Consider the following 70,866-nt stretch of genomic DNA (forward strand, 5'->3'; position numbering starts at 1 on the left):
GATCCATTATCTCAAGTTTTGTTTGCAGGGCAGAAAAAATTATTTCCATTTTCTAAGTTCAGTAACTTGCCAAAGATCACAGAGCTACTGAGTGGTGGAACCAGGACTTGAGACCAGAGCTGTGCCCAGACTCCCCTCTGCTTTCCCACAAAGTGCATTTGGCCAGCAAGAGACAGACAGAGATAAGTCCATTGAAGCATAATGTCTGAGACCCAAAGCAGCAAACTGGGGTGACAATTCAGCCCTTTGCACTTTTCCATCTGAACCTCTGAAGTGCCGAGGCAGTCCTGGGGCCTCTGAGGGAGAAACGCAGAATCCAATGAGCTCAGCTCTCCAGAGTAGACCCCAGAGTGCCAGCTTCTGTGGTGTACTCAATGCCCCGTCAGCCCAAAGTCAGTCCAACCACACAAATGGCAGGATGGTGGATGGGCGTGACAGGGTGGGGGGCAGTTCTCTCTTCCCCTCTCCCTACCTGTGGTTGCATTTCATGCTCTGTCACCTTTACACTCCTCTATCCCGGTGACATTAGGAAAAGAAAACCCCAAATGTCTCAGCTAGCATTTGATTTGGTCAATGCCGCTTTGGGGCCACTCATTCATCCTCTCAGCTGTCATCAGTCCTTTAGCCAATATCCCCTAAGTGCCAACTCAATGCCAAACTCCTTCCTGAGCAGCGGAAATGCCATAAGTAATAAAACACAGTCCTGACCCTCAGAGAATTCACATTCTTATTGGAAAGGATAACCGAACTCAATATAGAATGACTGCTGATTAAACTGAGCTGTGGGAACACCCAGGTAGGGAAGGGCCTACAGTATTCACAGGAAGGGCTGCAGGAATATGTAGGACTTTGCCAGGTGCAGGAGATAGGGCAAATACCTTAGCCTCTTTGTGCCTCAGTTATCTCATCTGTAGAATGGGAGAGTAACTACCTGCAGGGTTTCTGTAAAAGTCCATGAGTGAAAATGTGCAAACAGCTGAGAGCAGGACCAGGCACACAGAAAGCACCAATATAAGTGTTTGTTTAAAAAAAAAAAAAAAGACTGGGCGGCAAAAGAAAGAAGAATGAGCATTCTTGTGAGAGAGAAGATCCCATGTAACAAACACATCTGGAGGGGTAATGAAGTAGAGGGTATTCTGGGAATGATTGCTGATTTGGCTGGGTGAGCTTCGGTGGCAGTTTGAATGTCAATGTCAGGGGCACGGACTTGTCCCCTATAGCTCAGTGGCAGCTATTTCCAAAGCTGGATCTTTGCCACGGAGAGTAGCAGAGGACTCCTATGTGAATCGTTAGTAGGTGCTAGGTCCGAGAGACTGTCACAGGCCAGAACGCAGTCAGTTGCCACACATGAGAGGAGGACAGGCCCTGTGCTTGGCCCCAGACCCTGGTTCAGCATCATCCGGGACAGGGTGGCTCGGTAGGGGAGACGCTATGTATCTGCCCTCAAGGAGCTGCTCCTCTAATGGGAATGTGTCCTGCCTCTGCCAAGAATCAACTCAATCATCCTGGTGGCAAGTGGTGGAGATGGGTGGGGAAGAGAGGCTCTGTTGTGGCCCGAGAGGCCATCCATAGAGCAGTGACAAGCCAAGGCTGTCAGTCTGTAGGGGTTTAAAGCCTAGGGGTCACTTACTTACAAGCTGTGTGACCTGGGGCTCATTGCTTAACCTCTCTGTGCTGTAGTTTTTCCACTAGAAAATAAGGGCAATAATAATCATTTTCCCTCCTCGTAGCATTGTCACGATGATTAAATCATATGTGGAAAGCACTCAGAATGTTGGTTCATATAATAAACTCTTCATTAATGTTAGCTCTTCTCAGTGACTAAGGGCCCACCATGTGCCAGATGTGTGGTACCCCTGGGGTAAAAGGCAGTTGCCTGGAGCACACAAATGCACAACACCACTGAAGTGTCAACTTTCCTCAAAGGCTTAAAGGAGAAAAGCCCCGTTTTTCTAAGAAAACAACATGGATACGCACCAGAGTTAACCAGGAAATTCAAGTAGGTGTTTAAGATAAGACCAGGGACTTCAAAGACATCCTCTGCATGGAGCCAAAGCTTCCGGTTATGTCTTCAGTTCCCCCGGGGGTTTCTAGGCATTCTTCCCCCTCAGCCATTAGGATTGTTGGGTATAAAAATTCCAGCCACACAGACGCATGTGAGCTCACAGGCCTTTAACGAGCGATCATTCTCCGGGATAAGGATGATCACCGTCATGATACAGGTGAAAACTGAGGATCAGGGTTCAAATTCTGCCATCATCACTTATTAGCTGTGGGAACCTAACAAGTCACGTTACTTTGGTCAACCCTCAGTTTCTCCATCTGTGCAAAGAGGGTGATGGCGATGATGATGACAATCGTAACAGTAACCTACTTTAGAGGGTTGTGGTAAAAAATAAATAGACAGATACCCAAAAGACACCTGGAACCAGGCTGGGCATGTAGTTAGTGATCAGTGCATGATAGCTTTTACTAAATCTGTTCTCACATTACGTCCCACAACACTGGCAGATAGATGTCTTCCTGTCCATTTTACCAAGGAGGAAATTGAAGCTGGAAGTGGTTAGGTCACATGCCCCCCTCCTCTCTGCTCCAGAAGGCATTCCTGCTGTGGGGAGAAGGTGGGAATAAATGAGCTCTGAGGTCCTTTCCAGTTCCAAGTTTCTATGACTCAAGGAAAACTTTGGAGTCCCTTTCATACCACTGTTCTGGCTGGGGCTAAAACAGCAGAACACAGGAAACAGGAGGGACTAGCCAGGGAGGGAGATGCCTTAACAGGGTAGGAAACGGCTGCTGCCGCCCTTCCTTCGAGGCCACTGCTCTGAGAGGCTGTGTCCTGCACTCCCGCCCCACAAGAGAGCAAAAGGGAAATTCCTGTGCTTGGAGGAAGCTGACTGGGGCCCCTTTTCCTCAGAGAGGAACTTGGCCCCTGGGGCAGAGGCAGTGCCAGGACTTCGAGAAACTCAGAAGTCAAAGGCTTGGAAGTACCAAGCTGGGCACAGACGGGGGCCTCCCTGTGGCTACTTCTCCTGGCTGAGCTCGTCCAGAATGGGGATTGCCAATAGGCCAGAGGGTTCTGGGGGAGAGGAATGAGTTCCCCACTGATTTAGGATCGTATGGGAGAAAAAAGTTCCATCAAGGAACAGGGTCTAGTAGAAGGAGGAGTAGATGTGAGATCTCTCTTGACTGTGAAACAGACTCACTGAGTGATTTTGGACAAGTTTTCTTCCCCTGGGGGGAAGAATATGTTCATTCAATACTTTGTGAACCCCTACTGTGTGCCAACACTGCCCTGGGGCAAAGGGAGACTGGCATGGAGATCAACATGTTCGTTTCTCATTCCTTTCCAGCTCTGACATGGCATCTATGAAAAGTGAGTGCAAATCTCATGCAAATAAGCACATACCAAGTCACAAACTCCTCTTCTGTTTCCTGGCCTGTCCCTCACAAATCGCGTTGCTTGGCCCTAGCCTAAGCGGCACAAGGTATGGCGATGGGAAAGGGAAGAAGCTGTGACCTTCACCTGCGTATCCCTTTATCATTATTCTGATTGAGTCATGGGATTATTATCCTCATGTTACAGAAAAGGAAATGGAGGCTCAGAGAAGGAAAACCACACAGGTTTTGCCCAGTTAGTGCAGAGCCACTATAAGATTTTGCCTCCTTACTGGCCACCGTGAGAAGTGGAGCAGAAATAGCCAGGTCTGCGAGCTGGCAACTTCCTGCCTTTCCTCCATGGTAAACAAAGGCGGACTGAACTCCCCACCATCCCCAAATCAGGGCATGCAAATTTGCCTGCCCTGGGTGGGTGGAGGTGGGGGTAAGGGAAAGAGTCATGGAATTTAGGGTCCTGGTCCAGGTTTTCTTCGTGGCAGATCCTCAGCACTGATATCTTTGAGAATAGAAGTTAATCTTTCTTTAGAGCCTCGCAACAGCACTGCAACAGAGATAATTGTCCCACTGAGATGACAACCAAGTCATTTGCATTTTGGGGTGTCAGTTTTGCTTTCTCTAATGCAAGAGAGCCTATAAGAAAGGAATGCTTCTGCTCCTAAGGTCCAGGATATTCTGGGTGCTAGAAGGATTTCAGGGCATCCTTGTTGGAACGTAGGGTCCTGTTGCTCTGGTCAGACAGAGAGAAAATGGGGCCGGGAGGGTGGTAAGAAGCAGGGCGTGGAGGGGGCTGAGGAGCGAGTGAGTCAGTCAGTCCACCAAGTGGGCTAGAGCCACTGTTCCCCTCTCCATCTGGCTATTGCACAAGGTCTTCTGATATGTAACGTGGTTGGCGAGGTGTGGGGGAGACAGGAGGAGGAGCGGCTGACCTAGTGATGAGATTCGGGGGAGGCGGGAAGTGGAGGGGCTGACCCTCACTATCTTGCACTGGCAGAGGACAGCAAAAAGGAGTGGAATCGGTGGTGAGATACCCCTCAAATTGGGGGCCAGTATGGGAAAGGCCAGACCCCAACCCGGTAGAGGAGACCCGATTGTGAGGCGCGAGGCAGAGTGGCAGAGCTAAATAAATGACTTGAGGCCAGTGGAGGCTAGAGAAGGGGGGTTTTCTGCTCAAGGTGGGGGCGTGGAACTTTCTAGTCGCCGCTGAGGGGGCGGGGCAACCTGGGCAGTTATTCCCTCAGCCCCTCCCTACCTCCACTCGGCGCCGTCCTCGCCGCAGGCTCAGTGCGGGTGTAACCACCCGAGGGACTAGCACTCCGCTTGGGAGTCGCCGGTGGACTCATGGCTGAAGCCCCGGGCAGGGGGCCAGGCTTGCGGCTCCCAAAGCCCCGGACGAGGATGCCGTGGAAGCCGCGGGGTGCGAAGGACGCTCGGTGGGATCCGCCGCGCTGGAAGCCAGGTGAACAGAGCTGGGCGGACACCTGAAGGAGGTCAGGGCTAGGCTTGCAAGTCGCTGGGAGCCTTGGCGCTTCCCTCTGGCTAGGCAGAACTCCAGTCCCCCTCGCCTCCGAATCTTTGGTTCCAGTCCCGCTTTCATCTATTTAGTCCTGCGTCCGTTTGTCTGAATCCCATCCCGGGCTGGCACTCTCCTTTTTTCAGACCTTGCGTCCCCGCGCTCCTGCTTTCTTCTAACTCTTAGGCAGTTCTTGCTGTTTCTCAAGGTGCCCCCATCCTTTTATCCCAGCTGTCCATCGGGCTACGTCCCTACCTGCCTCTCTCCCTCTGCCTTTATCCGCTACTCCAAAAAGAGCAACATTTTAGTTGTTAACACATAGTAGGGATTTAATGAATGATATGTCCCTTATCACTAGTCCTCCAGCACTTTCTTTGTCCCTGCCTCTGGCGTCACACTTCCACCCTCCTGTCTGTCTTCCTGTCCCACTATATGTCTGACCTGCTTATGTTTTGACTTCATCCCTTCATCCCTCTGTGCTTCTATCCCTCTTTTTGTCTCTGGATCCTTGGGTCTCACTATCTAGCCAGTAGCTCCACACAGCCCCTGTCACTCCAGGGGACCCTTACTGCCTCACTCTGTCCCCTAGTTGCATGACGTGGGCCAGCCACCCTGGCAGTACCTTGATTGTGTAAAAGCTCCATCCCAAGGCCTGTTTCCACTCCAGCATGTCTCCCAGTCTACCTGGCACTTTGTCTTTTTAAAAATTGAAAAAAGTACGTATTTTTCTGAGCTGTAAAAAAAATCTCCAGGTTCTGCTGCTTCCTTTCCCCCCAGTAAGTTCTCCCTTGCTCCTGCCCAAATGGCAGGGAGGAAATAGCAAACTGGGTTGGCTTTCTCAACACGGGTTTGTCATGGAACATGAACACTCTTGAAGGACAGGGACCACAGAAATCCTTAGAGCAGACTCTCTGATTGTACAGATGTGGAGCCCAAGACCCAGAGAGGGCAAGACTCTCAGCCAGGTCACACAGCTCCTCAGTGGTAAAAGGAGGGTAGAAGCCAGAGTTGCAGTGTCCTGGGCCCTGATCCAGGAGCCTGGATGGGGCCCAGGAGCCACTTTCCTGGTGTTTCCTGTGGGGTCTGTTGATCCAGAGATACCAAGTGTGCAATGTGGGGGCCTTGCTGTCCCCTCTCTCTCTGTCCTCTGGGACCTGATCTGGCTGCCCACTTGCCTGGGTTGGGTATTATTTATCTGGGGACCACTGTTGCCCTTCCAGTGGTGTCAGAGCTCCATAAGGCAGAGACCCTGGCTGTTGGACCTACCTGCCTTGTTTTCTCCTCCCGTCCACCCCACCCCAATGCCTGGGTGCCCATGTTGACTGATGCATTGATACATATGTACAGGAAATATGCATATTCTCTATATGGGAATACACATATTCCTTCAGCCAGGAATGCCTGGCTGAAGATCAGCTCAGAATTTTTATTTAGTGAGTATGCGTGTTTGTGTGTTGGGGGCGGTGTGTGGAGGGGGTAGCTATGTTTGGAGAAGAGCACACTGAGAGGGGCTTCAAGAGCCCAGAGCCTTAGATGAGTGGCCCTCAAGCATCACCATACATCCTATGCCTTCTCTGATGTCACCCACGGGCCTCTGCAGGCTATTCTTCAGGGGAAATAGACAGGGTGGGTGGCCCAGGGATCGTTCTGTCTGCTTGAATTGAGAATACTAAGCCCTAGAGGCTGGTAATCACAGGGTTGGACTGGGCCAGACTCTGGGCAGGCCTGTGAAAGTGAATCCCCCCTCCCCCACCAGCCACCCTCCAACTTCATGGACACCGTATCTGGTTGCCGCATGATGTCAGACCACAGTGGGTTGATGGGACAGCCTGTTGGATAGGCAGGAAGAGCCCAGTCTTCCTCCTCCATTTTCTCCTCACCCTTTCTGTTTTGTCCCAGGAGCTGCTTCCCTTGAGGGACAAGTGGATAGGTCCCAGGCAAGGGGGCAGGGTCCTGAGCTCTGTTCAGAGGCCCTGGGTGTCCACTGCTACCAGATGAGCTGGAGGCAGTGCTGGAGGCAGGGATCAGGTCTCTAGACTTCTGGGCTCATTTGGCCCCAGCATCTGCCCTGCCTCTTTCTCTGCCTTTACCTCAGCCTTCTCCTCCTTCCTTTTTCTCACTTTCCTCGACTTTTTCTCCTCATCCTCAGAGGACTCTTACACCCCCAAGGACTTCCAGTCCTCTGCAAAAGCTCCAGAGATGTTGGGTTTCTGGGATCCTCACCCCCTCCACAGGAACGAACACACAGAGAAGCTCACAGAAGCAGAGAATGTTATGGAAAGAAGTTCCCCGGGGCATTTGGGTGGCTCAGCCGGTTAAGCATCTGACTGTCAATTTTGTTCAGGTCACCATCTCAGGGGTGTGAGATTGAGCTCCTCATTGGGCTCTGTACCCTCTTCCCCTCCCCCTGCCCTTCCCTCCCCCTCTCTCTCAAAAAGAAGAAAAGAAAAGAAAGAAAGCACCCGAGAAACCAGGACCCAGCTCCGTTTTTCCAGATGAGGAAACTGAGCCTGGCCAGGAAAGACTGCGCTCAAGGGCTGAAACTAAGTCAGGCAGAGGGGAATGTTGTTGAGGGGGCACCAGGAGGGTTCCTCTGGTCTCAGCTGCTTGTAGGTGTGCCTGAGGATGGAGTGGGGCAGGGAGAAAGCTTTCGTGTTAGAAGTTGACTTGCTTTCACTCATCTCACTGCACGGTGACTATCCTCTGAAGGGCAGGAATGGGGCAGAGGGTGGGATGGGAGTGGACATCCTGCTCTGGGTATCTGTGGCAGGTTCACCAAGGGCTTAGCCCCTCTATTTGTTTGAGAGGAGGCAGGCAGACCTCCCTGAGGGAATGGAGGGGGTGCTCCATTTGCTTGCAGCAGAAAACCTCTGGCCTCTTTGAGACTGGCCAGTAAAGCCAAGTCAGGGGCCCATCCTGGGTGTGAAATGGTGCCTACCATACTGTCATGGCTCCGTTGGGTTTGTTGTGTGGATGCTGGGGGCTGGCTCTCCAGCTGCTGACGCTTTGCCTAGTATCAGTTGGAATGATGCGGGCAGGCTCTTGGGTGTCTGGGGAATAGTGGGAGGCAGAGACTGAGGGGGCCTGGGTTCTCCCTTTCCAGCTGCTTAGTCCAAGTGCTTGGAGGTTCATCATGAGCTGCCCCATACATTCCTTTCAATGGTTCCAGGAGGCAGGTGAGAGGGAATAAATGCATCTGAGTCCTAGCTTGGAGTTGGGGGGAGGGGATGTCCTGAGAGAGTAAGCGATCCCTGAAACTCCCCTGGCCTGTGCCTGGCTTAGCCAGTACTCCAGCTTTCCTCACAGCCAGCCCAGGGCTCCCAGCCCAGCACGGAGCTCCCCCTTTCAGGGTACATTCTGGTGTGGGGTGGGCACAGCCATAGTGATCTCCTGGGCTGTGGGCTGAGAGGTGGTCTTTGTGCTCCTCCCAGGACTTAGCTCCATCCCCACTCCCACTTAGCAATGCACAGTGGAGTTCCTGTTACCCCTCACCTTTTCAAGACCCTCCCACTACCAATCCCTTTCTTCCCACATTGGCACTACTCTGGCTGCCCATCTTGGTGCAAACGCCCCTGCCATGGCATGGCATTTTTTTTTTAATGAGCTGTAACTGTCTCATGTTGTGGGGATCTGATCAGTAGCCCCCTTTCCTGAAGCTGGGCGGGGGCCCCCAAAACTTTGAAGAGCAGGCCTTTACCATCCCAGGCTTGCCTGGAGGCCTTTCAGACCTCAGACTGGAGGTCTGAGGAAATATGTGTGCAGGTGTGAGGGCATCCGTGGTCCTGTGCTGCCCGGGGCTGGTCCAACTGTAATTCATTTCCCCCTCATGGTTCCTACCTGCCTTCTTTCTTCTCAGCTGGGTTCCCTGGGAATTATTTGCTGCTGCTGCTGCTGCTGCTGCTGCTGCTGCTTTAGCTCCATGGAAAAAGGTAGTGGAAGCACCTGTTTTATCACCCTCAGCCGTTCCAGAGTGGAGCTACGGGTCTGCCTGCCACAGTCTGAAGGATCTCCATTCCTAGGCAGGAAGGGCTCTGGGGGCCATTAGAAGTCCAGATAGACACTTATTGGAACCCATGTGTCTTGGAGTATGGCTCACAGTCACAGCATCTGGAGTTTCTCTCTCCCATCTCCTAGAAGAAATGAACTGGTTGGCCTTGTAAAAACGCTGAGCTGCCCAACACCTTGCTTGGCCATCCCCTCCCCTGCCACCACCCTTTACAGCCCACCCTCACATCCATTGTCTTAATTTTGCCTGATAGGGGTTATGCTCTATCCTCATTTTACAGGTGAAAATCCTGACGGTTGGAGTGGCACAATGACTTCCCCTCTGTGACACAGCCAGAAAGTGGTAGAACTGGTAGTAGTATCCAGCACTTTCTCTTTATTGCTTAGTACCTCTGTCACTGTATCTAACACTTAGGAGCACTTACTGTGAGCTAGCCACCATTCTAAGTACGATTTAGTCGAGTGGATCTGCTTAACAGCTATATAAAGTCCAGACTGTGATTATCAGCCACACTTTACAGGTGAGGAAACTGAGACACAGAAAGGTGGAAAATAATTTGCTTGAGGTCACGTGGCTAATGAGTAGCAGAGTTGGGCTTTGGGCTTTGTGCTTGGGCTGTCTGGCTCCAGATTCCATCATACGGCTCTTCGTATGACACAACTGGGCTTGGATAGTGATAGACAGAGGGAAGCCCCATGTCTAGGGCGTGGAAATGCATACATGCACCCCAAGGCTTTTCCAACTGCCCTCAGTCTGCCCTCATGCACTCTACCTTTCCCTGCTTAATGGCTGAGCTGGCAGCCAATATAGCAGCAGCAGCAGCAGCAGCATCACCCTGAGACATCCAGGCAATAGTGGGGGCTTGTGGGAAAAGGGACACCTGGGACCTAAAGGCTCCAGTTATCACCAGAGCCATTCAAGATGCAACCCAGGAGACTGCGAAGAGGTACCATTTCCTCATCTGTACCAGGCCCCATTACTGTATATCTGCTCCACACAAGACTCTGACTTAGGTCAGGGCCTGGGGGTAGATCAGAGAGCAAGGATTGAAGGCAACGAGGTATCTCCTTCTGAAGAGGCTGAGTTCTTGCCTTTCTAAAGCTCATGGGTTAAGAGAAGGAGGTCAAGAAAGACCCAAAGAAATAGCCTAGATATTTCTTGGGCTATTTTATTTTATTTTATATTTTGCTTGGTCCTTTAAAAATGTCACAGTGTGCATAGAAAATATGAGAATTGTAGATTTTCCTGACTTATTGTGTTCACTTAGTCATTCAAAATATGTTTTTATTGAGTACCTACTCTATGCCAGGCACTGTGAAGTTTTTGTTCTACTTATTTATAGCAATTGCTATAAATGTATTTGTACTTCTGTAGTTTTTCCTTTTTTAATTGTCTGGTTTGATTACTTTTTTTTTTAAGACACTACTGGGTGTCTCAGAATCCATCATCTCTGAGTCACTTAAATATATCTACTAAAAGGTGAGTGGGATTTGGTCATTATTTATGTGATTGCAATTTCTTCATGGTTGGTTGTCCCTCAAATATCTTCCAAAATTGCTGAGAAACTACTGTGGACACTGCTTGGTGCCATGTGGTGGATGGAATTGGCTCTGACATGGCTTCCTCCCCATAGGGAAGCTATAAGGATACCGCAGGACCCATACTTTTTATACCCTTTTTGCATTTTTCAGAAGCAAGATAAATTTGGCCCCAACTCAGGACCTTAGGGATGTTCACAAATATAACAGCCCAGCCTCAGGAAGGAGGTCATCTACCTTCCCACCCATTACAGACGTTCCTGACTCTGGGTAAGATTTTGTTTCCGGAAGTGAGTTCTGGAGTCTCATCTACAGGTCTCATCTACATCCAAGACCCACAGGGACCTGACTCATCCTGAACAAAGTGCCAGCTCCCATCTTGCCATTGAGAGGAAAGAAGGGGTGCACCCTGGGCGTAGCCTTGCTTCAGCATTTCTCCTCTGATTCTCATCAGGGCCACTAGGGAAGGAAGGTGGGAGAATTCCAATTTGTCTGAAGACCAAGACAGGAGGGGGGGACACCTGCGGCTATGCCTGTCTTTGCCATTGCCTGGGTGATCTTAACAAAGTTGTTGTCCTAATAAACATGAATTTTTGCTCTCGTCTGTGTTGGGTACTCTAGCAAATAAATTAGATGGCTGTGACCCCTGCTTTCCAGAACTTCAGCTTCATTTCTCCCGTCTGTTAGGTATGGAGAAAATAACCCATGGATCTGGTGGGTTAGCTTGAGTGAGTCATGTCTTCTCAGTTTCTGTATCTGTAAATGTGGAGGAGGGCAGCTGGATGGCACATTGTCTTGAGTACTCCCAGTCCCCACTAATAAGAGTCCTCAATTCGACAGTAAAGTAATGGTTGTGAACTTGTAACCCTCGTGAGGAAAGACAAGAGAGAAATCAAATCCTAACACTCTTTCTCATAGAATTTTTAAATCAGCTTTCTGATGTCACACTCTTGGGAGCCCTCGCCTGTCATGATTAATGCATATGCCCCAAGTTGTCCATGCATTTCTCCCCGGAGGTAGAGTTTGGACTTGAGGCAGAGAGCTGGGGGTAGGCGGGAAGTTGCAGAATGCTGGGGCCTGAGCAAGGTGGGAATGGCAACTTCCTGCTCAAGTATTCAACGTCCAAGTTTCCCTCTTGGTTGTCCCTACTAACCGGAGATCTCACTGAAGTCTTCGGAATGCCCCATAAATTACCCGCAGCAAGCCACTGAACCTTGACGTGCACAGGCACATGTATTTAAATTCCCCAGACGGTGCCAGGCACATTCAGAGCCTAATAAATAGTCTGTGCGCCTGGCCAGCCGCTTGCTCCTTCACCCTCCGTTGCTAGCTCTGGCTGTGACTTCTCCCCGCCTACCCCCCTTTCCGCCAGCGGTGTGACCTGAGGAAGAGGCAGCGGCGCGGTTATTGGAGGAGCTGGAAGGCAGCGCCCCGCCCACCACAATTTGGGCGACTTTCTGGGGAGTCCGGTGGGCCGGACTGCGCCCTCATTGGTCGAGGGACCCGTAGGTGGGCGGGGCGTCCCTACCGCCCAACTAGCCGTCGTTCCCTCCCCACCTGAGCCGAAAGTGGCCTCGGGTTGACCACAGCTAAGCAGCTGCTGCAGCTGCTCCTCTGGCTGGCACCATTACCCCCGCTCGACCCCAGGCTCCGCGCGTGCCCCAGCCGGGAGCAGTCCTTCCTGCACTCACCTTCTGCCCACTGGCCGCTGTATCAGGGTCTCGAACCCCAAGTGGTGGACGCGGCCTCCAGGTAGGAGTTGGGGTGAAGTCAGGCAAAAATCCGGACCCACGGGGCCTTCCTGGGCCCCCTGGCCCGGCCTAGTCCCGGGAGCGCTCTGGCCCGCCCCGCCCCCGCTCTTAGCGGTTCGGCGAGGCAGCGCACTCAGGAGACGCAGAGGAAGCAAGCGGAGCCACTTTCGCCCCCCAGGATTTGGCGTCGGAGTCGCTGAAATCGGGGGACCCCCTGAGCCCACTGGCAGCGCTTCTCCCCAGGGAAGCCCCGCCAGTCGGGTGGTAGAAGGAGGCTTTCCCCCGTTATCCCGGGCCTGGCCGGAGTCTGGAGCCCTAGCTCTGGGGCTTTGGAGGGGGACTGGAACAGGGCAGGGGTGGCGGCCCTTCGGGCTCTGTGCCACCTCGCCTACCCTTTTCCTTCCTCTGCTTTTGAGGGCATTTCCAGGAATCCCCGGTAGGGCCATGTGGGCTCTCCACTTGGCCATTGTCCTCCCTTCTGAGAAACCCTCGTACTTTCCTGGTATTAAGATGGCTGTGGGGATCAAGTGAAAACCTTTGGATAAGTCGCATCTTTCACGGCTCCGTTGCCCCATGAAGTCCCAAGTGGGTTTGGATTACGGAAGCTCTGAGGAAAGGCTTCCTTTTAGTAGAAGTTTTTGGGATTTCCAAATTAGGTAGTCTGGGGTTCTCTCCATTTCTCTTCTCCCAAGACTCTTTAAAGTGGAGCACTGAATTAGGACTCAGGAGTCTAGGGTTCAGCCACTAATTTATGTGACCTTAGGTGAGTCATGCTACTTCTGCAGGCCGAAGTGTTTTCAACAGCGCTCAACCTAAGGTCGTGGGCTGGATTTCAGTATCTAAAGGGCCAGTGTTTTCCATGACATTTTGACTTGTCCTATGGGTCCAAGCTCCTCACTGGTATAGGTAGGTAAAAGGTTGTCCTGGAGGTGCTTGGGGCGACAGGAACTATGCAGGTGGAAAGCTTTGTGGTGATTGTGCAGGCAAACCAGCTGGAAGACTAGTGTGGTGGGAAGGGTGAGCAGGACAGCAGCCAGATTCAAGGTGGGGAGGAGTGGGGCCAACTCAGAGCATGGGACCCCAGAGGTTGGGCTGGAAAAGCCTGTCTTGTCTCTGTCCCCCCTTGGAGCCCTGAGGTCTGCCCACCTCTGAGGAGAGGGTGATGAGTCACACCCAGGGCTATTTTCAAACCCTGACTCCTACTGTGGGACTTGTTCCCGCCTCCACTCTGAGGGTTGCTCTCTCCACCCACCATCTTTTCTTATTGCTCTCTGAATTTTCCCCTTATTTCCATCTGCCTGGAATAAAGGAGAGACAATTTCTATCTGGGGGTGGAAAGGCAGACAGCCCAAGGGCATAGAGAAAGAGGCATGGCTGCAAGTGGTTTATGAATGGAAGATGGAGCAAGTGGGTAAGAGTGTGATGGGAATGATGGTGTTGGGGTTTGAGGTTTTTTTCACCCTAAAGCTGTAGCTACTGTATCACTGGGCATTCTGGGTTTGGAGCTCATTTCCGGGATTTGATGTCCAATTTTGTTCCCGATCTGGGGTTTGGCATTTCTGCTCCCTGGACCTCTGTCATTAGGGCTAGTAAACACCACATGGACAGAATCCCGTTTGCCCTCTTCGCTGGCCTTATGTCCACCTCTTAAGCAACTCTTTGAGAAGAATGCTCAACCTCCCTGTGCATCTGCGGCTCCCCTCCCCCACCAGGAGAGGAGACAGGGTTGAGAGATAGCTGGAGGTGCTTAGAGCAAGAAGAGGAACAGAAGGTGCACAAAGGAGCTGTGTATCTTGTGTGAGTGCTGGGGAGTGGGGCATGAGTTGAGCAGGGTGAATGGAAGAGCCTTCTTAATTAAAGCACACCTCGGGAGTTTGAGCACAGGAGCAAAGAGAGTGCCACAAAGAGGCCTGAACTTTGACCTTCTCTGCCTTCTTGAAGTTTTAAAGTTCGCCCTTAGGGCTAGGGATTGGAGAGGGAGCAGAGGACCCCTGGAGCCAGCTACAGGGATACCAGCAGCAACACAAAAGCTAGAAGGTTCCACGGGAGCAGAGGATGGTTTCTGTAATCTGGATGCTTTTGCAGCTGCTGGTGCCTTTCTGCGAGGACACTCTTGGAGTTCACTGTTCTGGAATGTTCAGGTTCAGTGGATGGCAGGCTTAACAAATGCAGACTGTGCCCTCACTTTTTTGGAGAAGGTGGGGCAAGGGGTCTTTGGCTGGAAGAAGGAATTGCCTCTAGCTTGAATAAAAGAGAACTTTTTCTTTGGACTCTAAGTTTGGGTAAGATCCAGTGTCTTGGCCCTGGGCCTGGGCCCTCGGGAGGCCATTATCAGATAAAATAGAGATAAACGATCTTAAAAATCCAAGGGCTCTAGGATGGGAAGTGTGAGCTCCCCCACTCTGCAGCCCTAAACAAAGTAGTGGAGAATAGGCCTGGGCACATAATTGTTGGTGTTAACTGTGTACTAAGGCTCTCTTCATCTGTGACCCATGGCCTTGGTTCGTGTGTATGGGAGGAGAGGGGGACTCATCCCAGAATCGGTCCATTGCAGGTCTGAAATGCTGTGTTTGTGTGTGAGTCTTCTCTTGCCCAGCCCTCTACTCTGGGAACTCACATGTCATTGACTGTTGTCCCTGTTTACCCCCAACCCTCAGAGTGCTGGTACGGGTAACTGGACGTTAAGTTCCTCAGGAATCCAGGGTGGTGTGGGGCAAAGCACAAGGGACTGGAAGCTGGACATATGGGAGGTTTAAATCTGGGCCCTGCTGCTCCATTTGTGACTTCCCCAGCTCTTGGTTTCTCCCCACTGTTTCCACTTCATTGGATTAGGTGAGAGGATCCATGACTAAGTGCTTTGTAAACTACCAAAGACCGTACAAATTATTAGTCATTAAGTTCAAGCTTGGCTAGGTCTTGGAGGACACAGAGTGTAACCCCCACCTTCAGGGAATCTACCATCTAGTTTGGGGGTTAGTGGCATAAATCATGCATGGCAAACGAAACCTTTACCTCAGTGAGGACTTTTCAAAAAAAATATTATGAAGGCTTTCAAACATATATAAAAATAGAGGCAATTAGTGTAGTAAGAGCCCATTAGCCCATGGGTATAATCCTGCCTATTAATACCTCCATCTGCTTCACCTTCTTTCTTGTTATTTTGAAACAAATCCCAGACATCTTATCAATTTATCTATAAATAGTGCGATATATAGATCTCTAAAAGATAAGGCTTTCCAAAAAAAGAAAAAAAAGCTACTGTACCATTAGCACATCCAGAACAGCCCCTTAATATCATCATATATCCTGACAGTGTTCATCTCCCCCCACCCCTAAGGCCACTTTGGAGCAAAACAGGATGCATTCAGGATGAGCGTCTTTCCCAGCTTGTCATCTAATCACCAAGGCCCAGCTTGGAGCTTCCTCTCTTGTTCATGATAAAAACCCTCACTGTCTCCCTTTTCCCTCCACCTCAGTAAGGGTGTGCTGACTTCCTCCATGTCCGGGCCAGCCCTCCTCCACCCTCATGTGGAGCTGAGGGAGAGGCCCTCATCCAGGCCTCTCTTCCGATTGCTCCAGAGCAGGCCCTGAGAGGGCCGGGAGACCCCATGAGTGCTCTCCCTGGCTGCAGCCTCCTGCTCTTGGGCTGTCCTTGGGAAAGGAGTGGCTCCTTTCCAACAAGCCCGGGGTCCTGCCACTGCCTGGTTAATGATTGAGCCACATAGTAACCACCTTGAAAAGTCACCTCTGGGGGATGGCCATTAACCAACCCCCTGTCCACCCCAGGCCTTAAGGGGGATCCCGTCTTAACACTCACCTCCCTCAAGGGGACACTAACAAACATTCCTTCACGGGAACTTCCAAGGGCCAATTAAACTTCTGGCTCTCTGTTTTTGCCTGGGCAAACAGAAGTTCATTTGGGTGGTTATTGAGAGGGTCAGGGAATTGATAGGGATTCGAATGGGCAGTGGGGTAAGGGGGCGTCTTTAGGCATGAGTCAGAAGGGTCTGGGGGTCTTTCCAGGAGCCCCTCACCCCCTCAGGTCAATTTGAAAGAGCAAGAAATACCCACGCAAAGGATCTGCCGTTAGTGGGGCTGTGTGCATGTCTGTTTTCAGTCCAGCTGTGGGTCCCTCCTCCACACTAGGCAGGAACATCAGCTGTCAGTCACGCTGCTGCTGCTCCTGCTGTAAGGCTGAGGCCTCCACAGTGGAAGAGGAGACCTCCCTCCAAGAGCCTGCATCTTGACAAACAGTGGGAATTGGGAAGGGTCAGGTCGGGTCCCATTTGGAAAGCTCCGGACCCCAAGCGGTTTTCAGCAGTTTCAGTGAGAAGAGACGGAACCAGCATTTAGGGAACCATGGGGCCTCCTACAAGTCAGGAAGCCTGCCCTCTGGTTGTGCCTCTCTGTAGCTACCTCAGCATGAGTGACTGTTACTTTCTCTGGGACTCAGTTTTCACAGGTGGTGTGCACTCAGTGGTCTCTCAGGTTCCATTCCAGCTGTAAGATTACGCATTCCCAGGCAAAACCTTTTGCTTGTCCACAAGGCAAAGGTCAGTTGGCTTTAAATTCTGCCAGGCCCGGGGCACCTGGGTGGCTCAGTGGGTTAAAGCCTCTGCCTTTGGCTCAGGTCATGATCTCAGGGTCCTGGGATCGAGCCCCACGTCGGGCTCTCTGCTCGGCGGAGAGCCTGCTTCCTCCTCTCTCTCTGCTTGCCTCTCTGCCTACTTGTGATCTCTGTCTGTCAAATAAATAACTAAAATAAATCTTAAAAAAAAAATTCTGCCAGGCCCGGTTACTACATTGTGCCAGTTGGCTGGTCAGTTCGAGCTGACCAGGCCTTGAACTGCCACAGCTTGGGTTTTGCTCGAGTGTGGGCTTTTGTGCAGTTGCTCTCCAGCCCCCTCCCCGTGTGTGTGTGTGTACGTCCCAAGGGGCTACCCTCTGACCCATTCAGCTACAGGTTAATGAGTGACCTGCTGGCCCTGGTTAGTAGCTGAAGGTGCTCCTGGGATCCCAGGTCTCTGAGGGAAGCGGCTCAGGGCTTAGCCAGCCCCACCCACCTTTATGCTTTCTCCCACAATACCCCAGAGGTAGGGAGCCAACCTAGCTCTGGGGAGAATGGTCTTTAGAGGACACTCGGTCCAACTCTCTTTATGAACCTAGATCTTCCCACCAGGGATTTGTGCAGCTCTTGTGCCCCCATCTTCAGTACCTGGGAGCTCAAGGTTTCAAAGCAATTGCTTTCATTCCTGGAACGTCCAAAAGCATTTGCTTATGTTCAACTGCACACCATATCCCTGTGACTTCTACAACCTTGGGTCCCAGCTCTGCCCCCTGGGACCATCTAGCCAGGGGCTGTTCTCTCTGACTTCCAGAGGTTTGAGGACGGAACCCAAGTCCCCTCACTTCTTCTGTAGGCCAAATAGCTTCAGTTCCTCCAAAGACTTCTCAAGGGACCTGGGACCAGTCCTCTTCCCAGCCTCATTACTGTCTTCTGCACGTGCTACTGTTCGTGGCCCTGAGAATGGGAAATGGGACTCTGGAAGCCCCTCACTCTCTTCTGTTTATTTCTAGCCTGAACTTTTTTTTTAAGATTTTATATATTTATTTGAGAGAGAGAGGGAGAACACAGGCAGGGGGAGCAGCAGACGGAGAGGGAGAAGCAGACTCCCCACTGAGCAAGGAGCCGGATGTGGGACTGGATCCTAGGACCCTGGGATCATGACCTGAGCCGAAGGCAGATGCTTAACAACTGAGCCACTCAGGAGCCCCTAGTCTAAACTTTCCTACAAGACTTCTCCATTATCTTTTTCTGGTGGCTCCAGCAGTTGCCTTCTGAACCCCCAGGGTCCTGGGTCCAAACAGCTCCTGCAGCTCTCTGATTTGTTTGTCGGTTAGGTCCGGCTGGCCTTCTTCCTGGTGCCCTCATAGCAGAGGGCAAGCCTGGTGAGAGGAGGTGCTCACTTCTGATGAGCTGACTGCAGTGTATTCTGTGAGGCCTGTCAGTATATCCTGTTTTCCTGCCACTTACTTTCTTCCCTTGAGCTGGTGGAGGTCGGGGGGAAGGGGGTGTTTTGAGGAGCATCAAAGCCAGAAATGAGCATGAGCCATGCCCACACTGGGGTGTAGAAGGGTGAATCAGATGGGGAGAAACACCAACTCAGCCATTCCTCCTCTGCAGTTGATGATGAAGACCACGATGAGTCTTCCTGTTTCTTTCCATTTCCAAGGTACTTTCACTTCTACAATTCCACCCTTTTCTCAGAGCAGCCCTGGTAAGAGAGGCAGTGCGATCATCGCAGGTGACCACCTGGGGCCCAGATGGGGGACAGGCTTGGTGTCTGAGGAGGGAGGATTCAGAGCCCAGGTCTCCTGATGCTCAGCCCTCACTATTTCCCCCAAACCACACCCAGCAACTGAGGCAGCTGGGGCTGACTCCGCCGCTTCCTCACCACAGAGGAACCTCTGCCCAGGCTGAAACTCTGTTCCCATGGTGGAGGGAGCAATCTCCAGGGGAGGTGGCCAAGGATTTCCTGTCTTTTATCTGGGCTGGCCAAAGGCTGGCCTGTCTGAGGTGTGAGACACACACTCACAGCCAGCTTTTCTGCTCTGGGCCAAGGTCACGTCAGGCTGGGGCTATGAGCAGGCAGCTTGGGAAGTGCTTTGCCACAGACCTCTGCCCTGAGTAGCCCTCACCTGAGCAGGGCCTTCTAAATGGCAAAACCAAGAGGGGCATGTGGGAAAGGGGCCAGAATGGAGATGAAGTGAAAGGCATGCAGAGCTGTACATCCAGAGTTTGGGGCAGTAAAGTGTGTCATGGTGGGGAGCAGGGGCTCTGGGATAAACAGCACTGGGTGACTTTGGGCCAATTACTTAACCTCTGGGAGCCTCCATTTTGTCAGCTGTAAAATGGAGCTATAGGTACCTACCTCATGGGGTTGTTGAGTCGTAAATCCAATAATATGAACAGGATTCTCATTATTGTTGTTGTTTAGTGGCACTTTCTGCCACCTTATCTCTTTGCTGTTTTTCACTGACCTGGGGCTGTGCTGCGCCCAAACATGTGGCCCCTTAGGCCTTAGGTCTTCTCTGGGCTTCTCTGACCCTCAGATTCCACTTCTTCACAAAAAACATTCCTGGGCCACACCCACCTGGAGGGGGGATCATTCTGGCCTCCTCGAGTGAGGAGTGACATTTATGATCACGCTAACAACAATAATAATAGTAAACTATTCTAAATTCTTGACACCTTTGGACTTAATTAGCTCCCATGGTAATTCTGTAAGGTAGGTACTGCTATTCTCCTCTGCATTTTACGTATGAAGAAGTAGGCAAGGAGAGGCTAAAAGAAGAAGGGACTCAAGGTCACATGGCTAGGGAATGATGGAACTGGAATCAGGACCCAGGCAGGCTGAGTCTACCACCCACACCCTTAGCAACGGTGCCATGCCTCTCCTTCTCCCTTTCTGGGGTGGCCGGCCAGGAGGCCAGAGCTCGGGCTTGGGTCTCCCTTCAACCCCTGACTGCTTATTTTACCCACCAGTGATCAGTCTCTTCTGGGCAGACAGTCCCTAGGTCCTTGCCTGCCCCTTCCCCAGCAAGGCAGACAGATGGAGGGGAGAGAAAATCAAAGGGCTGGGTATCGAGGCTCTAAGCAGAGCTGCACAGTGGGGGCGGGTAGACAGGAGGAAGCTGGGGAGGTGGTTCTGACAGCGGCAGGCCTGCCTGATTAGCACCTTCCAGGACTAAGGGTGGAGGACAGGGTGCTGGGTGGCATCAGGGAAAAGAGACACTATAATGAGCTCTCCCGACAACCAGAGTTCATTATTTAGAAGGTGTGGGTGGTTAGGGGCAGGTGGGAGGCTGACTGAATTAACTTGCTTGACCCCTCCAGCTGGTGTGGCCCATGCCCATTGGGCATGTGGAAGGGTAAACTTTTGTCTGGAAGCTCTACCCTCCCCACAATATTCCAACCTCAGGGCCCTTGGGGGGCTACAGACTTCCTTCCCATAGACTGTACCAGCTGTCAGCTCCATCACTTTAGAGCTCATTCTCTGTGATCTTGCCTCCAAACAGAGGCCAGAGAGTGCTTCAGAGGATAGCCCACCTTAGCATCTGCTTCCCTGGGAAGTATGGGCCTGATAGCAGCTCTGGACTGGTACTCCAGGAGAGTTTGGCTTTTGTTCAGTTTCAGACCTTGGTGCCTAGCACGGGGCCTGGCACCAAGTAGGAGTGGATTTGGAGGGGAGAGCCTAGGAAGACAACATGGGAACAGATCAACAGGTTGGTTGTGAGCATTTAGGCAGGTTCCTGGTCCTCGTCCATAGTCCAGTGGAAGCCACTTGACCTCCTGTAGCCTCAGTTTCCCCATTTGTGCAGTAAGTCTGCTTTGGACAGGGCTGTCATGGGGACCACAAGAGATGTGGGATGGTCAGGTGTTTTCTCCACTGATGGGAAGTTACTTCAGGCTGAGGGTTCATACTGCACAACTCCTGGCCTATGTTTCTTGTGTCCACAGCCAAGGCAACTTCTATTTAATGAGTATTCTAACTTGGTGGACTTGGAGGACTCTGGATCTAGACTGCCTGGATTTGCACCTTGACCCACCACTTCCTAGTTGCTGATTTAGGGCAAGTTACTCAATATCCCTGGGCCTTAGTTTTCTCATCTGTCAAATAGAAATTTCATAGCACTTAGCCCCCGCAGGGTTGTTGTCAAGATTCAGTGAAATAAACCATATAAAAAGTACCTATGCCGGGGACCCAACAATGACTTGGAACCCTTTGGTTGTTGTTATTATCTCATTTTATACTTGCAAAAACCTCCTGTTGTCAGGGATATAATCATGTCACTATTTTACAGCTAAGGACACCAAAGCCCAGAGACGCTGAGTCTTGCCCAATGGGATCTGTGTAAAGTTCTTAGCTTGGGGCTTGGCACATATTAAGTGCTCAGTAAATATTAGTGTTTAATCTGAATTATTGTTAATAATGACATTCGGTATCATAAGTATTATTATTAGTAAGGAACACAACCACAGCTAAGAAGTAGCAGAGCCAAGACTAAAAGCCACAGTCACTAGCCTGTTAGTCTTCCAACTGCACCCGAAAACCTCTATTTCTAGATATTACACAGTTATTAAGTTGCCATTTAGATTCTCCTTCCCTTCACCCCAGGTGGCCTAAGCATGCACATGGCTACCCCCTGCCCACAAAGCTAAGCCCCCCCCCCCCCGCTTTCTGCCCAGAATCACAGCCCTCCCTTTGGCCGCAGAGCTCAAGAGAGGCTTGTGTCCACTGGCTTCTAGAGGGGGAACAGACCCCGTGAAGAGGCTACTTCTCTCGGGCCCATTTTCTTTCTGTAAGAGACAATTTTTTTTCTGGATCTCAGGGTGGGGCCAGGCTCCTTCAAGGCATTTCCTGCCTGGGAGTTTATATTTGGCCTCAGCAAAAGGAAAAGGAAGTAGGCAAGGGGTGTGGGATGTAGAAGTGGAGGCACAGGGTCAAGATGGGTGAGTGCCAAGACTTTGCAGGCCAAGAGAGGAAGCAGGAGACGGTGCATGTCCCTTGCCCTGTGGGCTTGGGGGCCCTCACAGGAGCTTGGGATGGAAGAGCTGAGGGTTCCTTGGGGCCAGAATGTCTTTGCCCCTAGGCAGAGATTATTTTCACTTCTTACACCTCTGGGCCTTGGTTCTTGGCCCTGTGGTTTCTGCCCTGGGGCAAGGTGTTCTGCTGGTCATCTAGTTGGCTGAGTTGCAAGTGTGTCTCCTCAGTTCTGTGTCTTTGCTGTAGTGATACCAGAGGAATGGGTGGAGGCAGAGGCCTGCACACTGTTTAGTTGGAAAGCAGGACTTCCTGTCTAGGTGTTGCCAGAACATTCTGTAGCCCTTACCACACTGCAGTGGGGATACTGAGACTGATAGGACCCAGTGCCGTGGGACTCCAGTTGAATGGGGCAGACAGTCTCATGTGCAGCTGAGAAGGTAATGGAAATGCGTAGGGGGTGGGAGTCACTTAATTTAAGTGATCCGTTGGTTGGTAGGGGATTAGTGAGAGGTCAGGGAAGGAAGATCTCATGGGACGTTTGACCTCCATCTTGATGAATACTGGGAGTTTGCAGCTTCGAGTCAGGCTGGGTCTAGGGTGCTGAAGGCCTTACGTGCCAGGTGGAAAGCAGTCTGGTTGTTGCCCTGGGCTGTGGGCAGTGGGGAGCCTGCAAGGCAGAGTAGGAGAGTGGCCAGGTCAGAACTGGGCTCTTGTAAGAAGAAGATGGCAGGACAACCTATTGAAAGGAGAGACTAGAGGCTGGGAACTTGGAGGCTTAAGTGATCCAGGCATGCCAACCTAGAGCACAGTCAGGCATGGGAAACTGTGACCACTTGATGGAAAAGTCGATAGAACTTAGTGACTAAATAAACGAGTTGAGAGAGGACAGACCAGGATGACTGGTGGTTTAAGCCTGGGTGTTCGGGTGCCTTGGGAGGCGGGAAAGCCAAAGAGCCAGGTTGGGAGGGGAAGATGGATTTGGTCTTGGTCCCCACTGACCACCCTTACTGGAGTCTCCCAGAAGAGTGTGTACAGGAGGAGCACAGCTCCCTCTACTGAACCAGCCAGGGCGAGTCACACGCACCCCTGCTCTGGGTCTAGATTTTGGTGAGTGACCACTAGGAGACAGAAAAATGGAGGCCCAGACAGAGTTGGTGGCTTGCTTGAGGTCACCCAACAGGTTTCTAGCACAGTTAAGGCTATTATGTAGTTCTCTTGACCTTCAGTCTGATAATCTTTCCAGCCGTACTGTAGTGGAGAGCAGTTACCATTGGTCTACCATCCGCCCCAGACTAGTTAGGTGGGCATCTCTTGCTTCCAGCCTGGCGACTGGAGGTGTTGGAGTAGTGCACGACTTATGAAAACACCTGTCCTTTCTTGTAACCATGACCTTGTCAGAGCACTTGGAACTGGGTTGGGGGCAGGATTCCCTGAGGGCAAGAAAGCTAATGGAGTGACTGCCCCTGAGCAGGTGGCAGCTTTGACCTTCACTGTCACAGGAAAGCCCTGGGCTGGGTCAGAATGTCCACTGCCTGCTTTATCCCTGCTGTACCCAGTGACAGCCTGGGAGACCACAGACTGGACTCTGGTCTCAAACTTTTAAGCAGCCCCAGGAGGCCAGAGGCCTCCTGTGCCTCCTTCACTTAAAGCTGTACACCAGATCTCAGACTACAGCTCTGTCGGGGAGAGGGGCGCAGTTGGGGGTTTCTTGTATAACTTCCATGTTTTTGAAAACTCTCAACTCAAACTGCCACCTGTCCCTGGCTGACCTGAGCCTGCCTGCAAGGGATCAACTGTGTCCACAGACAAGGGACCTCCACTGAATCATGCATCCAGTCTTTGCCTTGTCCCTCAGGACGTCTTCAAGGAGTGGGTGCCTGAGGCCCCCAGGTAAGGTGCAGGCTGACCTTGGGGTCACAGTTCAGGACTGGAGTCAGCCTTTCTTTCATTGTGGGGATTGTCCCGGAGCCAAAATATTTCCAGACATTGCCAAAGGTTCCCCTGGGGCATAACGTTGTCCCTGGGTGAGACTCCCTGAGGTCCCGTGGCTTTGGTGTGGACATGGAGCATTAAGGAGAGAGGGGTATTTGAATGGAGAGCCGCACCTGTCAAACTGCCACTAGTCAGCCGGAAGATGCAGTGGACTCACCATGCTGCCACCCAGCCGCATGGTACTGTCCCTTCCTGGGCTGTGTGCGTTGGTGGTGCTGCAGTTTTAATGGGGAGACTCCCTTGCTTGGGCTTGGGAGTGGGCTTGGGAGCTTGGTATCCAGCTGCAGCTCTGGCTGAGATTGACACAGCATCCCAACAGGTGCAGCAGGTGCCCCATGTCCTGCCTGCGACCTAACAGGCTCGAGGCCAGCCAATGGCTAGCACAGCCAAGCTGGCTGCTTAAAATCCAGCAGCCCTTCCTGTGCCCCTGCCTCCTGTGGGGTTTGGGATGTGGTTTTGGTCTTGCCCCTTTCCCTCCCTTTGCCCCCCTCACCCATGAGAATCGAGTAAGAACTCTCATTCCTGCTATGAGCAGCAGTAGGGGGGAGACGAGTGTACCCAGTGTCCCGTGGGACAGGGTACTGTAGGACCCCCCTCCCCACCGAATGTCCCATTCAAGGTCAGGAATCGAAGTCTTGGCAGTTGTAAAAGTCATGACAGCTGTTAGTATGAGCCCTTGTGAGAGCTCCTCTCCCTCTGTCTCTTGGTGGGTGGGGGATAACCAGACAGTCACCTGTTGCAGCATTTGTGCAAATTTGAATGGAGCCCCACCTCTGAGGGATCCAGGGCTCAAGGCTGGGTGGACACCCTTCTTGTGGCCTAGGCTCCTTACCTTATATCCTTACAGGAGGGTGAAATGAGCTGCTAATAAGTATTTGAGGCCAAGCAAGATCCAAGCCCCCTGCCAGAAAGACAACATCTCTTCTTTAGACAAGATCCTTCTCTGGGAGTGAAGGTGGGCAAAGGAGGAGGGCTTTTCGTCTCCCAAGAGAAATGAGCCAAGAAGCTGTTTGCCAAGACCTAGCATTTCCCAACTATAGCAATGGGGCCGGGGGAGGGAGTGGCTTCTGCCTACCTGGAATACCAGCTTGACCTTACAAAGTCCACCTTGGAAACTTGGGTTGTCACACAGACAGCAGCATCCCAGGTCTTTCTCTACTCCCTCAGAATGCTGGCTTTTCCTCCTGTGCTCACTAAAGTTGGGAGATTGACCATGCTGATCCCAGACTTTGTTTGGAAGACACTCGTCCTACAGTGAGGGCCAGCGAAGGAGATGTTTTTCCAAACAGAAAGCAAAGTAAGGTAAAGGAAATCGGCACATTTGCTGAAAGCTTCCTTATGGACTAGGACAGCTAACTGTTTGACAAATTACCTTCCCAGACACCCACAGACTCGCCCTCCCCTGTCCCACCACATGCATTGGTATTACCACTCATTGTTCTCTTGCTCCTTGTCTGGGGCCTGGAGAGAACGTGGACCAGTGATTAGAAGGGGCCTGAGTCTGGCCTCTGGCTAGAATCTTTCCAGAGACCTATGCTGTGGCTTTTTGGCTGACTGTTTGTTCAAGGCAGTGGTGCTCTATCTTGCCTGCACTGAAGAATCATGTGGAAAGCTCTCAAAAACAAATGAAAACTTTCCCAGAGATCCTAATTTAATTGGTAATGACTGGGGCCCAGACATGGGAATTGTTTATATATTTATTTGAGAGAGAGAGAGAGAGAGCACGCGCACACACACATGCACATGTATGTGCTTGTAAGCATGAGTGGGGGGAGGGGCAGAGGGAGAAGCAGACTCCCCACTGAGCAGGGAATCCCAACGATGATGATGATGATGGTGTCACCACTGCCTGGGATCATGCCCTGAGCCTAACCGACGGAGCCACCCAACCAACCCCCAGGTCCTGGAATTTTTATAAAAACTCTCAGATTATAATGTGTGGTCTGAGTTGAGAGGTTACTATTTTGGTGGTAACAAGGATCCCATTGATTGGGGCCTCTGTGACATCCACCCATTGCTTGTCCTGGGTCCTGAGTCTTACCTGGTACCTATGCCTGGAGCTGGGTTTTGGGTTGGGAAACAGTAGGCAGAAGTGGGCTCTGAGCAGCTCTCTCACAGCCCACTGAGTGACCACAAAGTGGAAGGACTCAAGTCCCCTGAGTGTGGCATGAAGAGGGTGGGGTTGGTGATATTGGCTGGGTGAGGCCCAACCTCCCTCAACTTAGTTGGCAGTTGCTTTTTCTTCCCCTCCTAGCTCATGCTCACTTTTTTACAAGTAGGACAGAATCTGAACTGAGGCTCACTGACTGTGAATGTGTGCATACCAAGGTCAAGGAGTCTTTTTTTAAGTTTTTATTTAAATTCCACTTAGTTAACATACAATGTAATAATAGTTTCAGGAGGGGGGGCAAGTTCAAGTAGTCTTAACAAAAATGGTGCTCTCTAATGATAACTTTCATACAGCCACTTTCAAAATCAGGCAAAACCTGGCCCATTCCATGCAATAACCATGGAGGTAGGCAGGAAAGCTTTTGGTCATCACTACGTAGTTCAAAATCCAAAGCTTAGGGAAGGAAGCAAGTTGGCTAAAGTGACTTAGGCAGCGAGTAGGGGAGCTGGCTTGATGGGAAAAAGCTCTTTCTTCGACTCACTTATCTATCATCTTGGAGCATGATTGCATTTCCTCCGTGGGAGATGTTGCTCGCCCTTTCCTGAGTGCGTAAGCTACCCTTGTTCATGCAGCATTTCTAGGGAACAGAAATGCTTTTCTCCTCATTCTGTCCTTCTCAAAATAGAAGAGAGCTCTGTGCTAAGAGGCTCCTGCTACATGGCCTGTGTAAGTGTAGGTGTAGATCCTGTCATTGACCTCTAAAACCTTCTCCTGCTGTTCAGCCATTTTTCTTTGACACTCCCTCCAGGAAACCTGTGGGCATGGCCTTGAGACCTGATTTGACTCTGGAGCTTTTGAGTATGTCCCTTGCTCTGATTCTTATGGCTCAGATCACCTGGGACCATCCCCAGGTTGAGAGTCTGAGCCTAAATCTCTGTGGAATCCAGCTTGTGCCAGCTGAGTGCCATTCCTGACCTGTCCCAGCACATCATCCTAGCCTTGGCCAGAGCACAGCCTGCAGAATATAGCAGTTGAAAACTGCTCAAATCTGTACATCTGGACACAGAAGCAGAACAAGGGGACACAGACATTCCTTCATCACTCGCCTCGGCCTGCCTGGTGTCACTCTCCCCTCCAGGCACAGAAGGCAATTCTGAGTCTGGAACACCTGGGCCCTAACCTCAGGGGAGTGGACTCTGCTGGGGGTGAGTGGTCACTTCTGGTCCCAGCCTGGGCAGGCTGGGGCGGGTGTGAGGAGTGAAGGCAAAGCACTTTAGCTCAGTCCTTAATCACCAAGACATATGTCTCTGACTGCTTCATCTGGGAGGGAGCCTCAGGGCCTCCCAGACCTCCGTGAGGTGGCGTATTGCTGGGAGGGAGTGTCCCTGACATCCTGTTGGGTAATAACCCATTACATTCTCCAGATTCCTGCCAGGGAGTACTTGCTGGGGATTCAGTCCATAGTCCTGCTTCAAACTCCTTGACTCCTTTGTCTTTTGGAGCTATTGTGGCCTCTTTGAAACGTCTGCCTCCTAACTAACCTCACTTCCCAGAGCCATTTGGCTGTCATTTTGACAGTAATGTGGATGCAGCCACTTTACAGACCCAAAAGGAAATGCCAGCTGGGCCTCTTTCTTCTGTTTGTTCTTTTTCCTTCAGACCCTTCAGTTAGTGGGGAGTGCTTATACTATGCGTCAGGGGTTTTTGGTTATTGTTTTTTTTCTCCCTCTTTAGTATTTTACTTAATGCTCTCAGTAGCTATTCCAAGTAGACTCTATTACCTCCATTTTACAGAGGGGGAAACTGAGTTTTACAGAGTTTAATTAAATAACTTGCCCAAAGTCAGAGGGCTCATGACTGGCAGCACCAGGATTTCAATTCAGTCTTGTAACTCTACTCTATCAGAAGGGTGGAAAAAATTTAGGGGACATAGAGTTGGTTCCTTTGAGTCTAAGCCCTTGGTTTACCTGGCATTTGAGGGCAGGTAGCATAACTCCATGGAAAAGAGAACTGGACAGGAAATGAAAAGATCAGGGTCGTACATGAACAGATATTTCTCCAAAGAAAAATCCAGATGGCCAGCAGGTGCATGAAAAGTTGCTCATCATCACTTACCATCAGGGAAATGGAAACCGAAACTGTAAGGAGATACCATGTCACACCTGCCAGGATGGCTAAAATCAACAACACAAGAAATGCCGGTTGTTGGTGAGTTTGTAGAGAAAGGGGAACCCTCTTGCACTGTCAGTGGGAAAGCAAACTGGTGCAGCCACTCTCAAAAACAGTGTGGAGGTTCCTCAAGAGTTAAAAAGAGAACTACCCTATGACCCAGCAATCACACTACTGGATATTTACCCAACGGGTACAAAAACATTAGATGAAAAAGGATACATGCAACCCTATGTCTATAGCAGGATTATTTACAATAGGGAAGCTATAGAAGCGACCCAAGTGTGATGAATGGATAAAGAAGATATGGTGTGTGTATACACACACACACACACACACACACACACACACACACACAGTGGAATACTACCTAGCCATAAATGAGAATGAAATCTTGCCATTTGCAACAACGTCGATGGGGGCTAGGGGGCTTATGCTCAGCAAAATAAGTCAGAGAAAGACAATTTAGGAAACAAAACAAATGAGCAAAGGGAAAGAGAGAGAGCAAGCAAGCAAGAAACAGACTCCCAACCATAAGAACAAACTGATGGTTACCGGAGGGGAGGTGGCTGGGGGGATGGCTGTAATCAGTGATGGTGATTAAGGAGGGCACTTGTAATGAGCACTGGGTGATGCACGGAAGTGTTGAATCGTCGTATTGTACACTTGAAACTAAAATAACACTGTATGTTAAGTAATGAATTTAAATAAAAAAGAAGGGGTGCCTGGGTGGCTCAGTGGGCTAAGCCTCTGCCTTTGGCTCAGATCATGATCTCAGGGTCCTGGGATTGAGCCCCCAATTGGGCTCTCTGCTCAGCAGGGAGCCTGGTTCCCCCTCCCCCTCTTCCTGCCTCTCTGCCTGCTTGTGATCTATCTCTCTCTCTCTCTCTCTCTCCCTTCCTCTGTGTCAAATAAATACATAAATAATCTTTGAAAAAAAAAAAAAGAAAAAGAAAAGATGAAGGTTATAATCTCAACCGTGACACATAAATAACTGTGGGAGTTGGAAAAGCCCCTTGGGCCTCAATATGTCCCATACTATAGCTTTTTTAAAGTGCTGATTTGGGGGCATCTGGAGGGCTCAGTCAGTTAAGCATCTGCCTTCAGCTCACGTCCTGATCCCAGGATCCTGGGATCGAACTCCACATCAGGCTCCCTGCTTAGTGGGGAGTCCACTTCTCCCTCTCCTCTGCCTGCTGCTCTGCCTACCTGTGCTCTCTCTCTAGATCTCTCAAATAAATAAATAAAATCTTAAAAACAAATAAAGTGTTGATTTGGAGAACCTCACCACAGAGCAATTAAATCAGCCTCTGAGGATGGGGACCCAGGAAATTGGTATTTTTTTAAGCTTCCTAGCTGATTGTAATGTGCATCCAAGGGTGAGAATCCTTGAGCTAGGTGATATAGGCCAGTGCTTCTCAGACTTTAATGTGCATGCAGATCAACTCAGGATCTAGTTAAATAAATGTCAATTCTGATTCGGTAGGTCTGGGACTCTGCATTTCTAACCAGGTTCCCAGTGATACTGATGCTGCTGGTCCAGGGATCACACGTAGAATAGCAGGAGGCTTGAGGCCTCTAGGTAGCAGTGAAAGAACTTGGTGCCCATTCATGTGACCTTGTTTCTTCCTGACAACCCTGGCTAGAGCCACTGCCTAACACGAGAGGAGCCGGCGGCTTGCCACTCTCTTGTGGGCTCTGCCTCCATGACTTGGGTAGATGGTGCAGGTATTTGAGATGTAGGACTTAGTTATTGTACTCTCCCACCTCCTTCAGGCTTAGGAAGGAGCCCAGGAGTCACGGACAGGCTGGTGCTTCTCTCCTTCCTTTTGCTTTTTGTTCTGCCGCTAACCACAAAGGACTGAGTGGACTTTGAAGGTGTGTCCCTGGCATGCAGGCCTATCCCTGGGGGTTGACAGTCCTGCCTGGGGTGGCCATCCCAAACACGTGGTCCTTCAGGGGTGACTCTTTCTTTCTGTGCCTGCCTTTCTGGAAACTATTAGCAGATCCCTCCTTCAGGACCTTCTCTTTGTCCTGATGATGGGATAGCAGAGCTGGCTGCTGGCAGGGGCTCTGAGGATGGATAAGGGCCTTCTCCTGGGGCTGTGGTAGGATCAGAAGACAGGGAGGTGGTTATGGCAACTGGCTCAGCTGTCCTCACAGCAAGACCATGTCCCTGAAATGCTTCCTGGGCTGAGGCGAAGTCCCTTCCAGCAGCTCTTAGCATAGTTCTCCCAGACTGCCTCTTGTCTAGAGACTTTAGTCCTCTCCCAGGCCTGCATTGCCCCCTGCCAGAGGGTCTGGGGGACTGTTGGCTGAGCTCTGTGGGAACAAATGCTTTCCAGGACCTCTCAGAAGTCCTGATGACCCTTAGATCTTTGTCATAGGTTAGAAGGTTGCAGTAACAAAAAACACGTGCATGTACACAGATTTGGGTGCGTGCACAGACTGAGGGGCCTGTCCGTGTGCATGTACAGGAGCGCCATCCCACATTGATCTTCATGGATCATGGACCTGAGCAGACTTGGCTGCAGCTGTGAGCAGAGGGAGATGCTGGGGGTGGCCCTCACTCTGGGAAACGCACAGATGTTCATCCCCACCGCACTCCTGTTTGCCCCCAAAGCTGTCAGGGGCTCCAGAGCCTTCTCTCCTCCCCCCTCAAATCCCCATCAGTGTGTGACCCTTGAGAAGCCTGTTGTTTTTTCTAACCAGCTTCCACCTTTCTGCCCTCTTCCTCCCTTGGCTCCCCACCCGGCATTCTCTCAAGTACTATTTTGTCTTTTAACTTCCCGGTCCCAGCTGCTAGGGCTTCATCCTGGATTTCCCTGCAGGAAAGCCCTGGAAAGCAAGAGCTATCCCAGTCTCAGAGAAACCTCACCAGTCTCCTTGGAGTCCCCTGGTCATGGGCGTTAAGGACAAGGGCTTTGCTGATGGTGTTCAGCCCACCTGACCTCCTTTAGTCCAGGTGCATGTCTCTGCTGAGGCTAGTAGGGGTGCTGGGCCTTCCCAGCGCAGAGGTAGGAAGCTAACCCCACCACTGCCCTCTAAGATTCCCACAGGTCCGCACTGTGTCATCAAGACAATCAGCACTGGATTAGATCACATAGACCTAACCACTGGGGAGAGCTGGAGCAGTCCTGGGAGGCTCCCTGGGGAGGGAGGGCTAGAAATTGATGATGATGTGTGGCCAGGGAGGGTGAGCACTGGGGAGGCTGCTGGATCAGAAGGGTAGGAGCCCTGAGGGGGAGTCAGACTGAGTTTGAACTCTGGCCCCAGCACTGCTACCTTGGTCAACTGTGAAACTGTGGAAGAGTCCCTTCCTTCCTGAGCCTGTCTAGAGAGCCATAGAATAGAGAGAGTACAACCTTCTTCATGGCATGTTGTGTGTGCTAAGTGAGATTCGGTTCTCAAAGTGCTGGGGAATGTTACGTAGAATAATGGTGGGAAAGAGAAGGCTAATCCTTGAACATTTTGTATCCCTAGCTGGACTAGGATGGCCTCCCCAGGGCCGTGGAAGGGGGACAGCTTCCCAAAGAAAGGGAAGGTGAAGACACAGCTGTGGCTTCTTCCCCCAGCAGTACTCCTTGACTCCCTCCTTTCCTGGGAGTTGCTGCTGATGGGTTCTGTTCTTGGGCAGGTGTGGGAGAGTGAGAGTAGTGGGACAGGCAGAGAGTGAGGCTCAAGAAGGGTGTGCCAGGACATACAGAGGGTTGGGTGTGGGAAACTGAAGGTAAATCCTAGCAGTGAATATGCCAGCCCTCACCGTGCTCTCCTTGCCATTTCTGGATCACGAGAACTCGAGGTGAGGCAGCATACACCCAGGGTGGCTCCATGCCAGCACCCAGCTAACCCCATTTCTTGGCCTATTTCTGTCCCTCTGTTCCGTTTTAGAAGCTGAGGCGAAAAGAGCATGCAAGTGGCTCCGAGCAACAGGATTCCCTCGGTATGCGCAGCTTTTTGAAGGTAAGGCTCTTGCTCCCCTTTCCCTATCCCCAAATCTTGCCTTATCCCTCTTGTTTTTTGTTTGTAAAATGAGGCCAATCAGATCCTTTCTCTAACCACACAAGAAGCTGTGAACATTGGTCCTGCTCCCGTCACGACCCCATCATCTCTGGTGGGTCACTCTGATTGGCTCTTCTAAGCTCTGGTGTCACCACTGTGTTCAAGTACATTGTCTCAACCAGGGGGCCCCTGCACTATACTGCTTCTGAGGGTGCCGTTTGCAGATGCAATTGATGCATGGCCTCAATTTCTCAGTTTCCCTTCATTCTTCTGTTTTTCTTTAGAGTTGTTTATATTTGTTTTTTCCACTTTCCCTCTTCTTCCCACACTTCCCACTGTACCCTGCCTTCACTCCCACTTTGCCAACAAAACAATCCTTGTCCAGGTCGCTGTGGACTTGCACGTGATCAAATTCAGTGATCCCTCTCCAGTCTTAATCTCTTAAGAGCTTTCAGTGCAGTTGGCCACTCACTTCAGCTTCTAGAACACTTGCTTCAGCTTCTGTAACACTCGCTTCTCTTGGCTGCCTCTCTCTAGGTGCCACTGTAAGACTTCTTATAACAGACTCTGCTTTGTCTAACTGGTGTCTAAATGTTGGGGTATCCCAGAGCTCAGTCTTGGCCCCTTTTCCCTCTCCACCTTTCTTTCCCAGGTGATCCTTCTCCAAGTACCATGTATCTTCTGGTACTTCCCAAATAGCTCCGTTAGACCTCATTCCTGAGTTCCAGATTCATCTATCCAACCGCCAATTCAGTACCTCATCTGCCTGATAGGCATCTCAAATGGAGCAGGTCTCAATTCCACCTCCTCAGGGCACTACCGTGCACTCAAGCCCCACAGCCAGGAATCACCCCTGAGTCCTCTTTCTCCTTCACCCTCCATTTCTCCTCCAGCTGGTCACTTTCTCCTTCCACACTATGTCTTGAATCAGTCCACTTCCTACCACCTCTGCTGCCACCTCCTTTGTAACCCACCGTCACTGCTCGCCTGCCTTAGAGCACCAGCCTCCTTCCTGCATCCCCCTCCTCTCACCTCTCATCAGCCCATGGCAGCCAGAGAGACCCAGCGAGCCTCGGGCCTCACTCTGTCAATTCTCTGCTGCTTTCCTGGCACACTCAGAATGAGGGTAAGCTCACATGCTTTATTCTGGCCAGCAGGACTATGTCACCCAACTTCTGTTTAGTCCCCTTCCATTTGCTCACTACATCCCAGGCTCCTTCCTACCACTCCTTCACACCTTCCCTTCCTCAGAGCCTTAATGTTAGTCCTGCCTGAAATTCTCTTCCCAGGCTCTTGGCCCAGCCAGCCCCCTCTTATTCTGCAGGACTCAGCTCGGAAGTCACCTCTCTCTGAGTGCCCCCCACCCCGCCAGCCTTCCTTGGCCCTATCACCCTGGCTAATGTCTTTTCGTGGCATTTAGAACTGTCTTATCTTGTTCCACACACGGTCTCTCCATGAAGGCAGGGATCATTTTTATCTCATTCACTGTTTTATCCCCAGTACCTGGCACCAAGTAGGTGCCCAGGTAATGTCAGTTAAATGAGAAAATGGGTTTCTTTCGGCAGTCAGGCAGAGAGGTGTGGGATTTCCTGGATGCGTTGTCCTCCGACCCTACTCCGTCCTCTCTCCCCTCCCCTTCCTACATCCCAGGGAGTGGGCTCCCCTGTTTGGACAAGTAGGAGGAAATGAGGTATTGTTTGGCTGCACACTGTCCTCTCTGTCCTCACTCTTTCCCGGCTCCCACTTCACCTTGGGCCAGGAAGGAGGTTCCCTGTCTGAGTAGCCCAGGATTCAAAGGGGACTGGGGGCGGGGGGCGAGCTTGGCTCTTGATGGTCACCCAAGTCCTCGGGCCTGCCATCTCCCAGGGACTTGCTTATTGCTGGGTCCTCTCATCCAGCTCAACCCTCCTTTCCCGCAACCCTGGACTGGCCTCCGATGGTCAACCCCAAGCTCCCTGGGCCTCTCCTTTACTCCAGGCTTGCTCCTTCTGCTTTGCTTTTTGCCTTCCGGCCTCCTCTCTTCCCTGGCCTCCCCTTTCCTCCTCAAGGGTTGCTGGCACTGAGTTTCTGACCTACTGCCCATGACTCATCGTGGCTTTTTTTCCGCCATACAGAAGGTCTGTTTCCTCTGGATATTGGCTCCGTGAAGAAGGACCACAGTTTTCTGGACGAGGACTCTTTGGGGGCCCTGTGCAGGTAGGGGGTGCTGAGGGCCAGGCCTGGGAAGTCAGGGCCCCGCTTGTGGGCTTCCCTGGGAAAGAATCAGTCCCCAGCCCTTCCACCAGAGGAGGAGCCGAGCCTGTAACAAAGCTTCTCTGCAGCAGTCATACTGCTCACTCTGTCTTCTGTGTCCGTGACTCCTCGCCACACAAGCACTCGAGCTAGAGAGCCAAGATCTGGCCTTGATTCATTTTCTCCCTTCAGTTCCATTCCCCAGACATTCCTCTGTTTTGTCCCCCCTCTGCTTACACTGGTTTGGGCCGTGTTTCAGGCCAAACCACAACCTTTTGGATCTGGTTCTGTAGCCTACTAACTGGCCTTCCTGCCGTTCCCCTCCTCACCTTGATCCAGCCTCTCTACGGCCCCCAGTTTCAGCTTCCAAGCAGGTGCCCCTCTGCTTGGTGTGTGCAGCTGCCTGCAGAGGAAAGCGAAGCTTTTTTAACACGAGGCAGCTTTGCATTCGGGCTCTGACCAACCGTATCAGCCTCAGCCTCTCTGTCACACCAGCACTGGTCTGTTTACTGACTGTTTTCCTCTCTACCTTGTCACAGCCTCTTGTGGAAGCCTGGGATAGAAGTTCCCAGTTTTTTTTTTTCCTTTTTCTCCTTCCGAATCCCATCCCCCTTCGAGGAAGTTCCTTGTCCCACCCTCTGTGTGCCTGCTGTACCTCCATATATACTGTTCTTAAACTTGCCCCATCTCTGTCGTGGTTTATTATGCATATATGAGCTCCCAGAGGACAGAAGCCATAATCTCTCTAGCACTGTGTCTGGCACTGAAAGCTTCCTGAACACCGGGTCTTTGGAGATGTTCTGATGGCTCAGGCATGTAAAGTAGTGGATGGCATCCTGGGACTGTCTTGGTAGATAATGCCCTGCAGGCTTTGGTTGGGACCCTTGGGTGAGTGCTGCTTTTTTTCCTTACAGGAGGCTGATGACCTTGAACAATTGTGCCTCGATGAAACTGGAAGTTCACTTTCAAAGCAAGCAGGTGAGTCACGGCAAGGGTGGGGCCTGCGGCCTTATGGCACCATGGGGAACCCAGGGTATATGCAGACCACTTGCAAAAGTAGCTCCAGGGTCCTGGGACTCTGGGGTTTACAGAGCGGTGCCTTGGTCTAGTCTGGGAGTGAAGTATAAGGGACTCTCTGGTCCTGCTGGGTTTTGGCAAGCGTGGCTTAGAGGTTGGAGTCTGAGAACAAGTACCCTGGCCCGTGGCCTTACCCACCCCCCTCGGCACCCCTCTCCCCACTGAGTTTACTCATAACTTGATCCAGTGATGGCCCTTCCTCAGGGAAATCTATCTGCCTCATCTACCTGCTTTGTGATGGCAAGAAATCCTTGCCTAGGGAGCAGAGACAGAATAATGTGGTAGAAAAATCATAGCCTATATGATCTGAGGAGTCAAGATCCCCAGCCGTGTCCCCATGAGGTCTTATACCCCTGAGCCTCATTTTCTCCATCTCTGCACTGAACTAGAGGGGAGCATTAATAGCCTCAAGGGGCCTTTCTGACTCTGCCAATCTGAGACTGCAGAGACGGAGAGGATCCTAAGTCCACATGTAGCCCTGATGACCTCGTCCTTCTGTAGGGTCCGGCTTCATGGGTTTCTTCTGGGGCTTTCTCCACTAGAGGTCTGGAGCCAGGAGGTTCAGCTAAGCTGGACTGGGAAGCAGGAAACCCCTGGAACCTGGTTCCAGCTCTGCCACCAACAGCTCAGTGGCCTTGAGCAAGCCTCTTCCCCTCTCTGGGCCTTTATTTCCCCATATTGCAAAGGAGAGAATTAGAAAATCTAAAATCCCCTTCCAGTTCTGGCATTCCATAGTTCTAATCTAGGACCATAGCCTAGAGGCTTGGGGAGCTGCTGAGGACAGGAGGTCAAGACACCAGGATTCTAACCCTGGCTCTCTCACTGACTCACAGCATGCCACTGTATGACCTTAGGCAAGTGGCTTCTCATTTGTGGGTCAGGGTTTCCCCGTCTTATTCTGTTGCTTCCAGAGCCAGCTCCCCATCTAGGACATGTCCTCTGTCAGAAAGCAGGGCCCTTTACCTCAAAGTCCCCCAAGAGTTTGGAGGCAGAGTGTTGGGGGTACCAACAAGGGCTTGGGGACTGGACTTCTCTGACCAGTCCTGACCCCATGGCTCCGTCCCCAGAATGAAGACTCAGAAGAAGAAGAGCAGTGCACCATCAGCAACCACTGGGCTGTCCAGCAAGAAAGTAAATTCTGGTCCCACGGAGGGTCCTCTGACCTGCTGGCCCCCCCGAGCCCTGGCCTGCCAGGGACCTCCAGCTGTGAGAGTGTCCTCACAGAGCTCAGCGCCACTTCCCTGCCAGCCATCACTGTGGGCCTATCTCCGGAGCCAGAGGACCTGCCCTCACCCTGCCATGTCCCCAGCCCAAGTAACCAGCCCCTCCTTAGCCCCACCCAGGGCCAAGAGGGTCCCCGGGACAAAGCCAAGAAGCACCGTTCTCGTAGCTTCCTTAAGCACCTTGAATCTCTCAGGCGGAAGGAAAAGGGTCGTGGTCAGCAAGCAGAGCCTGAGCGTGGCCCAGCCACCTTAGAGAAGACCAGCAAACCCTCCTCTTTCTGCAGTCGCCGCAGCTTCCTCTCCACCGGATTCTACAAGGCCAAGAACAGGGCGGCCACCTCAGCCAGTGACGGTGGCGCTGCAACCCCAAGGGCCTGGGAGTCCTGGCCTGTGGCCGCATTTCGGCATCCGCAGCGGGTACACCAGGGTGACTGCCTCGTGCACGTGCCCAGGGACCACAAACCAGGCACATTCCCTCGCTCCCTATCCATTGAGAGCCTGTTTCCTGAAGACGGACACCGCCTGGCAGATTGGCAGCCAGGGAGGCCCCGGGGCTGTGAAGGGCGTCGGGGCTCCTGTGGCTCCACAGGCAGCCATGCCAGCATCTATGACAACATGCCCGAGCTGTACCCAGCGGAGCCTGTCCTGGCTGGCGCTGAAGCCGAGGAGGAGGAGGAGGGAAGCAGCAGCTATGCCCACCTAGACGACATTCTCCAGCACGTGTGGGGGCTGCAGCAACGGGTGGAGCTCTGGTCTCAGGCCGTCTACCCAGACCTGCGGACTAGAGAGAAGGAAGAGGAGGAAGAGGAGGAAGAAGAGGAGGAGGTCACTTCATCGGTAGAGATGGCCACGGTTGAGGTTGAAGGGCAAGCTGAGGCTCTGGCCCAGATGGAGGCTCCGGCCCGCCAAGGGTCCTTGGCCCTGGGCCAGGCTGATGTCCAGCCAGTCGTCCCAGCTCAGATTCAGGGTAGGGCTGAGGCTGAGCCCCTGGCACAGGCACAGGCTGAGGCCAATACTGAGGCCCCAGGTCCAGCCCAAGATAATGGTCAGGAGGCGAATTCAGGTGGGGAGCCCACCTTGGCCTCCAGCCTGTCTATGGAAGAAGGACACTCCATTGCTGACACCGTGGTCTCCTCCAGTGAACTGGACAGTAGTGGACCCTCCATGAATGAGCCCAAGGCTGGAGGCTCACCAGCTGGACTTCGGGCATCAGCACCACGTGAACGACGAGATTCAGGCGTTGGGGCCTCGCTTACTAGACCCTGCAGGTGGGAGTTTTGAGCAAAGGGTGGGGACAGAGGACTCTGTCATGTCTCTCTGTCTCTCCCCATCCCCATCCCTCCTCCTCCTTCTCTTCTTTTCCCTCTCTCCCTCATACAACTCTCCCTCAAGCCAGTATCTTAGTCCTGAGGCCCAGGGGCAGGGTCTCCGTTCCTTCCAGGTTAAGTTCAGGGCCTGCCTCTGCTGTGATTTTGAGCAAATTCTAGCTTCTCTTTGGGCCTTGCTTTCCCCATGTGCCAATCAAAGGTATTAGAGAAGATGGTCTCTCATCCCCAGCTTTGCCACCTTGGGTTCTCAGAGCAGCCCCTCTGCTGCAGTCTTGGAAGCAGGGTAATGGTGCTGCTTGTTGGCTCTAGATGGGCCTCAGCTCTGGGCCACCCACCCGACGGCATCTTGGCCACCAGACAGCCCTGGAAACTGGCGTTCAGTTTTTCACCCTGGGGCCCAGTAGCAGTGCTGACAGTGGTCTTATCTCCCCGCATTTGCTTTCTTTGGGGGAGAATAAAGGGACCAGAAGAGTGCAAACTTTCCTAAGATTTATCCACACCTGTTCCCTTGGCCTTCTCGGCCCACCTCCTATCTTTTATCAGGAAGCTCCGCTGGCACAGCTTCCAGAACTCCCACCGGCCCAGCCTCAACTCAGAGTCCTTGGAGATCAACCGCCAGTTCGCCGGCCAGATCCACCTCCTGCACAAGGGCTCACTGCTACGGCTCACCACCTTCATGGAGAAGTACACTGTGCCCCACAAGCCAGGATGGGTCTGGTGAGCACTCCTGGGCCACAGCGGGTGGGTGGGGAGCTTCTCGCCCAGGTCCCAACTCCCTCCCTGTTCCCAATCCAGGACCCTGGGAGGGTCAGCCCCCAGAAGGTGGCTGCAAGTAGGAGGGGCCCAGAAGCCAGTAGTGGTAGGTTGTACCAGGCAGCTGAAGGGGCCGAGGCCCGAGAGGCCAGCATGGCTTGCACATGTGTCTGTGGGGGGTACTCCTGGGATGTGTGTGCATGTGTGTGCTGTGTGCAAGGAGGAGTGGGGGTAGAGAACCCTAGGTCCTCGAGCCGCACCTCCTCCAACCTAGCCTCCAGGCTGCCACCAGTGAGATTGTCCTGAAAGGCAGCTTTGGTTGCTGCTCTCCTGTTAAACACCCTTCGTGCCCCCGTCTCCCTCCTCCCTCCCCCCACAACCACCGCTGGAGCCAAAGAAGGTCCAGCTTCCTTCCTATCATGACCCTTTCATGTTCTGGCCCTGCCCCAGCTGTTGGGTTCCTTAGCCTGCTGCCCTCAGGCAATGCCACCGGGTAGGCCACCGGGGTCATTGCTCTTCCCTCAATATGCCATACTCTTTTTTTTTCCCCTGCTTCTTTGCCTTTGTCCATGCTGTTCTCTCTGCCTGGAATACCTTTTCCCCATTTCTTCTCTGGGACAACACCTACCTGTCCCTCAGGAGCCTGCTGAATGCCCACATCCTCCCTGAAGGCTTCTCTGATCCACTAGGTACAGTTCCCCTTCCTCGTAGGTTTTCCCGTAAGTTCTTGCTTGCTCCACCCCTGACCACATATAGTGTCCCTGCCTGTCGATGCAGTTATCCCCTCAAGCAGCCCGAGAGCTCCCTGTGTTCCTCCGTGACTCTCTAGGGCCGAGCCCTGAGCAGGTGCTCAGGGAGTGTTGGCCCTGGGGACACGGTGTGTTTCTTACCCCCCCCATCCCTGCCCAAGCCCCCTGAGACTGCAGAATCTCCAGGCTGCGTCTGGGCTGGGCCCACAGCTCTCATTGGACCTCTTGTTACTGCCCCAAACAGGTCGGTACCCAAGTTCATGAAAAGGAACAAGAGCCCAGACTACCGGGGCCAGCACGTGTTTGGGGTGCCGCCCCTTGTGCATGTGCAGCGCACAGGCCAGCCGCTGCCGCAGAGCATCCAGCAAGCCATGCGCTACTTGCGCAGCCAGTGCCTGGACCAGGTGAGCCCTACTGGGGGACCTGCAGGGAGACAGCCCTGGGGAGGAAATCCAAGGTCAAGGAACTGGGTGGGGGGACCACTGGGGACTTTCTGGCCCACGAGAGACTTTTCTGGGCTTTCCTGAGCTGAAGCTCCTCTCTGCCTGGCTCTCTGCCCACTTCTTTCTGGCCCAGGCACTGTAGGCCCCATCTGTGGAAGCCTGCCTTAGCCTAGGTCCTTTTCCTGCTCATTCCAGCTACAGCCATCTTTCTCCTTGACCTTGAGGCTGTAACAACCCTTCTCTTTGGTGTTGCCATTTTCCAGGCAGGAAGCCTGGCAGGCTTGGAAGTCTCTGGGGTGGCCTACACTCCTGACACCCAGCCTGGGCCTGGCCTCATCATAATCTTCCTCCCCACCCCACCCCTGCCCTGCACGTCTCTCTCCCTTCCTTTCCTGCATGGGCCAGGTGGGCATATTCCGCAAGTCGGGGGTGAAGTCCAGGATCCAGAACCTGCGCCAAATGAATGAGATGTCCCCAGACAATGTTTGCTACGAGGGCCAGTCGGCTTATGATGTGGCTGACTTGCTGAAACAGTATTTCCGGGACCTACCAGAGCCTATCTTCACCAGCAAGCTCACCACCACTTTCCTGCAGATCTACCAGCGTGAGTCACCTGCACCTGTCCCCAGAAGCCTGCCCCGTTCTCGAGCTCCCTGAATCCCAGGGCTTGTGAGAGATAAACCCCATGTGGGCAAATTTAGCCACACACAGGAATGAGCTCATTGGAAGATCTGCTATCTGGAGTTGGAAAGGCCCTCCCTCTCTTGAAGGGAGACCACATTCTTTAAAAAAAAAAAAAAAAGATTTTATTTATTTATTAGAGAGAGAGAGAGAGAGAGATGGTGAGAGAGGGAACATAAGCAGGGGGAACTAGAGAGGGAGAAGGAGGATCTCCGCTGAGCAGGGAGCCTGATGCAGGGCTTGATCCCAGGACCCCCTGATCATGACCTGAGCCGAAGGCAGATGCTTAATGACTGAGCCACCCAGGCGCCCCGGGAGACCACATTCTATTCCCCAAACCCATTATACAGAAAGATGGTCTAAAGCCCCGAGGAAAGATAGGGGCTTCCCTATATGTACATTGTCCGTTAGAGTGGGGTTTGATCTAGGACCCAGAGACCTCCCAGAGCCAATCTTTACCTTTTCCTCTCACTGACTTCCTTTGGGACTGCTGTGCCCTCTGCATTCCTAGAAGCAGGAGACTTGTTGCTAGAAGCTTTAGGGGAGTAAGAAAGCCCTTCTGCCCTTCCTTCCTCACAGTCCTCCCCAAAGATCAGTGGTTGGCTGCAGCGCAGGCCGCCACCTTGCTGCTCCCTGATGAGAACCGAGAGGTCCTACAGACCCTGCTCTATTTCCTAAGTGACATTGCCTCTGCTGAGGAAAACCAGATGACAGCTGGCAACCTAGCCGTGTGCCTGGCACCCTCCATCTTCCATCTCAACGTCTCCAAGAAGGATAACCCCTCATCCAGGTGAAAAAGGGCAGAATGTGGTAAGGCCCAGTGTGAGGTGGGGGCTGGAGGGTTTGGCTCCCTTTGGATGGCAGGCCCTCTAGGGCTGGCCCTGCAGTTCCCAGGCGTTACCACAAGGGGTCAGCCTGACTTTTCAGGGGCCTGGGACTGCATGGATGTTTTCAAAGCAGGATCTTCTAAAGGGTCGCAGGTTATTTTGTGTTGGTGGGGGGTGAAGCTTGAAGCTAGCCAGTCATCCATCTTGTCTTGTGCCAATGCACCATCCTCTCCTCCCCTGCCCTCCAGGATCAGGAGCAAACGCAGCCTGGTTGGCCGGCCAGGCCCTAGGGACCTGAGTGAGAACATGGCTGCCACCCAGGGCCTATCACACATGATCAGTGACTGCAAGAAACTTTTCCAAGTGAGTAACCCTAGGCCCAGATCCAGGGGAACCACCAGAACAGAGCTTCACACCCCCGGTCAGGGGCAGGGCCCAGCTTGACGTGTACCCCCTTAACTTCCCACTCCTGTCCTATGAGGTTTCTCATCTACCTCACTCCCACAGCCAGACCTCTCTAGTGGCCCTGAACGTGGACCTGAGAGATCCCATGGGTTCTGGGATGGATGGGCCCCGAACCTTCCATTGCTGCCCATGGCCCCAGTGTGTGTGTGCTCTCCCAGGTCCCCCAGGACATGGTACTGCAACTGTGTGGCTCCTACAGCGCAGCCGAGCTCAGCCCTCCTGGGCCAGCCCTGGCCGAGCTGCGGCGGGCCCAAGCTGCGGGTGTGAGCCTGAGCCTCTACATGGAGGAGAGCATCCAGGAGCTGCTCCGCGATGCTGCCGAGCGCTTCAAGGGCTGGATGAGTATGCCAGGGCCCCAGCACACGGAGCTGGCTTGCAGGAAGGTAAGGAACGCACTGCCCGTGGCTGCCACGGAGTGGGTAGCGTGGGCAGTGCAGGCAGGGAGGTCAAGAGGCCCCAGGGAGGGAGCCACCCTGCCAGTCTCAGTGTGCCTTGGCTTGACCTTGGAAGATGTCAGCTGGCAGAATCAAGGACCTTAAGGAATCAGGACCCTGATGAGACCAGGGGCTCTCTGTTGGGCATCGTGGGCCAGAATTCCTGTACCAAAGCCCCACTGTGGACATTTCACTCTTTGCAGAGCCTCGCCTCCCGTATCTTTCTGCACTATGGCCGTGCTGAGCCCCTCACACTTGCACCTTTGTGCTTCTGCCCCTGCCGTCCTGCTGCTTGCGCTGACCTGGCCCGAGCATTACCTGTCCCAAGCCACAGGAAGCCTCGATTTGATATGCCCTCTCCTTCATTCAGAGCCTCCTGTCATGTCCCAAACTGGAGATGACTTCTCTGTCCTTCTCTTGGCACTAGCCATCTTCTTTCTTGAATTGCAATGACAAGTAAGACTGCAAGCCTGAGGTTTGCTCTGTTTGTGCCAGTCATAGTGAAACTTTCCTTATGGGATGGGGATGAGAGGCTCTGGTTGCTGTGCCCTTGGCCTCCTGCCTGGGCTCGATGGTGAGTTCCTTCAGGATGATCACCATCTTCTCTTCCTGTTCACCTCCAGGAATTCCAAGCCCCGTGTCGCTTTCATGGTAGAGCCTGGTAGGCCCCAGGGGATGTGCATCTCGACATCTCTCTGTGCTTTTGACTAGGTGGAGAAGCAGACGTTCAGAAAGGACTGAGAGGACAGGGCACACAGGGACAGCATGTCTGGATGTGGCTAGGGCTAGCAGAGCCCCCCTGCAAGACTTCCATTTTCAGGAGCTAAAATGAGGGCAGCCTGGTTGGAACCAAGGGGATGGGGGTGCAGAGTGGGTGTTCTCCGGCTCTGATGGCTGTCCCCCGTCCCCACTCCCATGGCTCACAGGCACCAGACGGGCACCCCCTGCGTGTGTGGAAGGCATCCACTGAGGTGGCGGCCCCTCCGGCCGTGGTGCTACACCGTATTCTTCGGGAGAGGGCCCTCTGGGATGAGGACCTGCTACGAGCCCAGGTGTTGGAAGCCTTGATGCCAGGCGTAGAGCTGTACCACTATGTCACCGACAGCATGGCGCCCCATCCCTGCCGTGACTTTGTGGTGCTCCGGTGAGGGGTTCTGGCTGGCAGCCTGCTACGTGTGCGGGACCAGGGAGGTGTACCGGGAATGGATGCCAGGAACCTGACTGTGCATGTCCCTTCCCTGCAGGATGTGGCGCTCCGACCTGCCCCGTGGTGGCTGCCTGCTAGTCTCCCAGTCCCTGGATCCTGAGCAACCGGTGCCAGAGTCAGGGGTGCGGGCCATGATGCTCACTTCCCAGTACCTCATGGAGCCTTGTGGCCTGGGTCGCTCCCGGCTCACTCACATCTGCCGTGCTGATCTCAGGTACTGGGTCTCCTGCAGCCCTGGCACTCTCCCCACCTCTGTCCCCTGCCGTCTGTCCCTGGGGGCTGAGGGCAAGTCCTTCCCTCCTTCCTCTGGGCAAGGGCTCCAGGCCATAACCCATGGCTCATGCTGGCCTGCTTCTATCTCCACAGGGGCCGTTCTCCTGACTGGTACAACAAAGTCTTTGGGCACCTGTGTGCCATGGAAGTGGCAAAGATCCGGGACTCCTTCCCCACCCTGCAGGCAGCTGGCCCTGAGACAAAGTTATGAGCCTCACCCCCCACCAGGCCCCTTGGCACCAAGGGAGGAAGGGGGTAAGGGGAGGAGTGCAGCCCCCATGTGTTGCCGATCTGGCAGCCTGTCCCCTTGGCTGCCTGAAGCTCCTCCACACATATAGGGGAGGGGAAGAGAATTTCAAGTGTCCTGTCTCTACTCCACCTGCACCCACGAGCCTGTGTTCTGTCCTCCGAAGAGGGAGGAGTCATTTTCCAAAGAAGACGACTGCTGCGACACTCCTGGCCCACAGAACAAGGCACCATCCATCCGAAACCTTGCCAGCTCCCCCACCTGCAGGGGGAAGGAGGTAGACAGCAGGGTGTGCGTCTACGTCTCTGCCACTCGGAGAGGCCAAGCCATCCTTTTGGGTGCTCAGGTCCCTTTGAGGTTGGCAGGAGGCTCTGATCCTGCCTTGGGGCCTAATATTTGGCTCCGAACTGGCTTTTTCAGAGAAAGGGAATTAGAGAGGGTGAGCACAGGGCAGCCCAACCACCGTGAACTGTTTTATTTGTGTAAATACGATACTGATTTTTACGAGGCTGATTTAAAGAGTGGGCACTAGCAGTAGGCAACAGGATGGTTTGGGGCAGCCTGGGATATGGGAGTGGGGGTGAGAGGGGGCTCCCTTTCTCAGGTCTCAGGAGACCAGTGAACCAATCTCCCTGGCTTGGGCCCCCTACTTTATCTGCCATTCACCAGTGTCCTGTGCAGCCTTTGGTCACATACTCTTATGTTTGGAGAGCAAAGGGGCTCAATCCCACTACATAGGCCCAGCAAAAGCAGACAGTAGTGAAGAGACACATATCTGTGTCTGTGTCCCTTCTCCTGCTCCTCCTGCCTATGGTAACAGGCTGACACAAGAGCCCCATCATCAAGCAGAGACCTGGCCCCTGCTTCAGGCAGCTGGCCCTCCAGATGGAAGGGCCGAGTTTCACCTCAGCCGGCTGCGACTTGATCCAAACCCGATCCATCCCCACCCAGCAGCCATCTTGGTTTATGCGGAATTCCAAATGACGTTCAAATGCCAACAGGTGCTTCATTTTTCTTTCAGCTCTGTAAACTGGAGTGGGATGGGTTCCAGCCAATGCTGTAATTTTTAAGCCTATTTTATTTGTACCTATAAATACTGTACAGTCAGAATATATATATATATATGTATTTGTGTGTATATATCTAGAGAGATACATATATATGCACATCTATATATGCACACATATTCTATTGTGAGTATATTATAATCTGTGGGTGCGAGCAGGGGTCTGGAAAGCCTGAGGGGGGCAGGGCATTTAAGATGAGGGAGGCTGAAGGCGGGAACCATGTGACCCCTCAGCAGAACAATAAAGCTTTCCTTCCTTCACCTGCTACCCACAGCCCAGGCTTCAGGATGAAGAGTGAAGAAACCCAGCCCCTGCCAGCTTGGAGACCATGTTTTCCCCATAAAGCAGCCTAAGAGAGGTCAGAGTGCCCGAAGGCAGCCTCTGGTCTGGCTCCAGTGGCCAGCAAAGTCCAGGGGGCTAGAAAGGCCCCCTCATCTTTATTTCCCCACAGGAAAGGGTATCTTGGCCCCACTGCTGTGGCCATAAAGTTCCCAAGCTCCTAGGTGCTGCTAGAGAGGAAGTATAGGCAACGCGATCCAATCTACGTTTGTTCCCTTTGAGTGCCGCTGGGTCGCCGGGGCAAACAGGTCCTGCTGCTCTCCCTCTAGCTGAAGCTCAGCCTCCTCGTGGGCCAAGCAGACCAGTGACAGCTCGGCACAAGCCTGGCTCAGTAAAAGTGTTGTGTTGGGCCTGCCCTGCTCTGCCTGGACAGGTTGGGGCATCTGTCAAGTTCCACTTCTCTGTTACCTTTCATTCTCTTCTCTTGGGTTCGGCTGTCCCTACATGCCTTTGGCCTGTCTTCACTGCTGCCACCTGGGGATCTCAGCTAGCCTCAGGAGGGAGTGAGGTGGACCAGAGGTCCCATCAGCCCTTTGCCTGTGGGAGAACAGTGGAGGTACCCCTCATGTCAGTATGGGAGACGGGAGATGGCTCAAGCTGTGATGGTGTTAAGGGACACTAGGGGGGACGCTCCAGCCAGTAGTTTGAGGCAGACGAGAGCAGCCAGGGGACCTTCTGACCTTCAAGCACCACCTGACCTGGTCACGGAAGGAGGCTGTGACAATGGTACAGAGCATAGGGTTGATTGAGCATGCTGTCAATGGGTGATGGTCACAAGGAGACAAATAAAGAGTTGTGTATGAGGGGGATTCTTGGAAGAGCCAGAGAATTCCTCCCACCTTCCAGCTCTGGACCCATGCCCGGGACCAACTTCCCAGGGTGGTTCCCCATGTCTGGCATTCTGGGAGAGTTAGTGGCAAGTAAGGGAGCTTCTCTGGGCCTTAGTGTCGTTCCCCTTCATAAAGCAGCCTCTCTTCCAGGCCCACTGTGCAGTCAACAAATGGACTACCATGGCCTGTGGGTGTGGTGATGATGGGGCCTCTCAGTTCCATGCACATGGGAAACACTGCCTGTGACAATTTCTAGCCCTCAGTCGTGTACCTCGGCTTGCGCTAACTTGATCTCTTCCTTTCCCCAATGCTAGACGATTCTCCCCTTCAAATTCCCAACCCTGTTTCCTGTACTCTCTCCTCCTGTGTTTCCCCTGATGCAGCTCCTCAAAGAAGCCAGGCAGCTGGTGAGTCTCACATGGAAACTGGACAATGTATCTCAGAGCTTCGGTCTGTTAGCTTTGAGTCCCCAGTGCCCTGTTGCCAGAGTGGCTGAGAATAGATGGTAGACCCAGGTTCACATTGAGCTGTGTCATTTCCTGGCTATGATCTTCAGTGACACATTTAACCTTTCTGATTTCTTTTTCTCACAGAACATAAGGCTGATAATTACTTACATACTGCAATGTTGTCATTAGGGTTGAATGAGTCAATGGCCATGACTGTGGCCGCACAGTGCGTAGCACACAGTGGACGCGAATAAATGGTAGACATGAATAAATGGTAGTCGCCCCTACCCAGCCTCCTACCTGCCTCCCCCTTGCCAGGCAGCCTCTGTGCTAAGGGCCTGAGCTTGGGTGGACGGGCGGGTGTGCAGATTATGTTCTACTTGGCATCGAGGTCCTATATACCTCCTTGGCTCTCCGACCTCCGTAACCTCAGCTGCCCCCATGCTGGACACACCCACCTCCTCATCAGGTTCAAAACATCCCAGTGAACTTTTTGTATCCTAAGTACTGATTGCTTTTTCATTGCACTTCCTCCTTGAGAACTTGGCTCCCTGGACCTATCTTCCCTCTGGAAGTGCTCCTTTCTCCATTCAAGGAGAGCTCTTCCCACTTCGTTGACCACAGCTCGTGACCCTCTTCCCTTGCCCCTTTCACTTCTCTTCTCCCTCTGGCCCACCTCAACCTCAGTCATTCCCCCGAGTTCTTCCTTTTCCTCCTCTCTGCCTCACCTTGCTCATCAGGGACCTCACTGGTGCCCATGGTTTCAGTTTAGACTTCGGGGCAGATATCCCCTGTCCCTCCCAGAGCCCCATCACTTCCTTGAGCTCAGGCCAATATTTTCCACTGTGTGAGTGGGCCTGTCTACCTGCAGGCCCCTCCTGCATATCAGATTCACCAGGCCCAAGCCAAACTCCTCATCTTCCCACATGTAATCTGCTCCCCACCACCTGCCCTACCTCTGTTGGCAATGTTGTCATCCTCGCCCCAATCTCTAAATCAGCCAGAACTCCACCCTCCCTCTCCCCTTCCCCCATGACCCATGCATATAGGTATCCATCAATCCGAGCACTCATACATTCTGCCATTCAACAAGTAGTTGCAGAAAGTCTGGCATATATGGCAGCCTGGAGGTACAGAGAATGCAGCAGTGACCAAGCCCCACAAGGTTCCCACGAGCCTCTAGCTCACATCCTAGTAGATGGACAAGTGGAGGGAGGTAGGTGATAAACACACACACAAGCTAACATCAGCTGTGATAAGAGTGATGAAGGGGAAGGCAGTGGTGACTGAACCCTTACCTCCACAGGATGGTAAGGGAAGGCCTCTCTGAGGAGGTGATGTGTAAGCTACGACCTGAGGAAGGAGAAGGAATCAGCCACACAAAGTTCGAAGAAGGGGAGGAGCTCTGGGCAGAGGAAATAGCAAATGCAATGGACCTAGGGTGGAGGCAAAGTTGGCATTTTCTGAGGGTGAGCATGGCTGGCATGCAGGAGCAAGGGGAGGGTAGAAGGAGATGGCGTGGGAGAGGGGAGTAGAGGTCTGGATCATGTGGGTCTAAAAGGGGAGCCAGATCTACCTCCGCCGTGCCTCCTGCATTTAGCTTCTACCCAGTGTCCAAAGCGCACTATTCACATTGCACGCCTTTCCACCCAGACATTAGGACGAGGCACTCACATCACTTCCCTCTTCTCCCACCCCTTTTCACCTACATTTAGAACCAGGTGAATCATTCAAAAGTCAAGAAGTCAAGTATCATCTATGTTTTTCAGGGTCACATTCAGGACCCATGAAGTGGCCTTGACTTTTCCACCAAGTTTCTTTTCACTTCCCTTCTTCAGCCACATGCCCGACATGCTCCTTTTGTTACCTCTGCCATGAGCAGACATAGAACTGTCATGGACTGGGAGGACACAGGTTCAAGTCTCAGCTCTGCCACTTCGCAGCTGTGGGGCTGTGGGCAAGTCATTTAATCTTTTGGGAGCCCAGTTTCCCCACACATTAAATGAGGCTTGGGGAGATGTGCAGATTACTTAGCAACCTAGGTCAATTATTACAAAAAGCTAGTACCCCCAAACTTTATTAGTTTGGCAATGCCCAGTGTGGGTATATTCCCACCGTGAAGTTGTCCCTGAAGCTTCCAGCAAAGTTTCTTGACTCCCTCTTCCAAGTCATCATTGCCCTTTGTATCTATTTCCAAGCTTCTGTCTCACTTATGTCTCCTCTTATGATTGTTCTTTGGGTACCAATCACATGACCCTCATTAACCTGGGAGCCCCTGGGATCAGGATCGCAGTGAGGTTCATCTCTGAGTCCTTCGTGGTATCCAGCCCAGAGAGGCAGGGAGGCTTGGTGGAGGGCATCTGGAGACACACAAAGGTAGGTTCAAATCCTGGCTCTGCCACTTCTAAGCAGTGTGATCTTGAGCAAGCTGCTTCGCTCCCTGAGCCTCAGCTTTCTCACCTGCAAAATGAATGTTGAGAGGAGCCCAGGCACCTAGCACAGCGCCTGGTACATTGACAGGCATAAAGGGAGTGTTTCATCACCGTTGACTATGTTGGCTTGTTCACTCCAAGCCTTTGCTCTACAAGGTTCCCTCTATTTGGCTTGCCCTCCTTTATCTCACATCCTTTCAGCCTCAGCCAGCCTTTTCTAACCAACCTACCCCTGAGCTCCCGAAGCACTTCTTGAGTGGATGACTCAAACAGCACCTTTCATCACACAAAACCTCAAATGGACAAGCCTGTCTCTTTGCCTAGGCTAGGACGTCAAGGACAGGAACCAAGTGAAAGTCATCTCTGTGGCCCCAGGGTCCAACACAGGGTCTTAGGGAGGATGTGCTGAATGCATTTACGTATTTGTGTGTAGCAGCAGGGAGACATGAGAGAGCATGAGGCACGGAGTGTGAGGTGCACTGGAGCCCAAAGAAGCATGGTAGCGTGGGTGAGAACTGCACCAAACCCTTCCACTGCCTAAGAGGGGATGCATGGATACAGATCTGAGTGTCTACTTGATAGCATTTTCCCCTTATAGGATGTCCTTTCAACCTCAGAAGTCTCCTGTGAGGTGTTAGCACCCCCCTTTTCCTGGATAGAGATTTCAGAGTCTGAGAAACAAGGAGACCTGCCCTGGAGCACATAGCAAGTAAGGGACTGAAAGGGTCAGACTTCTGCCCAGATTCCTGAGCCTGTGTTCTTTCCACTGGAGCCCAGTGCAAAGGGAGAGGACACTCCCACCTCCCACTCTGGCTTCAGTGTGTGTGTGGTGGGGGCGGAGCGGGGGGACAGTGGGGAGAGAACTGGGAGTGGTAGGTATGAGAGCTGTTGAACAAAGGAGGAAATGTGTTTGAGGAATGCTGGCAGAAGGGCAGTCTGGCCAGGAGAGAGGGAAGAGGGCCAGGGATGGTAGGAGGCACAGTGAGGTAGAGGCTTCCCTCCTCTGCCCCTAACCCACCCTCACAGCCTGCTGGGAGTTGGCCTGCTTTGCTCTGCCCTGCCTCCTGGATCCCTGCAGTGCTCCTGAGGGCCCTAGGGTGGCCTTGGGCAGCTGCTGTAACTCTAAGATGAGAGGGTGGTGCTTCAGCCAATGGGAAGGGCCTAGGACTGAGCAGAGTCCAGGGCTGCATGTGGACTTTCCTGGGCCTTTCCTCCATAAACAATGCTTAAACTTCTATTTTACAACTGCATTGGTATAAAGGTAAACATTATTTGGGCTGCACTGTTCATTATACGTATGCCATTATTATACCCCTTTTTTCTTCTGATGTTAAAACCAATAAAGAGGAAGACGTTTTCATGGGCCCTCAATGCCAGGCCTAATATACACCTAACAATAAAGTGGTCCTGGCAGAGGGCAGCATAGAGCCTGTATTAAAGTTAAAACGTCGCCACTCCGGGGGAGCAAGGCACTCAGTCCTGGACCGCTGGATGCCTGACCCTACACTTCGGGTGATCTAGCCTGTGCGACTGGTAGGGACACTTCCTGTCTCTCTTGTTCGAGTGTAGACGCCCCTTCTCATTTTCTAACTCCCCCAGCTATGCTTCCTAGTTCAGGGAAGCAAGCAGGTTTCTGTCAGGGCCTCAAACTGGCATCTATGGCCTTGGACAAGTGTTTTGCTGCCACATGAGAGCAATATAGCTCAGGGCTTGTGACTGGGAGACAGAGGTCCCAGGGTTCCCAGCCTTCTTTCTTCTGAATCAGTGGCTGAATCAGTGGGTACAGCTTGTCCATGGACACCATGGACACCTTGTTCAGGTCACCAAAAAATGCTGGCATAAACAAATGTAGAGTAAATGGCTGTGTCCTGGTCTGTGACAGCTTTATGTGGGTGGGGGGGTGAAGGAGAGGTGAGGGGAGGGTGAGATGGCGGGCAAGGGGACAGAGTGGTAAGAAGGGAAGCAGGGCACAGGGCCTATGTAAAGGAGGAGGAACCACAGAAATGAAAAGCAGCCTCTCTCCCATGTGGTTGACACAGCTCACATTCCTGTTTTCTTATTACTCACAAAACCCTGAAGGTGGGTATAATTTTGATCCCCATTTTAAAGGTGCAAAAACTAAGGCTCAGCGAGGTGAAGGAAGGTACTTGGTCAATGTTACATTCAGCTAGTTGGTACTGGGAGCTACATTTGAACAAATTGGGTCTGTATGACTCAGTGTTGGGTGAGTGGGAAAAGATTAGTCAGTGAGGTGGGTGGGGAGAGTGAGTGAGGCAGGAGTGCCATTTCTCGTGGTTTCACTTGTCTGGCGGGGGCAGGTCAATCTCCTTACTGCCTCCCGTAAAGTGTACTCGACTTGCTTCCGAAAGATCTTCAGGTGGGTATCAGCATTAGGGTAGTTATTAATTATTTATTTATTCATTTATTCCATGCCTACTATATGCCAAGCACTGCTTACACTGTTTACACATCTTTCTTCTCCTGATGCTTAGTGTGGAATTATGATGCCAAGCGGTGTTGAGCCCTTTATATGCATGAGCTCATTCCCTTTGCACAACAATCCTATGATTAATAGCCCCACTTTATGGACAAGAACACCTGCAACCCTGAGAGGGGAAGGGACCTACCTGAGGTCACAGAGCTAGCAAGTGAAGGAAACTGAATTTGAAGCTTGGGCTGTCAGACTCTAAAGACCAAAGAAAGGCTGTGGTTGGGCACAGCAGTGGGCCTTAGACCCAGTGGCAGAGTGAGGAGGCTGAAAATGGAGCCCAGCCAGAGAAGAAGCAACACATGACGGAGACATGATTCATCCAAAAGGTGGTGACAAGTGGTTTCCCTGTCCATGGAGGAGAAAGAGGAAGTAGGTCTAGGGAACAACTGGAGACCCCTGGGGGCTGGATGGTAAGAAGCACGTCCTTATTCTGTGGATCACTAAAACACCACTTACCTGGCAGCATCTTACCTGGAGACAGAGGCTGTCTAAATTGGCTCCCACAAGGCCTGGAATTTGAGCCAGAATTTGGGGAGGACACGCAAGAATTAGCCAGCAAACAGGAGGGCTGAGTTCCTTTCTGGAGACCAGCTCCCAGGGATAAGCGGGAAGAACAGAAATGGGCCTGAGCCTCAAGCACCAGATTTCTCCCACCACCTGCCCCCTCCCTGGCCAGGTTTGAGTCAGGCTGCATATTTGATTACTTACACCAGAGTGACAAACTTACTTCCTACTCTGAGGCTTAGAGACCCAGCCTCTCAGAAGGCTGTGCAGCCCCCAACCTCCCACAAGATGGAGAGTTGGAGGACAGTGCACAGTGTGGTAGCATCATTGAACTAGGTGAACCACCACCGGAGGCCTTAGGTCACTGGGGATGGCATGGTGATGAAGGGCAGCAGGAGAGCATTGTCAAACACCTTCACACTACATATCCTGCTTTGCTCTGAATTCCACAGGAGGCTCATGTGCTGAAGGCTTAGAGACTCATTTTTCAGGCCAGGGAAACTGAGACTCAGGGAGTGCTCGAATGTGAGAGGAAACATGGGAGATATGCCAAGGGGTGCAGGCTTAGAGGAGGCAAGATTGCATTCTAATGGAGTCATGCTGGGAGAGCATCATTTTAAAGTAGCACTTAAGAGAAGCTAGAAGAGGAGGGTGATTTGGGGAGGATGGGAGGAGGAAATCCCATGGAGGAGAGAAGAGTGTGACCCAGAGTTGGCAGGTGGGAGAGTACAGGTCCCGCCTAGTGAACTTGAGGATCTGAGCTGGCAGGTAAGAGCAGTGGAAGCAGAGAGAGAAGGCAGATAGGACTGGAGAAGAGGCTCCCCAGAGAGCTACTTTGAATTGAATTCCCTAAGGCCTAGGCCACAGGGAGCCATTGAAGGTTTTTGAGCAGTGGGGGAGTGTAATGAAAACTGTGCTTAAGGAAGATAAACCTGGCAGCATAGTGAGGTGAGGTTAGAAGGGGAGCAAGAAATCCAAGGAGGAAGCTCTTTCTAAGACTCCTGGAATGAGAAGTTAAAGGTCATGAACTGAGAGCCAAGAGTCATCAGTTCTAGAGACCATATAGCCACTGAGTCATTGTCCCTCTTCTCTCGGCCTCAGGGTTCTGATCTGCACAGTGATTTGGGCTTTGTTTCTCCAAGGGTCTTACAGTCAAGACATCCTGTAGCTCTAACTTGCCAAGTTCCCTCCAACAATTCCTGGTGGGACAACTCAAAACCTTGGCTAGTCCTACCACATGGGCCACAAGACTGAGAAGGTGAAGGTGCCTGAGGGCTGGTTAAGCAGAGTAGGTGTTACAGGCAAGTGTGTGGAGAATGGAGTCACTTACAGCACAAAGAAGGCCCTACAGCCCTGATACTCGGAGGTGCTCAGGCCACTGAGAGTGTCACACTCTAAGACACTCAGGGTGGAGGAGTTGGAGGGTAGAGCCCAGGAATACCTCTGGCGTCACTGGTTTTGCCCAGGCACCCCATAGTGATGACAGATTGCCTAGAGAGGAGAAAAACAAAGAGTTATGAAGCTCGGCCATCATGAACACCTAGCAGGACAGGTAAGATCTTAAAAAGACCCAGCTGGGCTCTAGAAGGAAGTGGCACATTGCCCTAGGGTTTGCTGGCCTTGCAAACAAATGCCATTTCACTATTAATACATTGGCAAGTCCCAGTGTCCTCCCCTAATCTCTGTCCCCTTCCCACCCTACCAGCTCTCATCCCAGTCTACTTCCAAGTACTCCCAACTTGTATAGATGGGAATGCTCAGGGCCCAGCTCACAAGTGCTGGCTCCTGGAGCTCTGGCTTTTAGCCCCAGGCAGGCAACAGGCTTGGCAGGAAGAGGGCCTCAGAGAGGTATGGGAAGCACTGGAGCTGGTCTAGTTTACCACCCACACCACAGCTCCCAGGAAAGGGAGGCAGAACCAGAGTAGCTGCATTCAGCCTAACCCAGTGGTTCTCAACTGAAAACCATTTTTCTTCCCAGGGGACATTTGACAATGTCTGGAAATGTTTTTTGTCATCCCAACTAGGGGACAGTGAGGAGAAATGTGGTAGTGGCACACACTAAATGCCATGTAGAGGGTCAGGATGCTGCTGCTCAGGACATAGGACAGACTCCACAACAAAGAATCTCCCTACCCAAAATGTCAATAGTACCAAGGTTGAGAAATGCTGGCCTAAACCAAATCCTTCCAGTTGCAATTGGGGTTAACTGGCCAAGGCCATTGGTACCGAAGTCTGTAAATCCAGAAAATCAAGGTTGAGAAGATAAAGGAAGATGAAAGGAAGGGCTGTGGGGAGCTGACTGTAAACCACCCAACCCTATTCCCAGAGCTCTTAAGCAGGGGCCCTCACAGCCAGTTCAGCTTGGGTCTCTAGGTACAGAGATGAAGTGGGCATGAAGCTGAGAGAATTGCGCAGCAGGAGGCTAGAAGGTGACAAGCAAGTAGACAGGACATAGTGCTTACCAGGGACTCAGGACTCTGCCAGAAACCCAGGGAGACATAATGCCTAAGAGTCACCTCTCACAAGAACACAGGCAACAACCTCTTCGACCTCAGCTGCAGCAACTTCTTCCTAGAAACATCACCAAAGGCAAGGGAAGCAAGAGCAAAGATGAACTCTTGGGACTTCATCAAGATCAGAAGGTTTTGCACAGCAAAGGAAACAGTCAACAAAATCAACAGACAACCAACAGAATGGGAGAAGATATTCACAAATGACGTATCAGATAAAGGGCTAGTATCCAAAATCTATAAAGAACTTATCAAACTCAACACCCAAAAAACAACTAATCCAATCAAGAAATGGGCAGAAGACATGAGCAGACATTTCTGCAAAGAAGACATCCAGATGGCCAACAGACACATGAAAAAGTGCTCCCCATCACTCGGCATCAGGGAAATACAAATCAAAACCACAGTGAGATACCACCTCACACCAGTCAGAATGGCTAAAATTAACCAGTCAGGAAATGACAGATGTTGGTGAGGACCTAGAGAAAGGGGAACCCTCCTATATTATTGGTGGGAAAGCAAGCTGCTGTAGCCACTCTGAAAAACAGTATGGAGGTTTCTCAAAAAGTTGAAAATAGAGCTACCCTATGACCCAGCAATCACACTACTGGGTATTTATCCTAAAGATACAATTGTAGTGATTCAAAAGGGCAAGTACACCCCAATGTTTACAGCAGCAATGTCCACAATAGCCAAACTATGGAAAGAACCTAGATGTCCATCAAGAAATGAATGGATAAAGATGTGGTATATATATACAATGGAATACTATGCAGCCATCAAAAAACAAACTCTTGCCATTTGCAATGATATGGATGGAACTAGATGGTACTATGTTAAGCAAAATAAGTCAGTCAGAGAAAGACAATTATGATATGCTCTCTCTGATACGAGGAATTTGAGAGGCAGGGTGGGGGGGTTATGGGGGAAGGGAGGGAAAAAATGAAACAAGAGAGGACTGGGGAGAGAGACAAACCATAAGAGACTCTTAATTTCAGGGAAAAAACTGAGGGTTGCTGGGAGGTGGAGGGGAGGGGTAGGGTGGTTGAGTGATGGACATTGGGGAGGGTATGTGCTATGGTGAGTGCTGTGAATTGTGTAAGACTGATAATTCACAGACCTGGGCCCCTGAAGCAAATAACACATTATATGTCAATAAAAAAAAAGTCACCTCTCACAGGTACATGGCCTTTGACACCCAACTAAGCATTGTTTTGTCCATGGGTTCCTGCAAGCTTCATAGGCACTCCATGGGACTGACAGGATGAAGATTCTTCTCTCTGCTTTGGGGGAGTAGAAAAAACACAGCTCTGAAAATCAGGAGGCATGGAGTCTGTCATAGCTCTGTGACTTCTGAACCATGTGACCTTGAGCAATACCCTCTCACACTCAGCCTTTCCTCCAAGCCCACGCAGTTTAAGTGGAGACATCGTCTAAGGACCTAAACCAGGGTCTGTCTTCTATACCCCCACCACTTCTAGGGGATGAGGTGGGGACTTCTGGGCTTTTATCCTCTGGAAAGAAGCTCCTGCCCCTCTCCTGGTTGCAGGGAGGTCTATGCATACACACACATGCTCCCAGACATGTGTACTAGACACACATGCTCGTGTGTGCACACATACAGTTACCAGACTCTTTGCTCCCTGGCTGGAGCAAATGTGGGGGGAAAAGGAGAACAGGATTAAGAACTTACAGAAAGTTGAGTTCCTTACAAGGAACTCAGCTCCAAAATGTACCCAGGAGCAGCTGGGTGAGGTTAATGCTATCGAACATCCTGCAAGAGGCAAGCCTCAGTAAGTGGGTACAGCAGGTGGGCACTGCCCAGGCAGGAGGCCTATGTCAAACATGGGGTACAGACAGAGGTGTGGTCTCTGATCAGCCTTTCCCTGAATTCCAGGAAAGTGTCCCGAAATTGCCCTGATGGTGGGGCCAAGAATTTGTTAAACATCTGAGGTTAAGTCTCCTTCCAAGGGTGGGCCTTGCCAGGCCCTCAGCCTTGCTTTGTTCTGGTTCATCCAAACACCAGGGATGACTGCCCATAACCAAGGCATGAACTGGTCTCACTGTCTTACTCTTCATGGGATGCTGAGGCTATGCAGTCAAGGTGAAAGGTGCCACCCAGGGAAGAGACCAGTACATGATTTGAGGTCATTGAGAATAGACAAGATGCACACCAGGCTCAAGTGGCATAACTCTTACTTACCATAAGAGAGGAGAAAGTGTAGGGGCGCCTGGGTGGCTCAGTTGGTTGAGCATCTGCCTTCGGCTTAGGTCATGATCCTGGAGTCCTGGGATCGAGTCCAACTTTGGGCTCCCTGCTCAGTGGGGAGACTGCTTCTCCCTCTGCTCCTCACCCTGCTTGTGCTCTCTCTCACTCTCTCTCTCAAATAAAAATAAAAATCTTTAAAAAAAAAAAAGCAAGGAGAAAGTGCACAGCATCCAGCCCCTTGTGGAGTCTTGGATCCCCCATGCCAGAGAATGTGTTTTACAGCTGGCAGCATGACTGCAGGTGCCCCACTTCTTGCTTTGGTGGAAGGACTCAATCCTACCTACTGTGGGGTTTGAAATACAGAAAGCTGAGGACATGCCTGAGGGCCACTAATGGGGGGAGCTTAAGCAGAACACATGAGTATGCAATGAGCCCAGAATAGGCAGAGATAGTCCCTCACAAGGCTAGAAGCCCAGCACAATGTTCTAGGCCCAAGACCCAGTAGAGGCAGGGTTGAGGTGGAAGACTACAGGAGACTGCCTTTCCCAACACTTTACTGAGCCTTTTCTTGATTCCTTCCTTCTCTTTCTCACTCTCATAAGAAGCCACTCACAGACACTTCAGGGAAAGGTCCTGAAAGAGCAAGGGAGGGAGTGCCACAAGGGTCCCAAAAGAGCAGAGTCAAGGACAAGGGCAGGACTGGGCATGGGTCTTACCTGGGCAGTGGGTGTACTCAAGGGTCAAGGAGGACTGGCTTGAGTAAAACAACAAACATCAAAGAGTAAATCTAATGTAAGTGAGAAATACATGGTAAATTCCTAGTTGGCCATGAAAGACACAGACCTTTTTCTCTGATGAGTCTTCCCATGGAAGATTAATTTTTCTAAAAGTTACTTTTGCCCTATGAGGTGTATTACTGCTTCCTTACAACAACAGCTTCTCCAAAGGGGCCAGTCAGCACACAAAATGCCCAGAATTGCCAAGTGAACAAGTGAGAGTGGTGATGGTTCTCTCGGTCTTTAGACCAAGAATGAGGACTAAAGTTTTGGTCACCTTTGTTAAGGAAGGACTTGGTAAGGTCTGGGACAGAAAGCAGTAACAGATGTCCCTTCAGACCTGATCAGTGATCCTTAGGATCAGTGACAAGTGTAATCTTTGAGTACAAGGTCACTTATAACTGGGGACTGAACACACTTCCCTTTCTTCCTGCCTCTGCCAAAGGCTAATAACCAGTGGCCAGTTGACATAGGCTCCAAACATACCGAGGCCACCTCAAACTCAAGTTTCTCTCTGGCCTGGGCTCCTAATCTCCCCTCTTACCCAACCAAACAGTTGAACATTTCCATCTTTCTCTAGCTCCAGCCAAACAGTTGAACATTTCCATCTTTCTCTAGCTCCCAAAATCTCAGTCCCATCTGTACTCCCTAACCACTAAGCTCTAACCAGGAAACCTGGCACTCACAGCTTTCTCAGTTCCGACAAATCTTTGAAAGCCTTGGGAGTGATAGGGTGGATTCAGTTGTCTAAAGGAAAATGTTAGACAAAGAAAGGTGCTAGGGTGCCTTATGATATCCAATGCTCTTGTGCCCCAGAGAAGCCCAGGGCTCAAGGGAGGAACCAGATCCCCAATGTGTTGTCTCTGGTCCCACTGACTCTCCCCAGATTCCCGCATTTCTATCCGGGCCTGCCAGATATCTCATTCCCTTTCTTCTAGCAAAACACGTGGGGCTTCCCTAAGTCAAGCAGGACCTGCAGTGGGGGCCTGCACTGAGGAGGGTAAATGGGCTTTGCAGGAACTTGGTCTACCTTCACCATGCCCTGAAAATTGGTTTGATTATCTGCAGCAACTAGCAATAAATGGCAGCTCCATCTTTCCAGTTGCTCCAGCCAAACGCCTCTCTTTCTTGCATGCCCCACATTCAATCTAGGTTCTGTTGGTTCTCCTTTCAAAATCCACCCAGAAACTTCCCGCTGCCTACCACACGCACTGACCCCACCCTAGTCCTTGTTAATATCATCTCTCCCCTGGGTGATTGCAGGAGGCTCTCAACTGGCCTTCCTATTTCCACCCTAGCCTCCTACAATTCACTCTCAATATAGAAACCAGAAAGACCCTTTGCTCAAAATTCCAATGGCTTCCGATTCGCTCAAGTCTTTGTGATGGTCTACAAGGCCCTGCCCAAGTTTGCCCCTTGTTACCTCTCTAACCACATATTCTATTACTTCCCCTCATTTTATTTGCACTGGCTACACTGACCTCCTTGCTCTCCCCTGTCAGGCCTACTCCTGCCTTGGTGTCCTTACATTGGTGTCCTTATATCCCCAGATATCGGCATACTTTTCTATCTTACCTCCTTAGAATTCTTACTCAGATGTAAGTGAAGCTTTCTGTGATCACTTATTTTAGATGGAATTGTATACCCCCATCCTTGGCCCAATACTCTCTATGTCATTTTTCTGCTTTACTTTTCTGACATACCATGTCATTGATGAATTTCATATATTGTCTGTCCTTCCCACTCAGCAGAAGCCCCATTAAGGACAGAGATGTTCAATAGGTTTGGTCTCTTCTTTATCACCAGAATCAGGACAATAGCTAGTACACACTCAGTGAACAAGCACTGAATGAATTAGCAATGAAACCCTTCAAGTGAAGTTGGGAAACCCTACCCTTCTTCAGTTGGATTGATGCCCAGGTGGAAGCATCTTCAACATGGGTTGTGAGTCCCACAGAGCAAGGACTATGCCCTCCTGATACAGGACTGCCACTTTGTATGTCCCCTGTGTTTGATCAAAACAGATCTAGGGCAAATTGATAGGTAGATGCGATGGGACTAGATACTGGTTTCTCCTCTTTGGTAATATGTTTGCATTTCAAAGGAGTCCTCTCAAAACACAATGGTGGAAACTCGGGCTTTGCAGCCACCTCAGAGAGTTACTTTTGGAAAGAGTGAGGTTTTCGCTCCAGCCCCCAAGCTCATATCTCTTGGCCTACATTCAATTATTTAACAAAGATTCCTTGAGTACTTTTTTTTTTAAAGATTTTATTTATTTGACAGAGAGAGAGAACAAACAGGGGGAATGACAGGCAGAGGGAGAAGGAGAAGCAGACTCTCCACTGAGCAAGGAGCCCAATGTGGGGCTCAATCCCAGGACCCTGGGATCATGACCTGAGCTGAAGGCAGACGCTTAACCAACTGAGCCACCCAGGCATCCTTCTTGAGTGCTTATTTTATATCAGGTTATAGGAAGTCCAGGGCTCTGCCCACAAAGGAGTCCGCTGAAACCCTACCTTTGGACTTTCTTTTCCTCACTTCCAAACTCTGAGCCTCAGAAGGAAGGAGAGGGAAATAGACCCAGAGAAGCAAGAGATGCATCACCTGTGTGGAGGCCAGGATGCCCCAGTGCCCTTCTGTGGAGATGCGGGAATTCTCAGGCCCTTCCTCCCATTGAGGCACTATAGCAGCTTGGGGGCAGGGCCCCAGTGGAGTAGAACCTGACACTGACACATGCTGCCTTTCAGCCAAGTGGGGGCCACCTGACCAGGGGGATGGCCTTCCTGAGCTTTTCAGCAGACATTTTTTTTTCAAATTAGTGACCACTGTTGAATTAGTAGGACTGACTTGCCCAATGTATGGGCCTTGCTGCTGTGTGTGGGCTATAACATCACTGGATGCCAATAAGCTAAGAATGATCAGCTATTCTTACTAGAGCAGCATGAAGTATCTTATGTAATGTCTGCTGTTAAATTTCAAGTCCATTAGCTTGACACAGAACCTGGAGTATTCTGAAGGCTTCCTAACAGAAGCTTCTATATAGTTGACACTTGAACATATGGGGATTAGGGCATCGATCTCCCATGTAGTCAAAAATTCATGTGTAACTTTTGACTCCCCCAAAATTTTACTAATAGCCTATTGTTGAGTGGGAGCCTTCCTGATAACATAAATAGTTCATTAACATATTTTGTAAGTTTGTATTACATACTATAAACTGTATTCTTACAATAAAGTAAACTAGTGAAAAGAAAAGGTCATTAAAAATCATAAGGAAGAGAAAATACATTCACTGTACTGTACTGTAAAAAAAAAAAATCCACATATGGGGCTTCTGGGTGGCTCAGTCCGTTAAGCATCTGCCTTCAGCTCAGGTCATGATCCCAGCGTTCTGGGATCAAGTCCCGTGTTGGGTTCCCTGCTCAGCAAGGAATCTGTGTCTCCTCTGTCCCTCTCCCACTCGTTCTCTCAATCTCTCCCTTTCTCTCCCTCTCAAATAAATAAAATCTTTTTAAAAAATCCACATATAAGTGGACCAATGCAGTTCAAACCCATGTTGCGCAAGGGCTAACTGTACTTGCTGTTACTCCCTCATTCCCTTTTTCTTCCTATCCTTCTCTTTCTTAAAATTTCTTTCTCCTTCTTTCTCTGCTGTTCTTTCTGTCCCATCTTTCTATCCAGCATTCACTGAGAACTGACTATGCTGGGCTCTGGGCCCAGAGTAGAATAAAGCTGAAACCCTGCCTACAAGGAGCTAAAAATCTCATGCAGGAGACAAATATAGAAATCATTTCAATACATGGCCATTATTGACAAGGCAGAGATGAGCACAGCTGGGAGAGTGAGTGATGTGTAGTGGGGTGGGGGTAGCCATGGTAGATTTCCTGGAGGAGGCACAAGTATAAGAGTCCTCAAAGATAAGTAGGAATTAGTCAGGCAGTGGAAGGGCCGAGGAAGGCAGCTGAGTTGAGAGGACAGCATTAGTGAACACAAGGGAGCTGGAGGTGCAGGCAGGCACCAGGTCCCAGAGACCTGTCAAGAAAGTGTTTCCCAAACTGTGTTCTGCTGAACAAAATGTCCTGTGGGAAAAATAGTAGAGAGGAGGGTTTTGTTGAGCCTTAGTACACATTATCATAGTACAGGTGCTGATCTGTTCTACAATAAAGATACCTGCTTTACTTTGTTGAACCCAGCGTCCTCTTAACTTATTTACCTTTGGATCTCCTTTTGTCACAAGATCCCAGTGATCATCCCTGGCCACAGAGTTTGAGAAATGTTGCCATAGACATTAGGGAATGAGCATAAGGTTTCAGTCTGGGAATGATGAGATTGAGCTTGTTTTAGAAAGCTCACTCTGGACACTGAGTGGGTCATGGACTGGAGAGGGGGAGAAGAACTGCAGGGAGATCAGAAGAGACCACTGCAATCACCCAGGCAACAGAACTGAGAGTCCCATCCATAGCAAGGGTGCAGAAGGGATGACAGATAGCACTGAGGCCTGTATCATCTTTGAATTGGGCTCAGTCCATGTGACTTGAAACTTGTTGACAGACTAATACTGAGCCCCCTCAGTCAGCCGAGTCTCACTGTAAGTCTGTATGCACTCTCCCTCCCCAGCCCTGGTCACCTCCCCCAGCCCCAGTTCTTCCAGACTGCCAAGGACACTAGTGTGCTGGCACTTACAAAAGCTGGGTTCCTGGCCTCTTTCTGCCCTAAAACCTTAAAAGGCTGAGATCTCACAAGGCTCATACTCCTCAATTTGATTTCTCCCTAATGGGATTTGCAGCTTGAGCGACCTGGCATCAAGCTCCCTTCTCTTTTATGAGGCATTTTAAGATGTTCCACTAGAGGGACTTTCTTGGGAAGTCTGGCTGGCCTGGTAGAAGTAATGAAAGAGTCGGGGGTGGGGGGCGGTGTAAAGAGCTGCTCTTAGCCCCATGGATCAGCCTTACTTCCTCATCCCAGCCAAATGCAAATTCAAGATCACAGATGGAAACGCTCTGACAGACTGTTTCTGTGGACAATGGTGACAGGCAACTTTGTCCACATGGACACACACTATGTACACCAAACAAAGCCCCCAGGCCTGCAGGTACTTGGGCTGCCCCAAGGGTTCATAAAAGGAAACATGTAGCCAGTGATCCTTATTTACTCACACAGAGGCGTGCTCGCTCTCTCTCTCTCTCTCTCTCACACACACACACACATGCATACACAGGTACATGACATTTTGACCTGGTTGCTTTGATGCATCCATTTGGACACCAGGAACGTTTTGTTCTGACTGCTTTAATGTGGTGGATTTGATACAAAGATCTTTTTTAAAGTCCTAAAATTAAACGAGTAAACTTTCAGCTTAAAAAAAAAATGATTATTATTATCAAATGCTATTTGAAATGTACATCTCAGGGTAGATTCTGCAATTTGGTAATGGTAGTGAATAATTCACTTATACTGTACTTTAAAAGTTAAAAAATGAGCGTAGTAAAAATAACTATAACTCTAATAATCTGTTACTAGTTACACAATATAAAAACATATAACTTTCACCAGCAATAACCAAAAATGTGAGGGGAAGAGAGTGAAAGTGTAAAGTTTAGAAGTTCTATTAAAATTAAGTTGGTATCAGCTTAAAATAGGGTGTTATAATTTTAGATATTTTATGTAAGCCTCATGATAAGCACAAGGGAAAAACCTATAGAAATTACACAAAAGAAAATGATAAAGAAGTTAAAGCATGCTAACACCAAAAGACATCAAAACATTAAAAAAGATAGGGGGCACCTGGGGGGCTCAATTGGTTGGGTGACTGCCTTCGGCTCAGGTCATGATCCCGGAGTCCTGGGATCGAGTCCCATATCGGGCTCCCTGCTTAGCAGGGAGTCTGCTTCTCCCGCTGTACTCTCTCCTCTCATGTTCTCTCTCTCTCTCTCTCTCTCTCTCTCTCTCAAATACATAAATAAAAATCTTTAAAAATAAAAATATTGAAGGAGAACCTTCAATTGAGAGACATAGAAAGGCTGAATAGATTTTTTTAAAAAGAGGTAAGAAGTTTTGCCGCCGAGAAACTCATTTTGGCCTTAAAGACACACATAGAGTGAAGGGATGAGAAAAATCATTTCAAGAAAATGGTAACAACAACAACAAAATCAAAACAGAGGTAGATATATCAGAAGAAATGGGCTTTAAACTAAAAAAAAAATGCAAAGAGGAAAGAAGGCCATTATGTAATAAAAAAGGATTAATACATCAAGAACATAAAACAAGTATAAATATTTATGAACCCAACATCGGAGCACCTAAATATATAAAGCAAAAACTAACAGAACTAAAAGGAGGAATAAACATTAAAACAATAATAGTTGGAGACTAATACCACACTCCCAAAGATGGATTGATCATTCAAAGAATTAATAAGGAAACAGTGGATTTGAACACACTATAGAACATATGGGCCTAACAGAGCTATATGAAACATTCTATAAAGAAACAACAGGATACACATTCTTCTCAAGTGCACATGGGGCATTATCTTTGACGACCATACATTAGGCCACAAAACAAACAAATCTTAGTAAATTCAAAAAGATAGAAATCCTATCAAGTATCCTCTCTGACCACAATGGCACAAAACTAGAAATCAATAACAAGAGGAAAACTAGAAAATTTCTGAACACATGAAAATTAAAAAACACTCTTCTGAACAACCAATGGACCAAAAAAGAAATTAAAGGGGAAATAAAAAAGTTTCTTGAGACAAATGAAAATGGAGATACAACATACCAGAATTTATGGGATGCAGCAAAAGCAGTTCCAAGGGGGAAGTTAAGAGCATCAACATCTACAGTAAGAAGCAAGAAAGAACCCCCCAAAACAACCTAACTCTATCTGTTAAGGAACTCAAAAAAGAACAAACTGAGCCTAAAGTTAAGAGAAGAATGAAAATAATAAGGATTAGAGCAGAAATAAATAAAATAGAGAACAAAAACAATACAGAAGATTAAACAAACTAAGAGCTGGTATTTGAAAAGATAAACAAAATTGACAAACTCTTAACTAGATGAACCAAGGTAAAAAGAGAGAAAATCCAAGTCAAAAAATCATAAATGAAAAAGGAAACATTGACAAGGCAAGAAACAACAAATGTTGGAAAGGTTGTGGAGAAAGGGGAACCCTCTTACACTGTTGGTGGGAATGCAAATTGGTATGGTCACTCTGGAAAACAGTGTGGAGGTTCCTCAAGATGTTAAAAATAGAGCTACCTTATGATCCAGCAATTGTACTACTGGGTATTTACCCCAAACATGCAGATGTAGTGAAAAGAAGGGTCACAGGCACCCCAATGTTCAGAGCAGCAATGTCCACAATAGCCAAACTGTGGAAGGAGCCAAGATGCCCTTCAACAGATAATGGGATAAGGAAGATGTGGTTCATATATACAATGGAATATTACTCAGCCATCAGAAAGGATGAATACCCAACTTTTGCATCAACATGGATGGAACTGGAAATTATGCTGAGTGAAATAAGTCAAGCAGAGAAAGGCAACTATCATGTGGTTTCACTTGTTTGTGGAACATAAGGAATAGCATGGAGGACATTAGGAGAAGGTAGAGAAAAATGAAGGGGGGGATTGGAGAGGGACAAAAACCATGAGAGACTATGGATTCCAGGAAAAAATTTGATGGTTTTAGAGGAGAGGGGAGTGGGAGCATGGGTTAGGCTGGTGATGGGTTTTAAGGAGGGCACATATTACATGGAGCACTGGGTGTTATACACAATGAACCATGGAACACTACATCAAAAAATAATGACGTACTGTATGGTGACTAACATAATATAATAATAAAAAAAGAAAAAGGACACATTATAACTGATACCACAGAAATACAGTGGATCATAAGAGAATATTATGGACAAATAGATGTCAACAAACTAGAAAACCTAGAAGAAATGAAAAAAAAATCTTAGAAACATGCAACTTACCAAGACTGAATCAGGAAGAAATAGAAAATCTGAATAGGCCAATTACTAGTAAGGAGATTGAATCAGTAATAAGAAATCTGCCAACAAAGAAAATCCCAGGGTCAGATGGCTTCACTGGTGAGTTTTACAAACATTTGAAGAATTAACACCAAATCTTCTCAAACTTTTGCAAAAAAATCAGAGGGGAGGAAACTCTCCCAAATTCATTTTATAAGGCCAACATTACCCTGATTCCAAAACCAGAAGAGGCAACTACTAGAAAAACAACAACAACAAAACAACAACAAGAAACAAAACCAACCAACCAACCAATTGCAGGTCCATATCCCTAATGAATATAGATGCGAAAGTTCTCAACAAAATACTAGCTAACTGAATTCAACACACATTAAATGAAACATTTACCATGATCAACTTGGAGTTATCCCTGGGTTGCAACAAATGCAAATCAAACAATCACATTAATAGAGTAAAAACCATAAGATCATCTCAGTAGATACAGAAAAAGCATTTGACAAAATTCAACATCCATTCATGTAAAACTTTTTCAAATTAGTCATGGAAGTAACATATCTCAACGTAAAAAGGGTCATATGTGACAAGCTCATAGCTAATTCATTCTCAATGGTGAAAGTTTGAAAGCTTTTCCTCTAAGATCAGGTATAAGACAAAGGTGCTCACTCTCACCACTCCTATTCAACATGGTACTGGAAGTCCTTGCGAGAGCAATCAGCTAAGAAAAAGAAATAAAAAGGGCGCCTGGGTGGCTCAGTGGGTTAAGCCTCTGCCTTCGGCTCAGGTCATGATCTCGGGGTCCTGGGATCGAGCTCTGCATCGGGCTCTCTGCTCAGTGAGGAGTCTCCTTCCCTCTCTCTCTCTGCCTGCCTCTTTGCCTACTTGTGATCTCTCTCTGTCAAATAAATAATAAATAAAATCTTTAAAAAAAGAAATAAAAAGTATCACAATAGGAAAGGAAGAAGTAAAAGTAATATTGTCTCTATTTGCAGATGATATATGGAAAATCCTTAAAGACTTTTTTTTAAAGATTTCATTTATTTATTTGACAGACAGAGATCACAGGTAGGCAGAGAAGCAGGCAGAAAGAGAGGAGGAAGCAGGCTCCCTGCTGAGCAGAGAGCCCGATGTGGGGCTCGATCCCAGGACCCTGGTATCATGACCTGAGCTGAAGGCAGAGGCTTTAACCCACTGAGCCACCCAGGTGCCCTGGAAAATCCTTAAAGACTTAATCAAAATAGCCCACAAACTGTTAGATCTAATCAATGAATTCAGTACAGTTGCAGGGTACAAAATTAACTACAAAAATCAGTAGCATTTCTATATACTAACAACAAAATTTCTAAAAGTGAAAGAAATTGACCCTATTGACAATAGCATTAAAAACTATAAAATACTTAGAAATAAATTCAACCAAGGAGGTGAAAGATCTCTACTCTGAAAACTACAAGACATTGATGAATGAAATCAAAAACACAAATAAATGGAAAGATATCCTGTGTTCATGGAATGGAAGAATTAATATTGTTAAAATGTCAATAGTACCAAAAGCCATCTATAGATTCAATGCAACTTCTATCAAGTGTTCAGTGGCATTTTTACATAGGTGTAACAACACTCCTAAAATTTATATGGAACCACAAAAGACCCCCAAAACCGCAGAAATCCTAAGAAGAATAAAGCTAGAGACATAGCATTTTCTGGTTTAAAGTAGTCATCAAAACAGTGTGGTATTGCCATAAAAACAAACAAATGGACCAATGGAAGAGAATCAAGATCCCAGAAATAAATCCAAGCATGCACAGCTAACTAATATTTGACAAGAGAACCAAGACTATTCAATGGAGAAAAGAGAGTCTTTTCAATAAACAGTGTTGTGGCAATTGGATATTCATATGTAAAAAAATGAAACTGGACCCTTATCTTACACCACTCACAAAAATTAACTTGAAATGGATTAAATACTTAAATAAAAGTCCTAGAAGAAAACTTAAGACTCCATGACATGGGTCTTGGTGACGATTTTTTGGATATGAAGACTAAAGCACATGAAACAAAATAAAAAATAAACACGTGGGACTACATCAAACTAAAAAGCTTCTGCACAGCAAAAGAAACCATCAATAAAGTAAAAAGACAACCTATGGAATGGAAAAAAGTATATGCAAACCGTGTATCTGATAAGGGGTTAATATCCAAAACATACAAACTTATACAGAGCACTGAATAATGTAAAATAATGTATAGAATTGTTGAATCACTATATTGTACACCTCAAAATAATGTAACACTGTATGTTAGCTATACTGGAATTAAAAATTTTAAATTAAACTAAAAATATAAAGACTTCATACAACTCAGTAGCTAAAACAAATCAACCAACCAACTAAACAATCGGCAATGGATCTGAACATTTTTTCAGAGAAGGCATAAGATAGGCTAACAGTTACATGAAAACAATGCTCAACATTAGTAGTCATTAGGGGAATGAAAATTAAAACCACAGTGACATATCACCTCATACTTGTTAAAATGGCCATCATCAAAAAGACAAGAGTTAACAAATGCTAGCATAGATATTGAGAAAAAGGAACCATTATAAACTATTGATGGGAATGCAAATTGGTGCAGTCACTATGGAAAATAGAAAGTTCCTCAAAAAATTAAAAATAGAACTACCATATCATCCACCAATTCCACTTCTGGGAATATAGCTAAAGGAAATAAGAACACTAACTAAAAAAGATATCTGCACCCCCATGTTCATAGCAGCATTATTTACAGCAGCCAAGTCATGGAAATAACCTAAGCGTTCATTAAAGGATGAATGGATAAAGAAGATGTGATATATATAGCTAAAATAGAACAACATTCAGCCATAAAAATGAAGAAATCCTATCATCTATGACAACATGAGTGGACCTTGAAGGCACTATGCTTGGTGAAATATGTCAGACAAAGACAAATATTGTATAATCTAAGTTACATGTAGAAATCTAAAAAAATAAATAAATAAATAAAAATAAGAACTCATAGAAAAAGAGATCAGACTTGCAGTTACCAGAGGTGGGGTAGGGGAAGGGGAAGTTGAAGAAGGTGGCCAAAAGGTACAAACTTCCAGTTATAAGAAGTAATATGCTGGATATAGCTAACACTGCTCTATGATATATATGAAAATTGTTAAGAGAGTTAATCCTAAGAGTTCTCATTAAAAGGGAAAATATTTTTTCTTTTTTCTCTTCTTTTTATTGTATCTATATGAGATGATGGATGTTAACTGGACCTATTGTGGTAATCAGTTCACAATATATGGAAATCAAACCATTATGATGTACATCTTAAACTTACATAGTGACATATGTCATTTTTTTCCTCAATAAAACTGACCGGGCAAAAAAGAAAAGAGACCAAAATTAAAAATGATAAAAGATGCATTATGGAGGCATTTTATGCACCAAAAACATGATGCATAAAATCAAATAAGTGTTGACCCTGCTTCAATAAAAAATAAGAAATAAATGCAGATTAATGGTTTATTTTTTAGAAAAGAAAAAGAAAAGGACATCCTCACTGCACCAATTCACCTCACTCTATTGGTGACCCTGCCTCTGATGGGGACTGATAGAGGGATTCACAGGTGAAGGGAGGCTCAAGGATGTTTCAGAAGTCCATTATGTGGTAATAAAATCATGGTGATTTTATGTTGTAACCCAGTCATCTGGGTATAGTGTGTTAGTGGCTCCAGTAGAATGGCCTTCAAAATATTCTGTTAGGATGTGCTGACTATGGCAATGCATGGAGATGCAGGGTACAGAGGTATATGTGTACACGGTGGCACAGAAGAACAATCCCAGTCACAAAGACACACAGGTGCCTGCACAAACACACAGGAGTCTCTAACACACATCATTTCCTCTCCTCATTTACTTATTTATGTAATTCTGGGTTGTAGTGTGTCTTGGTGACACAAACTGTGCTGCAATCAGGGTGTGTGTTGGGCACCCCAGTCATACAGCAAGGACAGAGTCATGCAGGCCCTTGTAGGCCTTCAGAAATTGAGTACTGGATGGACTGCTCATCCAGGAGCTAGTGGGGCTGAAGGAGTGCTGGAGACCCAGGACTGGTTGCAGCCATTGGCCACCCAAGAGTCCTCCCCCAGGGGTGAATCACACAGTCAGCCCCATCAACAGAAGTGCATACGTGGGGATGCTGCTCTGTATGCCCCTTGCAGTGTCCTGAGAATGTCTTTATTCTCAGGTGCTTGCACTGTATGGAAAGAGGGCAGCCTGTTTGGGAGAGAGAAGGGAGGGAGTCTGGTCCTCTACCCAGCTGGGGGCTGTGGAGAAGAAGGAGTTAGGAAGGCAGTGATCTCCAGGCTGAAATGAGCTGTTGGTCCAGACAGCTCACAGGCGAAGCCTTCTAAACACCACATTAGCAGGGGATGAGGTGAGGGGTAAGCATTTACTCCTCATTCAGGACGGGCTCACCCAGATTATGTGGGCAGGGGTCTCTTCCTGGAGCCCAAAAGTCTTCATACAAGAACCTTCCATAGCCACTCTTCTCCTACTCAGCACCTGGAGGAGATTGGCCTGGTATAGGCACTGTCTCTCATTCCTCTGCACACATACACACACAGAGTCGGTTAAGTGTCTGCCCTTGGCTCAGGTCACGATCCCAGAGTCCTGGAATTGAGCTCCATGTTGGGATCCCTGCTCAGGGGGACCCTCTTCTCCCTCTCCTCTCCACTCATACTTCCTCTTACTACTTGTACCTATTTCTGTCTCTGTCTCTCCAATAAACAAGTAAAATCTTTAAAAAAAGAAATTATGCAAATTGAGACTAGTCTAGGGAACTCAGTGACTTCACCAAGCATAATAACATTCACATTATAGGGATCTCAGAAGGAGAAAGAGAAAAGGGGTCAGAAAATTTATTTAAAGAAATAATAGCTGAAAACTCCTCAAATCTGGGGAAGGAAACAGATATCTACATCCAGGAGGCACAGATTCCTCCCCTCCAAATTCAAGGAGGTCCACAACAAGATATATAGTAATTAAAATGGCAAAAAGTGGTGACAAAGAAAACATTTTAAAAGCAGCAAGAGAAAAGAAGACAGTTTCATACAAGGGAAATCCCATAAGGTAATCAGCATATTTTTCGGGGGATACTTGGTAAGCCAGAAGAGAATGACATGATATAGTCAAAGTGCTGAACAGGAAAAATCTGCATCCAAGAATACTCTGTCCAGCAAGGCTTTCATTCAGAATGGAAGGAGAGATAGCATTTCTCAGACAAAC

At 49.9% G+C, this 70,866-nt stretch overlaps 1 protein-coding gene across 1 annotated transcript; it reads left to right on the forward strand.

Moving 5' to 3' along the window:
• Window positions 1–12,038: 12,038 nt before the first annotated feature.
• STARD8 (StAR related lipid transfer domain containing 8) lies at window positions 12,039–45,140 on the forward strand. Its single transcript, XM_080794880.1, has 14 exons — window positions 12,039–12,202; window positions 31,912–31,983; window positions 34,137–34,218; window positions 35,169–35,232; window positions 36,399–37,822; window positions 38,426–38,599; window positions 39,629–39,788; window positions 40,233–40,431; window positions 41,088–41,298; window positions 41,584–41,698; window positions 41,959–42,183; window positions 43,161–43,378; window positions 43,479–43,655; window positions 43,808–45,140. Exons 4-14 carry the CDS (start codon window positions 35,176–35,178, stop codon window positions 43,923–43,925), a joined length of 3,078 nt encoding a protein of 1,025 aa, XP_080651006.1. The 5' UTR covers window positions 12,039–12,202; window positions 31,912–31,983; window positions 34,137–34,218; window positions 35,169–35,175; the 3' UTR covers window positions 43,926–45,140.
• Window positions 45,141–70,866: the final 25,726 nt, after the last annotated feature.

This window comes from Martes martes, assembly GCF_963455335.1.
Source record: "Martes martes genome assembly, chromosome: X".
NCBI lineage: Eukaryota > Metazoa > Chordata > Mammalia > Carnivora > Mustelidae > Martes > Martes martes.

Excerpts from the sequence above, each read along its gene's own strand:
- STARD8 (XM_080794880.1), top strand. The coding sequence starts at position 35,176 with ATGACCTTGAACAATTGTGCCTCGATGAAACTGGAAGTTCACTTTCAA. Across the intron at positions 41,299-41,583 it reads AAGGATAACCCCTCATCCAG|GATCAGGAGCAAACGCAGCC; the intron begins GTGAAAAAGGGC and ends CCTGCCCTCCAG. Across the intron at positions 43,656-43,807 it reads ATCTGCCGTGCTGATCTCAG|GGGCCGTTCTCCTGACTGGT; the intron begins GTACTGGGTCTC and ends CTATCTCCACAG.